This window comes from Rousettus aegyptiacus, unplaced genomic scaffold (assembly GCF_014176215.1).
Source record: "Rousettus aegyptiacus isolate mRouAeg1 unplaced genomic scaffold, mRouAeg1.p scaffold_m13_p_5, whole genome shotgun sequence".
In the NCBI taxonomy this organism is placed as follows: Eukaryota; Metazoa; Chordata; class Mammalia; order Chiroptera; family Pteropodidae; genus Rousettus; species Rousettus aegyptiacus.
Genome location: NW_023416308.1, coordinates 118,682,701 through 118,740,043, shown reverse-complemented (window position 1 = coordinate 118,740,043; position 57,343 = coordinate 118,682,701). Strand labels below are relative to the sequence as shown.

The 57,343-nt window shown below is 65.3% G+C and overlaps 3 protein-coding genes across 8 annotated transcripts in view; all 3 read right to left on the bottom strand.

Moving 5' to 3' along the window:
• Positions 1-7,307: 7,307 nt before the first annotated feature.
• SMIM38 (small integral membrane protein 38) lies at positions 7,308-8,859 on the bottom strand. The gene has a single exon (XM_036221515.1). The coding sequence runs from the start codon at positions 8,857-8,859 to the stop codon at positions 8,710-8,712; it is 150 nt and encodes a 49-aa protein (XP_036077408.1). The 3' UTR covers positions 7,308-8,709.
• A 15,298-nt stretch (positions 8,860-24,157) lies between these two features.
• Positions 24,158-32,705, bottom strand: LOC118602943 (translation initiation factor IF-2-like). Of its 2 annotated transcripts, none has more exons than XM_036221490.1 (2): positions 24,895-32,705; positions 24,158-24,721 (listed from the first exon to the last, which is right to left on the bottom strand). In XM_036221490.1, the coding sequence occupies exon 1, from the start codon at positions 28,646-28,648 to the stop codon at positions 27,371-27,373; it is 1,278 nt and encodes a 425-aa protein (XP_036077383.1). In that variant the 5' UTR covers positions 28,649-32,705; the 3' UTR covers positions 24,158-24,721; positions 24,895-27,370. The 2 variants fall into 2 exon arrangements, with proteins under 2 accessions (XP_036077383.1, XP_036077384.1); XM_036221491.1 differs by having other exon boundaries at positions 24,158-24,518.
• A 9,656-nt stretch (positions 32,706-42,361) lies between these two features.
• Positions 42,362-57,343, bottom strand: part of TPCN2 (two pore segment channel 2) — a 26,692-nt gene continuing 11,710 nt past the window's right edge. For 3 of the 5 annotated variants that reach the window (XM_016131684.2, XM_016131701.2, XM_036221112.1), the window contains 18 exons: positions 56,633-56,735; positions 55,771-55,836; positions 55,336-55,400; positions 54,856-54,953; positions 54,340-54,421; positions 53,885-53,971; positions 51,387-51,506; positions 51,237-51,296; positions 50,713-50,841; positions 49,844-49,893; positions 48,603-48,702; positions 46,879-46,950; positions 45,612-45,688; positions 45,035-45,116; positions 44,867-44,949; positions 44,361-44,442; positions 43,879-43,976; positions 42,362-43,265 (listed from right to left, as the gene is read on the bottom strand). In XM_016131684.2, coding sequence (XP_015987170.1) covers positions 43,187-43,265; positions 43,879-43,976; positions 44,361-44,442; positions 44,867-44,949; positions 45,035-45,116; positions 45,612-45,688; positions 46,879-46,950; positions 48,603-48,702; positions 49,844-49,893; positions 50,713-50,841; positions 51,237-51,296; positions 51,387-51,506; positions 53,885-53,971; positions 54,340-54,421; positions 54,856-54,953; positions 55,336-55,400; positions 55,771-55,836; positions 56,633-56,735 — 1,533 coding nt within the window. In that variant the 3' untranslated portion in view covers positions 42,362-43,186. Of the gene's footprint in view, positions 43,266-43,878; positions 43,977-44,360; positions 44,443-44,866; positions 44,950-45,034; positions 45,117-45,611; positions 45,689-46,878; positions 46,951-48,602; positions 48,703-49,843; positions 49,894-50,712; positions 50,842-51,236; positions 51,297-51,386; positions 51,507-53,884; positions 53,972-54,339; positions 54,422-54,855; positions 54,954-55,335; positions 55,401-55,770; positions 55,837-56,632; positions 56,736-57,343 lie in introns of those variants that run through there. The other 2 variants (XM_016131692.2, XR_001595235.2) reach the window with 2 other exon arrangements.

Genomic DNA, 57,343 nt, shown 5'->3' with positions numbered 1-57,343 from the left:
GCCATGCCGCATCACGCCCACCAGAACGAACGGTGATCACGAAAGAGACCGGCCAAGTTCCGCAGGAGATGTGGAGCCCCTGGAGCGCCCCTGCACCGCGAGGCTGGGGGGCTGAGCCTTGGCCCCGCCACGGAGACGGTGAGGCGGCTTCCGACCGAGGTCCACGTGTCTGCTCCAGGACCCGGCAGCTCCGCCCCTGAGCATGCGTCTTAAAAAAAAAAAAAAAAAAGCCAGCGCACATGGTCATCGAAAGCCGGGCGCACGCAGGTTCACGGAGGCTTTATTCAAAGTCGTCAAAAGCCGGCAACCGCCGAGATGTCCCCCCACGGCGGAGCGGGCCGGCGGCCTGCTGCCTCCGTCCAATGCGACACTTCTTGGCAACACCAAGGAATGAATGGTGGCGACTCAGGAAACCGTGAATGAGTCTGACGGACGTCGTGGGAAGGAAAAAAAAGCCAGACATAAAAATTTTAAAAAGCTCACGCCGTACATCTCTCTCATGTCGTATTCAGAAACAGGCCAAACTAATCTACGGTGATAGAAATCAGGACGGGGCGACCTGGGGCAGAGGGTGGGGGTGTCAGTGACTGGGAGGGCCTCAAGGGAGCCCTAGGGTGCTAGAAAATTCTATGACGTGGCGGTTATGTGGCTATACACATGGAGGTATACACGTTACAATTCATGCCTTTTACGATATGCAAATGATACCTCGCTTTTAAAAATACATAAAAGTAGAAAAGGAATCTCGCTACGCTGAGAAAAGGCTGGGCCCAGAGTGTGGGGCTTCAGAGTGGACTTGACAAAACGGACTCTGGACACCGAGAGGGTTGGTTAGGGGCATGGAGTGGAGACGCAGAGGCTCCAGGGAACCTGCGGGGGCCAGTAGGGTGGGGGACCCGGAGGGGAGGCCAGTGGCCCTCGGACAGGCCACCTGCAGGGCCCAAAACGCGGTGGCCTTTGAAGGCACCCGGGCTGTGGAGGTGCAGGCTTCGGGACGGATCGCAGTCTCCTCGGAAAATCCCGGACCGCCCCAGACCCATTCGACCCAAGAGCACCTGCTTTCCTTGGCTCACCCACCAACATCTCACGGAGCGCACTTTGGGGAAGAAAACCCTCCTTCGGGAACGATCGGGAAGACCCCGTGGTGCACATGGAACACAGTGTCAACTGGGAAAGAAGCAGGATGGGCTCTGGGGACGGCTGACCGACCGTCATCAGCCAGCTCGGCCTCCTCCCTCCCCGTGAACCTGAGCAAAGCTACAGTAAAGCGATTTGGGAGACGCAAATCCACAAGGACTCAGGGCATGACAAAGGCGGCTGAACTGCGGCCACCGGATTGCAGAAGGCGGACAAACTCCGACTTAGCAGAATGGCTCAGGAAAGCTGGGCCCCACAGGCGGCCACCGAGAAAGCCGGGTGGGGCAGGGGAAGAGCTGATTTACACAGAGAAATCCCCCCAAGTCCCCTCTGCAACCGGGGCGAAGAGGCTACCACAACGAGGAGCACGGGGTGACAGTTCTTCAGATGCGGGCGAGGCCCCCAACCCCTTTCCCAACCCCCTCAATGGGACGACGCCCCATCTCGAAAGGAGAATAGAAGCGTATTCTCCGGAGAAGGTTTGCAGAGGGCTTGTGAACCAAGGAAGCCCGCATGGTGGCGGGCTCGGGCACCAAAACCAGGGTGACCAGTCAAGGGACGCTCTGAGGCCTTCCCCTTCCCGCTCCCAGGACTCGGGATGTCAGAGCCACCCTCCCGTGCGGCCTGATGCATCCGGGGCGGGAGGGCTAAGAAGCCTGACATCGGGAGGTCCTCGAAGAACCAGCCCGCGATGAAGCGTATGGTGCCTCGAATCTCTGACGAGCTCTGCGGTCCCCCGTTCAGCTGTGAGCTGACCTCCAAGGGCTACCAGACACCTGCGAATGAGCAGCCTCTTCGCACGGGAGGTAGAGACCAAAACAAGCAACAGTAAAAAAAAAAAAAAAAAATGCAACTCAGAGGAAAAGAAGCTGTTCCAGGCGAAGAAAGCTTTAACAACTATATCGACAACAAGAAGCTGCCATCATCGACATCCCCAGAGACACGGGACATCACGCCGGAGGACAGAGACAGGGCGCTATCCAAAAGGCACACTCAGGGGGCAGAAACGAAGGCGCGTCTCAATTCAAAAATGAGAGTCACGGCGGAACCGATCCGCTCAACAGGAGAGAAGAGAGTTGAGAAAACGCCCCAGAAAGTAGAGGAGAAAGAGAGAGGGCGAGAGGGGGCGAGAGGGGGCGAGAGCCGAGGGGGGGCACTCTGGAAGATTCCGCATCCCAACAGGCAGACACACCTGTAAGAGGCGGGCAGGAAGGCGTCAGCAGCAACACGATTTAAGGCGACCCCCCCCACCCCCACCCCCGGCACTGCCGGGCTCGGGTTCCCGGACAGAACCGGCCCACGAAATATCCGGCGTAGAGAGTAAATAAAGACCTACACCATGGGACAGCATTGTGGATTTTCCGGATGCTCGAGACCGAGAGAAGAGTCTACAAGCTTCCACGGAGAAAAACCAGGTCACCTGCAGAGAGGCTCGGTTCTCGGAATGCCCCCAAAATTCGCAACGGCGGTATCGGGCGTGGGAAAACGACTGAGCGATGCCTTCCGACTTCTCGAAACAGTTCTTTCCTACCCAAAATCTCACAGCCGGCCAACGTGTCACTCGAGCATTATGACGGAACAAAAGCCATTTCCGACGGGCGAGGTCTTGAAAACATTCGCCTGCCCGCCGCGCTTCCTCCAGAAGCTGCTGGGAGATGTGCTCCCCGCAACGTGAGACGATGAACCACGAAAGAGAAGACTAGAGCTACAAGGAGCGGTTTGTGCCCTCGGGGGGCGGAGGTCCCCGGGGAGACCGGGAAGGGATGCCCAGGATGCACCCCTCACGGCGCGGCCAGGCCAGGCGACGGCCACGCGACCCGAGGGGCCTGCTCCCCTGCGGCCCCTTGCGCCCGAGGCAGGATGCCGGGGCGACAGGCTTATCCTGAGCAGGTGCCGATGACATTTCCATTCTCTCTCCTGCTCGGCTGCCACGGCCCCCACTGAGAGCGGTCGCGTCATGCCCCGGGAGCGTTTGACACTGACCCGTTCCTAAGGGCAGGAAGCTGGCCATCGCGAGTGTGGAAGCAGACGGCGCAAAGCCACCTGCTCCCTCTGGACGCCCTTCCACCGCGACCCCTGCTTTGGTCACCACCAGACATCCCAGCTGTAATGAGCCCTGGGCTCCCCAAGACACATGGCTTTGCCCAAGGGCAAGTTCAGAAAGGCTTCCGGCAAGCCCGGGGCCGCAAGCCGGGCTCTGGCCAGGAGAGTCCCCTCGGCTTGCCTTTGGATTTTGTATTTTCTCGGGAGCCTTCGATGTCGTTGACAATATTGCCTTCTTCCTCCGTGATCTGGCTCGTGCTTCCTATCCCGCTTTTCAGAACGAAACAATGCATCGTTGAGGGATTATGACAGAAATGGGCTGGATAGTCACCGAACCTGCATTCTCTCCCTCCTGGGCACCCTGCCCAGCCTCCCCTGCAGGCAGAAGCAGGTACCTAACTGGGCTCCGCCCAGCAGAGCGCGGTGGGACACAGCACACAGGCCCGGCCCGGGAGGCCTCCCGTGCGACCCGCCTGCTCCTCGTCCTCTGCTAGCCCCGTGTGGGGCACCAAATGGGGGGCTCCGAGGCTCTAGAGCAGCGGTCCCCAACCTTTCTGGCTCGAGGGAATGGCGTTCCTATGTGCCTCTCGCGCCTGAGGGTCGGAGGGGAGCTGAGGCGGGGATGCTGGCGCCGGGGTGCTGGGGAGCGGCTGCAGATGGAGACGGAGCTTCGCTCGCCAGCCTGCCACTCACCTGCTCTGTGGCCCGGTTCCTAACGGGCCGCAGACTGGCACCGGCCCACGGCCTGGAGATCGGAGACGCCTGCTCTAGGGGATGAAGAACCGCTGAGAAAGAGGGTCCTGGGTCCCTGCGTGACCGCGCGGAGCAGAGCCCCAACCGAACTCACGCCGCGCTGTCCTGAGCAGGCGATGCACGTTGATCGATGAGGCGCAGCTGGGAGTCGACGGTTTCGCAGTTAAATGCCCTGGTTACGAGGGCTATTCACATTAGTGGTGAAACTCTAAAGGGAAACGTCTAAGAAACTATCCTTAGGAGCGCAGTTCCTGATACAGTGTAGGTATGTGTTTAGTCAACATTTGCCGAGCAAATCGATGAACAAACAGGACTGCTCGCCCTCTGACTGTGGTTTCAAAGTCACGTCCGCGCAGGCTTATGGCCGGGAGGGGCACAGAGAACATGGGCAGTCGGTTCGTTAGGATGGTGCGGAGGCGGGTGATGTGTTTCCCACTGTTCTCGGGGTGCGGCCGTTTTGCGGAAAGCACGTTGGGGATGTGGAGGCGGCCGCTCCCACGGCGTCCGCGGCGTGAGCACGAACACCGCGCCCCGCCCTGCAGACGGGTGTTTCTTCACAAGCGCAGATGCAGCGGGATCCGACACCCAACAGCACCCCCCCACACACACACACACACGCGTGGCCCTCAGCCTTGCCTCCCCTGGGAAGGACCCGCCCCCACCACAAACCCCCTCCGCGGCCGTCAGAGCCGTCCAGAGTTCCTCGCTCCCCCTGCATCCCACCACCTGCCCCGTCCACCCGGGGCTTCAGCCCTCTGCAACGGCATCTGCCCACTGTGCCCCAAAGTGCCCAGACGACGGCTCGCCTGGGCATGAGGGGCCCGGGCCCCCCGCGGTGCCCCCCGCGGTGCCCGGCCGAAGGGCTCGGACACGCTGCTCGGAGGCCTGGGGCGATCCCGGCTCCTGCCTGTAGCGTCTGTGGTGAGCGCATGAAGGGATGGGGGGACCGTTCTTGGAAAGGGGGGGACAGGCCCCGACGGGCCACTCGATCGGCTTCGGCGCTCCTTTTCCAAACCTGGCTCCCTGGCGAGAGGAAAGATCAATCGCTCAATCCGTAAACGACGATGCCGCGTGGCCGCCTGGTCGACAGGTGAGCTGGAGGACCTGAGATCCGCCTGAGACCACGCCGGCCGCGGAGACCGGGCCGTGGCACAAAGCGACAGTGGGCCCTTGTCCTCCGTGAGGACCGTGGCGTGCCCGCCGACGGCCTTCTTGCCCTGGGTCTGGGCACTTTCACAGGCCACGTGACTGCGTTTGCAGCAGTGAGGGAAGACGGCACCAACCAGGACCACGATGGTTACATTTATGTGCCGACTCGGCCGGGCTGCGAGGTGCCCCGGTGTTCGGTCACGCCTCGTGTGGGCTATGCCTGTGACCGCGTTTTTAGAGAAGGCTGACGTCTCAATTGGTAGATGGAGCAAAGCCGAGTGCCCGCCCTGCGTGGTGGGCCCCGTTCAACCAGACGAAAAGACCGGCTTCCTCTGAGCAGCAGAGGATTCTCCAGCAGACGGTCCGCAGACTTCATAAGTAAGGTCGCTTCCCCGCCCCGGTCCCAAAGCAGGCTGCTCTCCAGCTCCGCCTGGAACACCGGCTCTCCTGGGTCTCCGGCCGGCCGGCCCGCTGGCCTCCATCATCAGGCGAGCCAAGTCCCTATAATAAACCTCTTTCTGTAGAAATGCACGTCCTAGGCCGTTTCTCCGGAAAACCCCAGCTAAGGCAATCACCGTACCCCCCAGTAATTTTGAGGTGAAGCCCCTCGCGACACACTTCTTTGACGAGTAAGTGCCTGCTCGGGGAACACCGACCGCCTCTGAGAAGCGGGGCGTTTTTCCCAGGGCCCCCGTGGCCTTCCGCTCCCTTCCCTGCCCGCTTTGGCCGCCAGGAATGAGCAGCTCGGCCATAGCAATGGTGGAGGACGTCGCGGGCCGCGTCTCTGCATCCTGCGCTTGGGCTCTGCTCCGAGGGCTTTATGGACGGATGGCGGCCTTGGCCCCCTGTCCTGCAGACCAGAACCAGCCCCACTGGGGTGAAAACGTGTGCCCTGGTCTCGCAGGGAGAAGAGGTGGGGTTCAGACCCAGGACGCTGCCGGCTCAGAGCACACGCCTGGGGCCTCGGCCTCCCACGGGCGACTGTAGCGTCCCCTCCCGTGACTCCGCCCTCCCCATCTCCCCGGGCACCTCCAGCGGCACACGCCAGCTGCTTTCCCCGAGGGTGTCCCCGAGCGCCCCGTCACCCTCCCGACCCCGTTCTTTGCCCCCGACCCCGGGTATCTCCAGGAACCCCCTGCCCCGCCCCCGCGGCCCGAAGCTCAGCCCCTGGCTCCCCCTCCTCCAATGACAAGCACAAAAACCCCCCACGGTGGCTCGCGCTCTGCCCCGGTGACCACCACAGGGCTGTCCCCTGAATCCCCGGTGTGGGGGCGGGGGCCCGAGGCCTGTCCCTGCTCTGTCCCTCAGACCTTGACCCTTCCTCCCATGCCGCCCTGTGGTCCAGGCCTCTGACCTCCGCCCAGCCTCCCCTCTCTCACGAACGCCCCCTACATGACTCAACCCCCTCCTGCCCCCAAGAGCCGTTTTCAAGCAGACATTGGTGTGTCGCTCCCTTAAAAGCCACCCCCCCTGCCCCCCCCCCCCGCCTGCCCGTACAAGGACAGAGTCGGAGTCCTCACCACTCGGACCCCACCTGCCCGTGCATCCTCCCGCCCTCTCTATCCAGCACCCGGACCGGTGGGTCTCGGGCTTTGGGGACCATGAGAATCACCTGGGGGGCTTGTAGATCCTGTACTCGGAGATTGAACCTGGCTGGTCCAGGGGGTCCGGACGCTGCCCATGTGACCGGATGAGCCGACGGGCGCGGCCGAGGACGCTGGCCTTGCCGTGTGTCGGCCTCCACGCCCCTGCTCACTGCGCCTCCTGCCTGCAGGCCGCTCCTCCCCTATCTGCCCATCAGAGTCGCCCACAGCCTACCTCTGGCGACACCTCCTCCAGGCAGCCCTCCCTGGACAGCCCTGCCACGCCCCGCCCGAGGGGCTGTCTCTCCAGGTCGCGCCTCCCCCGCCCTCGCCCCCTGTTCTCTGGCCCAGGCGCTCCCACACCAGCCCGGCGGTGCACCCCCTCCCGTGGGCAGAGCCGGAGGCCGAACCGGCTGCTTCCCAGGCCGCACGACCTCTCCTCCCCACCCCGGTGGGGGCACGGGCACCGCGCGTCTGGCGATGAGGTTCGGGCACAGATCCGAGGGACCACACTCGCCTTTGCCCTGTGCCCCCCCCACCCCAGGCATCCCTTCCCTACTCAACCCCTGTGTGCCCCTAAACACACGAGGGGCCGACCGCGCCCGAGGCCCCCTCCCCGCCTCTCAGCTCGCAGAGCCTCGCTTGCTGCACGTGGTCGATCTGGACGGCCCGCTCGATTCTTTATTGATTTCGTAAGATATATACGCTCGTACAGGAATAACAGGAAATCCACCGAAACAGACAGGAGACAGCAGAAGAGCTTGGGGGACACGCGGCCGGTCGTGGGGGAAGGGCGGGTGGGCGGAGAAGGCCCCGCGCTTGCGCGCACTCGGAGGAGCTCCAGACCAGACCGGGGACGCGCGTGTGTCTCGGGGAGGGCTGGGCAGGCTGGGGAGCGGCGTGAGCCCGGCTCGCTTCTCGTCGTAGGTCGCCCTTCCGTGGTGGTCACGGACAAGGTGCAGGGGTCAGGGGCATCCCGAGACCGCCCTCGCCTCAACCCCAGGTGCAAGTTCCAGGTCCCCAAGTCCACCCTCAGGGTCAGTCACACGTGACGAGCACCCCAAACTCACGAGTACAGTTCACCGCGTGGAAGGATGCAAGCTAAAATCAGCCCAGCTCGGAGTCCGGGGCTGTCCTGTGCACAGAGCTTGGGTCACACTCCCCCAGAGGGAAGGCGAGTGGCCCCGGCTCCTCCCTCAACACGCTCGGGCGACGCCCCCGGGAAGCCCCCCAAGCCCTGGCGTCCACAGTTCCCATGGGCTCCATTCGCAGACGCGGCTGACGGCAGGGGCCCCGCCTCCGGTCTCCAGCGCCCCAGAGGTAGAACGGCTCCTGCAGGGCCCAGAGTCCCCGTCGCTGGTCGCACTGTCGCTGGTCGCACTGTTGGGCCATCTGACGTGGCCCACGGCCCCGGGTGCACAAGGACAGGTTCTCCAGGCAGGATGCTCCTAGCGCGTGCGGCCACGAGCCGTGGCACCGGCTTCTCCTGCAGGCCCCGGGCGTCCAGGCGGGAGGCCAGAGGGACGGCCCTCACGGGGTTTGTCCTCGGGGTCGGGCTCACAGCGGCTCCGTCACCTGCTCCTCCGCCGCCAGGCTCTCACTCCTCCCGGAGGCAGGGGAAGACTGAGGCGCGGGGGAGCTGCTGGTGGCAGGGCTGGCTGTCACGTGGTCCCCTTGTGTCCCCCAAGCCCTCTAGCTCACCACCCGCCTCTTCCTACAAACGCGTTTATGAAGCGTTGGAAGCACGACCCCTCCCCGGGATCCCCCGCTCCACCAGGGGACCACAGAACTTGGTGACAGATGGCAGTGGTGGCCCCTCTGTCCCCGACGTGGAGTGTCGGACGCGATCGGGACAGCCCCGGTCAGGCTGGGTGGGGCGTGGTCCATCTCCGCCCTGCGGGTGGGACACAGGTGCCCTCTGCCCGCCCTGCTCCACCCCCACCCTCGCCGCCCTCGGCCTCAGGACAGGACACCCCGGGGCAGTGGGCTCCTGGACGGGAGGCCCGCGCGTCTGGTGCTCGGGCGCCGAGGGCCGGCGCAGGCCCTAGTCCTCCTTGGGTTTCCGCGGCTGCCGCCGGGCCAGTCTGCAGTCGATGTAGGCGCCCAGACAGGACCACAGGAGAAAGCGCACCAGTAGGGCGATGACCAGCAGGACCATGAGGGGGTCGGCGCCCGCCCCCCACCAGGAGGCCATGCCGAGGGCGGGTGGCCGGAGCCGCTGCCCGGCCAGGCTCTGCCAAGTGCCCGCCGCGCGGCCAGGGGCCTGGGCCGGGAGCGCGGTCCGGCCGCGGGGCTCCGAGGCGCACGCCCCTCTCAGGGGTGACCCCGTCCTCCGCGCGGCCCCTGGGCGGACCGGACTCCAGTCCAGCGCCTCCCTGACGTGCAAGAGGACAGATCGGCAGCGGCCAGCAGCCTCCTCGGTCAAGAGGCCCGCGCACCACTCAACCGGAATGAACCACTCTGGGCCGACAATGGCCGCATTGTTGGGAGGCCTGGGCGGGAGGCTGCCGAGCCCCCCCTCTGCCCGGCGCCCCCCGCTCGCCGGCGCTGACGTAATCTGCAAACGTCCCAGGCGGCAGCTGCTGGGCGAAGCCGGCCACCTTCTCCGGCTCCTTCGGCCGCCCACGCCCGCCAGACAATCGGCCTCTTTCTCTCCCCAATTAGCTGGCGCTGCGGAGGCTGGTGCTGTCCGGTGGCCGCGTGGTCCCTGCAGCAGCCGCAGGCCCAGGACGGGTGGGGGCAGGGAGGCCGGGGGGAGCTGCGCACGTGGAAGGAGAGGACAGAGGGAGCGGAAGTGAGAACGGTCTCCTCGGAGCCCGGAGGGACCCCAGACACGGCTCTGCCACATCTCGAAGGCCGCTCCCGCCCGGGGCAGCCAGGGGCACAGCGCGGGCCATGCTGAGGAGGCCCGGAGAGCGGCCCCAGCACCGCCCGGCCCACCCACACCCGCCCGCCGGGAGGCCTCGGAGGAGGCCCACGGCCGAGGCCAGGCAAGGCCGTCCTGCGGGGTCCCCTCGCATCCCTCACGGTGGCCCTCGTCCCCACGCCAAGTCCCCCTGCAGATCCGCTGGGTGCCCTCGGCAAGGTGCTCAGCCCCTCGGGGCCACAGACTCCTTCCCGGAAAGCAAGGCGAGTGACGGATGTCTGCAATGAGGTGCGTGGAGAGAGGGTCAAGGGCGTTCACACCGAGACCAGCACCCTGCGCCTGGGCACAGGTGGTCCGGCCACCTTCCCTGTCCCCAAGAAGAGGCCCTGAGAAGTGTCTGTGCACAGTTTGGGACACGACAGCATCTGCTTCCCCTTCCCTGCCTGACACGAGCACACACGCACACGCAAACACGTGTGCACACACACATTTGTGCGTTGCACGCTCACGCATGCACACGTGCCTGAATGCCTGTGTCTGTGCAGGCAGGTGTGCACACGCATCTCTGCAAAGTTGGCGCGCCCTGCAAGGTTTCCGTGGGGAAAGACAGCCGGGCCCTCCCCGAGCTCCAGGGCTGTGTCCCCACGACGCCCCGGGCCCCAGCAGGGGTGGAGGCCCCTGGGGCCCCCAGCCACATTCTCACGCAGGAAGCAGTTTAACCCACAGGTCCCCGAGCCAGAGAGCAAGTCAGGGGGCCACCAGGGCAACAGGCCACCTGAAGCCAGACCCAAACCCGTCCTTACCTGCAAGGCAACAGCGTTCCCCAATCCAGCCCTTCCAGAAGGTTCTAAGGAGTAAATTCAAAGGCTTTGACGGGGGCGCAGCCTAAGATGGGCAGTGGTTTCAGGCACCTGTGCTGAGCTCCCCGCTACAGCGCCCCCACCACCCCTGGGCCCCAGAGGCTCCGCCGCCACCCACGACAAGGGCCACCTGGAGCGTGCGCTGTGCCCACTCTGTGCTCCGGGCGGCAACCCCGCTTCCTGTCTCCGTCCACGGAGAGAGCCCCAGGCCGTGGACCCGGCCGGGGACCCAGCGCCCTGTCAGGTGGCACGTCGCTCGGACTCGTTTGCCATGAGCAGGGGTTGGAAGATCCCTCAAGCGCACGCGAGAGTTTGGGTGGCCGGGGCCCAATGTGGCATTCGCAGTCACAGAGAGCTTTCGGGGGCACGGGGCTGCTGACAGGGGCCTCCCGAAGGTCACAGGAAGTCCTCAGCCGCGTCCGCCAGTCACCTTCCTGGAAGGACCCTCCTGCCTATATAGAGCGAGGGGCCCAGGGAGGGGGAGAGGCTGATCTCTATCCGGGTGGGTGTTTCGCTTACCTGAGAGGTGTGCGTCTCCAGGCGGGCGTCCTGGGCCAGCTTGAGGCGCAGGGCTGCAGGGCTCTGTCCTCAGCCTCCCACCCCAGCGGGGACAAGGTGGCCTTGGCGAAATCTCTGTTTTCTGAGCACACAAAGCCAACAACGCCCTATCACGTGGTATATATCCACAGCGCAGAGACTCGGGGCCACAGGGCCTCCCCTTCCTGCTCGAGCGTCCCCAGCCGCAAGGGGTCAGTGAGGCTGAGGTCGGCATGTCCTTCAGGAGAGGAAGCAAGCGGCCCCCGCCCTGGACAGCGCCCTGGCCCCTCTGAGGGCTGACTCCTTCTCGGGGGAAAGGTCTGCCTCGATGCAGCCGTGGGGGCATTACATGGATAAGGGGGGCCGTCCCCCACACGGGAGAATAATTAGGTGACGATACAAGCACAGCCGGCAGGCCGGCCCTTTGCAGGGGTCATGGGCCCAGCGCCCGGTCTCTGAGCGGTGGGCTCCGGGCGCTCGCACTCACGGGGAGCAATCGCCCACGTCACCCCACCATCGGCAGTGGTTTGGGGGCCCGATCAGGGCTCTACCTCCATCCCCGGGGCCCTTTCACCCACCTCTGGGTCCTCTTCCTCCAGCTTCAATGTCCCTTTGCTCCCAATGGGACTTTTCTGGGAAGGGGGGATGTGCTCAGCCAGGGAAGCCACCCCAGCTCGGAGAGCCAGACCACCCATGGGTGTCACCCCCGCCAGACAGCCCTTCGCCAAGGACTGACCACGTGGAGGGGCAGGAAGTGAGAGCCCGGCGCCCCGGAGTTCCTCCCGAGATCGCCGTGAGCTTGGCCTGAGCCCGAAGTCGCGGCTCGGCGCGGTTCCCCGCTTTCCTCCTGCCCGTCCCCACTCTTCCGTCCCTCTTCCCCTGGCAGAATGCACCCGGGGACGAAGATGACAAAGGTGACAAGTGTCACGTCAACGGGAACTGGGGCCGGCCACGGCCCACGGAGCTGAGCGGGCGGGGGCTCCCGCGCTGAGGACAGGCTGCGGACGTGAGCCGCGGCAGGGCCACGGGCTCGGGCGGGCTTCCTGCACCCAGGGAGACGGCCAACCGTCGAGGCAGCGACCCGCGACCCGATTGTCCCCTACCTAACGAGATGAGCGGGTGAGCATCTTCTACCAGTAAGGTCCGTGGAGGGGGCCTGGAGCCAGAACGAGCCCCCGGGGCCCCATCCGAGTTGGCCTGGCAGAAGCCGGGCTCCGTCGAGGTGACCCTGCAATGCTCTGGGCCCCGGAGTCCTCCTCTGCGGAAGGGGGCACCAGCCCCTCCCCCGTGTTCCACAGCAAAAGCAGGGTCCAGGGCTCAGCGCGCACTCCAATGCCCTCGACACCCACCGGACCCCCAGCTCGGAGGCAGGGCTGGGCAGCGAGGCCGAGGCCCCTCGCCCTGGTCCCGCCTGTCCTAGCGCTCCGGATTTGAGTCGGTCGGTCGCATTTGCTCTGTCACAGTATAACACCCTCCGAGATCTCGTAGGTATTTCTAGAGTGTGAGCTCTCCCCCACCACGCCTCCCCCATCCCCCGGGGTTTCCTTACACAGCCCCCGGCACCCAGGAGGGCGATGGGGCGAAGCTCGGCAGGAATGCGCTTCGTGGACAGGTGTCGGCGTCGCCAGGTCAGGTTAGAGCACAAGGTCTCGCTGGCCCAGATTCTGCCGTAACACCTCCAGCTGCGACGGGCTCAGGCGGAGCTCCTCAGGGTGCTGGGGTCCGATCGAAACTCGTTCCAATCGTTTTCACATAAGCAAGACTTGCTTGCAAAAAAAAAAAAAAAAAAAAAGCAATCGCAGTGGAAATACGTGAGCTGGAGAGTGACCACGGCCAACTCACACCTGCGCCAGAGAAAGCAGGACCGCGGGAGACCCGGGCAGGGTGTGTGGTCAGCGCGCCCCTTCCCCTGGGAGGACCGCGTCCCAGGGCCCGGGCGCCAGCCGCGCCGCCGACGCGGGCAGGACGGGCTCCCACCGAAGCGCCCTCCACTCGCGGGCGGGCAGAGACTCGTTTGCCTTCTCCCTTTGCCACAGCAGCGGAGCTCAAAGCCCGACAGCGGGACGCGTGGGAAGCCTCCTCGGGCCTCGCGGAGGGAGAGCCCCGTGCGGCCGGCCCCCTCTCTCACGAGGACAAGGGACAGGAACGAGGGCGGCCGCCCCCCCGCCCCTTCCCGCCGTCCGAGCCGCGGCCGCAGGATAAAGCCGAGCCGGAGGACGGGCGCACTTGAGAAAAACGTCGCGTCCGCCTTCGGCAGTTAAAAGCTGGTATGTAACTTCGCTCGCCGTGATCAAACAGCTAGTCAAGGACGCTGTCAGGAGCAGAATGAAATTCCAAATAAATTAGCCATGTCCGAGAGGCCAACACAACACCGGATTAAGGCTCACAAAGAAAATGCAATTTATTCAGCCTACCTTGTCAGAATTCTTAATAAACCCGCTCCTTTCTTCTCACCTCGGGCGGAGGGTTCCTGGGCGGGAGGCGACGGCGCGAACCCCACTTGGAGCGCGGGGCCGCAGATCCGTGCGGGCACAGTGCATGCTTTCGGCCGAGGTGAGTGTTTACACAACTGGGCTTTTACGAGCATTTCAGCAGAGACCGGACATGTCACGGGGCGAGGCAAGCTGTCACCAAGCCCGAGAAGCGTCTGCGGCGGGCTCACGTCTGAATGAGGGAGCAGTAACCATTCTGGCTTAGCTCCTTGGGGTGTGTGTGTGGGGGTGGGGGTCGCACCCGCCTGCCGGCCTTGCCCTTTGGCTGAGGGGGGGGGGTCTCCACTCACATAGTAGGTGAAAGGTAACCATCGCCTTTTGCAAATACTAACTGTCCTCTGATATAACTCATTAATATATTCAGCAGCCCTAAAAACAATATCTTTTTTTTTTTTTTTTTTATCAATGAACCAGACAGCTTTCACAGCGGACCCTTTGAAAGACTGAACAGGCAGAGGCTTGTGCGGCCGAGGAGGAGGCACCTTTGAAGCCTCGTGGGATGCATCTGCTTTGCCTAAAGACCTCGGCGAGAGCCGGGGGCCCTCTCCCGTTCACAGGGAGCGGGGTGGAGAGGCGGGAGGCGGGGGGCATTTGCTCTGCGGCTCTGAGGCGTTGGTGAGAGCTAAAACGGGCAGGCGTTTTGAGAGGAACTGGAAGGAAGCGACCCAGCGGTTAGCCCGAGGAGGGATATCAGGGTGCCTGAGAAATGCACACAATAAAGACTTTCCCGGAAGTAAAAAAGAGAGAGCGAGATGATGTGATAGTATTAAATTATTTTTTTTTTAACATGTAAGAGAAATGTGCTGAGCCGAGAGGGGCAGCTCTCACCAGTTTCCCACGCGTGACCTGGCCGAGAGCCTCTGAATGAAAATGTTTTAAAAGGCGGCCGATGGCGGGCGGGGGTCGGGGGATGCCCGTGCGCCCCGCCGTGACGTCTTTGAAGGGCGTGTGACTCTTCCTCGGATCGGGCCTGGCGCATGGGGCCCTGGGGACGCTGGGCTCTCGAAGGCGGATCAGGCCACAGAACGTGCCCCACTGCCACCGAGCGTGTGTCACCTGAGAACCCAGGAGGACTTGCGTTCCCAGGCCTGCCGGAGTGTCCGTCGTCACCGGTGGGTAACGATGCTCCGTCATCAGGAACGCGAGGCTGCTCCGGCTAGCTCGGGCACGTCCCCTGGCCATGGTCTAGCTCGGGCACGTCCCTTGGCCATGGGCTAGCTCAGACATGTCCCCTGGCCGTGGTCTAGCTCGGGCACGTCCCCTGGCCATGGGCTAGCTCGGGCACATCCCCTGGCCATGGGCTAGCACGGGCACGTCCCCCAGCCATGGTCTAGCTCAGACGGGTACCCCGGCCATGGTTAGCTCAGGCACGTCCCCCGGCCATGGTTAGCTCAGGCACGTCCCCTGGCCATGGCTAGCTCAGACAGGTCCCCTGGTTATGGGCTAGCTCGGGCATGTCCCCTGGCCACGGTTAGCTCGGGCACATCCCTTGGCCATGGCTAGCTCGGGCACGTCCCCTGGCCATGGTTAGCTCGGGCATGTCCCTTGGCCATGGGCTAGCTCAGACAGGTCCCCTGGCTGTGGCTAGCTCGGGCATGTCCCCTGGCCACGGTTAGCTCGGGCATGTTCCCCGGCCATGGCTAGCTCAGACAGGTCCCCTGGCTGTGGCTAGCTCGGGCAGGTCCCCTGGCTGTGGCTAGCTCGGGCAGGTCCCCTGGCCACGGTTAGCTCAGGCATGTCCCCTGGCCATGGTTAGCTCGGGCATGTCCCCTGGCCACGGTTAGCTCGGGCAGGTCCCCTGGCCACGGTCGGCTCGTGGAAGCTGAGCTGCCGCCCCGTCTGGCGGCACCGCATCAGGTGCCACTCCTTCCTCCGGGCCGCACAGCCTCTGAGGCCCCTCTGCCCCCACCCCTTTCTCCGCTCTGCTGGCATCTGTCCCATGACCGCTGGGAACAGAGAGGTGTGGCACATGGCTACGAAAGTTCCGGAAGGCGAGGACAGCGCAGGGCAAAGGCTGCAACTGAGGGGCCATGGCGGAGATTTTGTCAGAGCCGATGAAAGGCATCAGCCCACAGATCCAGGCATCTCCGAGAACCCAGGGTAGGACGAACGAGAACTCCGTCCCTGGAGATAGCATAGTGAATCTACACGATCTCGAAGAAAAAGATGTCTACGCGTGGGATTTTGTTTTAATCGGGTATGTTAAAGCGACGGACCCTAGGACACGTCCTTAAAAGAAGAATTTATACTTACGGCTCCCAAAGAGGAATTGGGGGTGCGGGGTGCGGGGGGCACACGCCGCAGCTCACAGGGGCACACGCGGAAGCACCACGGCGGGCCGGGCCCCAAGGAGAGAGGGGGGAGCATGGGCGAGAGCTTCCCACGGCAGGGATGAGAAGCCGCTGCGTGGACTCGACACCTGCTGGGCAGGAGGCGTGACGCACAGGCCAGGGCTTGTCATGCGATTCTCACACGCCCGAGGAACACAGAGACCGTACGGGCGTAAGGAGCTCGGGCCGTGACTTTGGCCCACGTTTCCGAGATGCCGAACCACACGCGTGCGGAACGTCAGGGCGGAAGACCACAGAGGGGCACGTCTCAGACACGGCCCGAGCAGCCCGGGCTGCGGGGCGGAGCAGCCGGCCGTGGGCCCCAACCCCCTCCCGGCACGAGTCACCCCCGGGCCTCGGACGCGCAGCCGAAACGCTAAAACGCCGGGTTCAAAGGAAGGCGTGTCGTGAACCATGCGAGAACTATGCTTGCTTGTTTCCCAAGCCGGCGGCTCCGAGCCGCCCTTCCGGCCGCGGCGGGTGGGTGCCTGGTGCCTCTCGCCCTCGTGAGCCCTGGGGTTTCAGTGCCGAGCTGGCTGCGGGGGAGGAGGCGGTGCCTCGTCGGGGGTTTAATTTGCATGTCTGGGTTTATTTTTCACACGCGTATCGGCATTCGGAGTCCCCGTCCTGAGACGTTACAGCTGGGTCTTTTGCCAGCTGGGCTGCGTCTTCTCCGCGTTGACTTCCAGGCAGTCTTGATCGTCTCGCACCGTCCTTCATTTCCGGCGCGTCTGACCCCTGACGTCGGGGGCCTGGCCAGCGTGGAGGGACGGTCCCTCTCCGGGTGTGCCGGTTCCCGGCGAGAATAAGGGCCTCGCCACCCGCACGCTGCTCACATACAAAGCAGCCATCCAGAGCCCAAGCTACGACCACCTCCCACGCCACGCGCTCAAGACACTGTCCCCAGGCCGGATCGCCCGGGGAGGGCACCGGGCGCCAGGCCCCCGGCAACAGCCTCTGAGCCCCAGAGTGGCTCACGTTATTGAGACTGGCCCCTGCTCCCCACAGAAACCACAGCGACCGTTCCTGCCTGTCCCTGCTGGTCCCTCTGCCCCGTCCTCGACCCCGGCGTCTCCTCGTGGGGCCCCCACGACGTGGCGTGGCCCCCATCTGTGGGCATCGAACCGGCTTCCCAATGGCGGCTGTCTCCAGGCCTGTTGGCCTTGCCACGCCTCCACCAATAAAAACCTACACGGGGACAGTCACTCTCTTCCTACGCGTCCTCCATCAGTCCTCGGCGCTGCGATATCGCCTCTCGGCGTGTGGTTTGCCTTTTCGTGCTTTTTATGGTGCCGTTTGATGAGCGTCAGTTGTGAATGTCATGCGGTCAAGTTTATGAATTGTCCTAAAGGCCATCACTGGAACGGCAAGTCAAGGAAAATACGTTAAACGCACGCGAATTGGAGGAAAAGACACGATGCCGTCATTACCCCCACCACAGAGGCAGCGGGAGGGTCGTAGGGCACGTCCCGCGCGGCTCGTCGAGCATCTCTCGGGGGTGATGCACCCCACTTCTGCTCACACATCCTCGGCCAGAGCAACTCACGCGTTCACGCGTACCCCAAAGGCGGGTTAGCCGCTCCCCCGATTCGGTTACGCGGGGCGAGGCTCGTCGCAGCAGAGAGCGGTGGGGGGAGGGGGGCCCCGATGACTTTGAAGGGCTGGCACGTTGGGAGAGGAGGTGGCCACAGGGTGGGGCCTGAGCTCAACCCCTAGGGACCGAGAGCCAGAGCGGACCCTGGCCGACAGCCGGTGATCCAACGGGGCCCCTCGTGCCGTGACTCATGCCGACGAGCACGTGAGCTGGACGCGGACCCCACCCCAGAGCCCCCAGCGGAGACGCGTCCCCGAGCAGATGACCCCACCGAGCCCACCGGACTTCAGCCCCAAGGACGCGTGAGCCGGTGAACGGGCGTCGTTTAGGCCCCCACATTCGTTGTCATCTGCTTCGAGGCATCGGTGGCCGACGTGGGGCGTGGCGGAGACTCGCCCGAAACGTTCAGAGCCCTAAGTATTTGGCGGAGAACACTGAGGGCCACCACGGAGCCCCGACCGCACGCGTTACGCAAGCGCCCATTCCGGGAGGCGTGACAATGAGGTATGAAAGGCGAAGCTACAAACCTCGTGGCGACAACGCAGAATAACATCGTAACAGCCTCGGGGCAACGGCCTCGGGGCAGGGCTATCTTAAGACACAGGAAGTACAGGCCACACAAGACAGGAGGGATCGATTTAGTTTCAGACAAGTGAAAACGGCTTGCGGGGACATCCGCCCCATAGGATACCGCGCAGGCCCCGGAGGATGTAAAATGCCAGAAAAGCCACGCGCGAAGGGCGTGGGAAGCGGCCGGGCAAATCCAAACACGCGCCAGCCGCATAAACCAAGAAAGATCAGGTCCAACCTGGGGGAGTCGGAATGAGGAGTAAACCCCGCGGCGGAGCCGCGTGTGAGTCTGAGGCGTGTAGAAGTTCACCGCGGCCTCGCGTCTTCTGGAAGGCGGACGGCGTATCGGGATTCGCTGAGGCGTGTAGAAGTTCACTGCGCCTCCGGAGTCTTCAGGGCCGGCCCCGAAAGAACAGGAATCGACGGTAGGAGTTCTGAAACAGAACGGAAGAAAATGAGAAAGAAAAGGGAACGCTCTAAAATAAAATAAAATAAAATAAAAAATAAAATAAAATAAAATAATAAAATAAAATATAAAATAAAATAATAAAATAAAATAAAATAAAATATAAAATAAAATAAAATAAAATAAAATATAAAATAAAATAAAAATAAAATAAAATAAAATAAAAAGGGCTGCGAAAAGAGAGGAAAGATCCACCGCGCAGCCAGCTCGGCTCAAAATGAAGGGCTGAGCTAAACCCCGGTGGCCCCGAGGTCACGCTGAAGGAAACGGCTCTGAACTTGACCTTGAGAAAAGACGCGGTGCTGAACTTCACCCGCCTTTCGCCGCCACTGTCTCCCTCTCCACCTGCAGGTCTCGGCTTTAATTTCGCCTTCTCGGGGAGGCCACCACCGACCGCGGGGTCGGGGCGGGTGGTCCCGCTGCCGAGTCCAGTCCACTCTCATTATCGGGGCCTTCCGTTTTTGTGAACGCCGAGTTTATTTGTGTCCCCCGACATCAATCACCGCGCCACCTCCACGGTCAGAGGCGGACTGGCGCGTAGCTCGTTTCGGCTCGCCCAGGTCACAAGGGTCCTGCACGTTCATGCTTTTGGTCGGTGACCTCGCTGTTGAAATGGCCCTCGGCACAGTGCCGAGGTGCCCGTCTGGTGTCCCTAAGTGCAAGGGGGCCGCGACGTGCCTCACGGAGACAGAGTGTGTCGGACGAGACTCGTCCAGGCCCGGGTGACCGTGCAGGTGGCTGCGAATGAACCAAAGCATATACTGAATCCGGCGTCTTCAAACAGAAGCACACGTAAAACCGGGTTGTGTGCTGATGGGTCGATGAACACGTGACTCGAGGCCCTGGGGAGCCCGGCCCCGTACTCCCCACACGGGCGGCGGCCCAGTCTCTGCAGCGACTTCACAGGACGGGATCACCACTCAGCGGCGCTCGCTAAAGCAGGGAGTAAAGGCAGCCCCGAGGCCACATCCGCACTCGAGGTCCCAGGGCCCTGGACACAGGGTCCCGGCCCTGTCTCAGGCCGGGGAGCCCGTGTACTGGCCTGAGCGCCCAGCGTGCTGGGTCTGAGAACCGGTCACCCCCTTATCGAGCATATGGCACGTGGCTCCCTCTCTCTGGACGTCAGAAGCCTGGAAAAGGGCGGGAGTGGTTGCCGGCGTTGGCTGAGCATCTACCGTATGCCGAGCGCCGCATGCATCCGGGGGGGGGGGGTGAGTATCTGAAACTCCCTAGAGGCCTAATGCCTGGGATTTAACTTCCTCCTCCAGCCGGGCTTGGGGCAGCATGCCGTCAGCGTCCCAGGGTTTCCGATCACTGTCCTGACCACGTAGTCTCATCCTCACAGCCCAAAACGGCTGCTGCACCTCCAGCCTTCAACCTGAACTCCAGGAAGAAGAAAAGAGCCCCAGAGGAGACGGCAACTGCTGTATCAGAAAAGCAAAAGCCTGCCAGGAAAGCCCTAGCAGGCTTCCGCTTAGATCGCTTTGGCAAGGCGGGCCTGGGTCCTCAGGCAGCAGAGGTCAGGGGCGGCCGACGTGGATAAAGCCGCAGGTGCGTGCGAACCCTTTGTGAGGTTTGGAACCCCGGCCGCCGCCTGCCGAGACTGCTGCCTTCCCTCCCCTCTCCGGCAACACCCCCCCAACTTCCGACCTTTCTCACCCAGGTATCTGGAATCACACGTCGGCCGGGCTAAGCCTGGAAGGCGCATCTAATGTTTCTGAGTAAACCGGCGAGCTCCTGTGCCTTCCTGTGGCCGTGAGCGTGGGACAATGCGGCCTCCGCAGCCAAGCCGTGTTGCGTAAGGCCCGAGGATGGTTTTCCATCTCTCAGGAAGTGACCCCCTTCGATCACAATGAAAAGCCTATGTGCTTGCGGCCCCAGAATCTCTCAGGGTTTATTATTATTATTATATGGACACACACACACACACACACACACACACACACACACACACACACTGAGGTTTGTTTCAGGAGCAGGAGGCGGCCAGGAGGAGAAGCAGAGGAAGCCGGGGATTAAGATAGCCCCAGCGGGGGGCAGCCCACCTCTCCTGTGACATTTCATGCCAAGTAGACACCTGGGTTCTGGCACAGCCCTGGGCAGTGCTCCCTGAGAGTGGGTCAGCCCCAGGCCTGCCGAAGCCTGCGGCCCTCCTGGGGCTGGCGCTCAGAGAGGGTGGTCACGAGGTCACAGGGGCTGCGGGCATCTGGGTGCCCCTGCACCCCCAAAGCCAGCGGGAAGCATGGGAGGTATCGGGAGCAGGCCGGGAGAAGACAGGGCGGAACGGTGGCCCTGGGTCCTGGCCGCCTCGTCAGAGGACGTGCTGGGCAGACCGGCAGGTCTCTGCAGAGGGGTGGCAGAACCCGTGGGTGCCTTCCTGGCCCCACTGGGACCCGGTCCACTGGGCACCTCCCACACCGGGCAGAGCCGCTGACTCAGGCTCAGCGTCCATCCCTGTCCTCCGGCGGGTTTGACGGGAGCACCGCGTGTAAGGCCACGCACGGGCTGCTTACATCGTCACCAAGCAAGTCCGACCCTCTGCCCTCGCGGGAACCCTGCAACCCCGGCTCCTGGTGGGTGCATCTCGCCCCCTGCGAACTGCTCTGCGTGCCCTGCCGCACTGGTCTCCCCAAAACACGTGCCCACGACCCCCCACCCCCACCCCAACACACACACACACACACACACACACACACACACACACACACGGTCTCCAAACCCTTCCGGAATAATCCCGAGCGCCTTCCATCACACCGGGCCCTGGGAAGACCGCCGTGCGCACCCTCCCGCGGCCGCCTGCAGCATGGCCACCGCCGTTCTGCAGACTAGAAAACCGAGGCTCGACGAGGCTACGGAGCGCCTCCGGAAGACCCCACCAGTGAAGCCAGGACGGGAAGGCAGGTGCGGGTGACAGCTCTGAGCCCCTCTGTCCTCCCGGACCGCGGGATCGAGCCCACGCCTTTTCACCTGGACTTCGAGGTCCCCCCGCCATCCGGCCATGCTCAATCCCACCCCTCTGTACGGAGCCCACTTCCGCAGACCAGGCTGCCCCTGCGTCCTCCGACGCGCCCCCTTCGCTCATGCGGCACCCCCGTCCCCAGAATGCTGGCCCTGCCTCGTAGCCGGGCTCCAGGACGGCCCCCAACAACCCAGAATGATGGAGGCCAGAGCTGCTGGCCCCCCAGGTGGCACGCGGGGCTTTCGACGGGGGAGGGAGGGACCTCACGGCCTCGTCTCAGGCCTGTCCAGGAGGGACCGCGGCCCCGGGAGGGGGCCGAGCGGAAGGGCGCTGCGTTTCGAGCTGGAGAATCTGAGCGTCCACACCGTTCTCCCCAGGATGGCCGGGGCTCTGCAGGAGCGAGCTCAAGTCGGGGGGCGGGCCAGCCCACCCCGGTTCTGGCTGAAGGTTCTGGGGGTCAGGGAACTTGGTGCTTCACTCCCTGAACGTGCAGCTTGGGGTGCAAAGCTTCTGGACCGGCTGTGCAGAACACCCCACCTAGAGGCAGGAATGTCACCCTGAGTCCCTCAGCCACCGCCAGCCCAATGCCTGGGGGAGGAGAGGGCCCGTCTCTCCCAGAGTGGCCTCCCGCCCGGACTTCTGGTCCCGGCTGTGCCGCCCACAGGCAAGTCTGCCAGCCGTTCTGCGCCTCAGTGTCCCCTCTGCGAGGTGAGGATTAAAATCCTATCTACACCCTGGTCTCTCCAAGCTGCTCGATAGCAATGACGTTTGCAAAGTGCGGTCCTGTCCGGACCCCACTGCAGGGAAGTCTGGGGGACGTGGGGCGCCTGCCACTGAAGCCTGGGCCGCAGTGCCAAGACGCCGAGGTAGCCCGGCCCCGACTTTACGAGCTCCCCGGTGGCCAGGACACTGCTCGAGGCCTCGCCCAGCTCCTGCCGCAGCCCGGCATTCCGGACGGCCCTTTGTCCCCGCGGCTCGCTCGTCCAGGCCCTCGTCGCTGGCAGGTTTCGGAGCCTCACACAGGCCTGGGCTGGACACACGGCTACCCTGGAGGGACGGCCTCCTGGGCCTCTACTTAGGACCAGCGTGGAACTGAGCAGACGGTGAGGCCGAGAACCTCCAGGGACGGGCACCCCGAGCCGGACAGAAGGCCAGAGAAGGACGTCCGTTCAGACCTGCACTGGTGGAACCGGGGGGGGGGGGCAGGCTCTTCTCAGACTCGGATGCACGAGTCCCCAGGCCCGAATGCCCTCGCTCATGATGCTGCCGGCTTGCCTCGGGCGGGCTCTGAGTGCTGGGCCCAGGGCAGGGGGCCGGCGGTATGCAGGGCAACGAGGCCCTCGCCACCCTGAGCTCTGAAGCCATCACACAGCCAGGAGCCGAGAGTCCCGCCCCCCCCCCAGCCCTGCCCTCCCCCTCCCCCTGCTCAGATATCAAACGCATTTGCTCAGGAAGCCCCACGGCACTACCCGGCACAGCCCCAGACCAGGAGGGCAGTGCCTGGGAGAAGGGCACGTCTCGTCACCTTGAACTAAGATTTCCACGAGCCCTAGGGACTTTTGCTTCCAAGGGTTCCTTCTTCCATAAAATAACAATAACAATAATAATAATTCGTAGCTGCATCAGAATAAAAACAAATGAACGTCACACACTGCGCTCCTTTCCTGGGGCTGCCGTAACGGGTACCGCAGACCAGGAATGTGTCCCCTCTCAGCCTGGAGGCCGGAAGTCCACACTCAAGGCGTCACAGGCCCCGCTCCCTCCGGAGGCCCCTTCCTGCCCCTCCGAGGGGCCCCCGGCTTGCGGCCACAACCCTCCGACCTCTGCCTCTATCTTCACAGGAACTCGCCGGACGCACACCTTCCCGGGTCCTCTGTGACCTCCTCCTAACCACGGCCTCTGCGGAGACCGTTTCCAAACAGTGTCACGCTCTGAGGGCCCGGGCGGACAGGAAGTTGTGGGGACACTATTCGACATATCTTAAAACGCTTTCTTCAACGTGAAAGTTCCATGTTTTAATTCTGATTTTAAAAGTAATGAAAACATTTTCGTGAGCTTGGGCGCCACATGCACACCCCCCCGCCCCCGGAGACGTCACCCTAACGTCTGCCGCCCGTGACCCTGGCACGTTCACCTCGTGCACAGTAGGAGCCGGGCTGGCCCTCCGCGCCGGGCCGCCTGTCGCCAGCTGGCGAGGGCCAGGCCCGGCCGTGACTTCTGTCCTGGCTGGCTACCTCCCTCCCTCCCCCGGCTCCCCGCCCAGCGCTGGTGGGTGACAGTCCCCGCTGAAATCTGCCCCGTCCGTTCCACCGGCCGCCCCTGCCCGCGTCCAGGCTCCCGATGTGAATGCGGGGGTTAGATCGCCTTGACATCACTCCCATTTTTCCAATAGCAATTGAGTTACCAAGCGCATTGGCACCTGGGCCCCGTTCCACCGCGACTTGGCAGGGCCTGCAGGGGCGGCTGGCAGTGATGGATGCGGGGCCCCTCGGCACACCCCACCCCGCCCGTGCTCCCCGCTCCGCCCGGCCACCCGTGCCAGCCCGGCGACCGCACGAGGCCAGCCCCCGGCAGCTGCGAGGCCTGAGTGCCAAGACGCGGCGTCGGGAGCCGCGGGGTGGCTTCTGGCTTGGCCGCCGAGGCCGCGTGCCGGACCTCTCTGCCCACGGGGGCTGGGCCACAGGAGAGCCCGGACCGGGCGCTATGGCGCGGCATCCCAGCCCCCGGGCCTCACCCTCCCTCGGCCCCGCCCCCCCATCTCCCCACCCTCCCACCCCCCCACCCCCACCCCCCCCAGACAGAACAAAATCACTTAGAAAATGAAAAGTAAGGAGTGACACCGGGCCTCCGAGAGCCAGGAGGAATTTGGCCGTCAGAAGGTCCCACCTTGCTCCTCGCACAGTTGGAGAAGCTGAGTCTGCAGAGCCAGGAAGGAGCTGGGACTTGGGGCGTCAGAGGAGACGCAGGCCCAGGGGCCCTCGGGAGGCCGAGAGCCGGCCAGGCTGGGGGCGAGTCCCGCCGCATCCACTCACTCAGTCTGCGGCCCTGGGCGGCTCGCTCAGGGTCCCACAAAGCGAGCGCAGCGTAGCACCTGCTCCCCAGGGCCCGTCAGGGTGACAATCTGGGAGCAGCAGGAGCCAGCCCCATGCCTGGGCAGAGTCACGCCGGGGACGCAGACCCTGGAACAGTGGGGTCCCCGAGGACGGTTAGGCGACCCCATGGCAGGAAAACAAAGCAGGGCCGTGCTGGGCAGCTCTGCCCAGCGAGCCCAGCACCACGTGGGGCTCGCACAGGCCACTGCCAAGCACCACGGCCATGAGAGCCATGCGGCGCGGCCGGCCTCCCACGGGAGACCTCAGCTCCGAGTCCGTCGGCAGCGGCGCTGGTGGAAGATGGAGGGACTGAGGAACTTGGGGCCCTCTGGACCCCGGGGGACGCAGACCCTGACTCAGGCACGTGGCCTTCTCGACACGCCTCAGGGGGCCGGCTGGGCTCCAAAGGGCGAATCCCTCCCCTGCCCGCCTCCCACGAAGCCTGGAGACCCCATCTTAGCACCTTTCGAGTGGTCCCGAAATTCTATCCGCCGACAGATGCGCGTCTCCGGCGAGCCGGGGGCCACCGAGGCCAGAGCGAAGGGCACCTGGACAGGTGAGGAGAGAAGGACCCGGGGTGTGGCTGGCGAGATAAAATTTATTTCACTTCAATTAATTTAAATTTAAAAACTGGGTCGATGTGAAATGCTTTCCTGTTGAACACGCTTGGTCGTTTAATGTTGAGCACTTAGCGTCGAACTTGAGGTGTCTTTTCGGTTAAAAGCGGAGCCAGATTTGGGAGAATTGAGTACACACGAAAGAATGTAAGGTATCTTGTTAATAGTTTCGATGTCGATGATATGCTGAAACACTGTTTCGGATAGGCTGGGTTAAATAAATTGCCCTTGAAATGCCCTTCGTCCGTTTCTCCCTCCTTCCTTAACGCGGCCACTAGACATTTGAAGTCACCTACGTGGACGGTGTGCATCGATTCCTCTTGAGCAGAGGAATCCAGAGAGACGGGAAGGGACGCTTCGGGCCCCCGGGGTGCAGGTGACAGGGGCCCCCAGCCTGCTGGGCACAACGGCCCTTCCAGCTTTGGCGTCGTCCCTCTCGACGCCAGAAAAGACACTCATTTCAGACAGCAGCAGAACCCGCCCAGCACCACGCTCAGCGCCGAGCGCACCGCTGGCTCTCCCGAGCACCCCCAGCACCCCGAGGTGTCCCTCTCAGGGCCCAGGGGGATTGAGTAACTTGCCCGGGTCTACACAGCAAGCGGCCGGGGCTTCTCGTCCAACCTCACACTGCACGTGGAAGGCTCGCAGAAGCTGGACCACAAAGCCGGGATTCAAATCCACGCCCGGGCCCCACCGTGACCTTGGACTAGATTGGGGTGCGGAAGGTCAACGTGGGGAGCCACCTCGAAGATTGCGGGGACCTCTGGGGGTTTCCTGCTAGAGGCAGTTCAGGAGTCCCAGCTCTGTGGCCCTCCCCCCACAAACCATGCAGGGGGGGGCCCCTCCTCTGCTTGCCCAGAGGGGGCCACCGAGCCGGCGGGAGCGGACCAGGGCGGGGACCCCCGTGTCCTGGTCCCCACGCCCCGCCCCACCGTGCTGTGGGGTAGGGGGGAGGAGAGCTGTCAGGGGACGGCCGGAGACGTGCCCGGCAGCGCTCCTGAGGCCGCAGACACGGGGGCCTGCTGTCACCACGGAGAGTGACGGATGTCTCGCAGGGACCCAGACGCCTCCTGCGCGGCTGCAGTGCACGGCCCTGTCACCCGCCGGCCTGCAGAGCCGGAGCCGCGGCCAGGAATGTCAGCAGGACACATAGCAGAGCGGTGAGTCAGCGCGGGCGAGGGCGGGCGGCTCCGCGGGGCTGCGGGCGGCGGGCGGGCACGAGGTCGAACCCTCCATGCAGAACGGGGAAACAGCCTCGGGGCGCCGTGCTCCGAGGTCCGGCCGTGAGCGGGGCGCCGAGGACGCGCACAGGCCGGGAGGGGACGGCGCTCGCCCAAGGTCACTCAGGGACTCCGGGGGGACGCGGGGCTCCCCGCGCGGGGCTCTCTGGGCCCGGAAGCAGGAAGCACCACCCTGCACGGCATCCGCCTATGGAAACTGAGCTTTGTAGGTTCAGCGGCACTGACGGACCCAGGAGGGCAGGCTGCTCGGACCAAGGTCACTGCACGCCAGACTGGGGTCAGACCAGCCTGGTCCCAGGCCTGGCCTGGCTCTGTCCCAAAGCGGCTGTGTGGCCTGGGCAGCCACGTGCAGGGCTGAGCCTCAGTTTCCCCATCTGGAGAATGGGACAAGATCCCACCTCCCTAAGCACATGTCCGGGTCAAATAAGGATTAAAGCACCCATCATGTGCCCGGCACCGAGTAGGGGGTCTGCCTGAGTTATCTGACTTGAGAGCCATGCTGTGGGGTGGTCGAGAGATGTCAGCTCGCCTGAGGTCGCCCCCTTCAGAGCTGACGCAGCCACGGCCAGCAGGCCAGACCCGTGCAGCTTGTGGACGCACCCGGCCACCTGCCTGCCCGCGAGCCCCTCGCCGCCGGAGCGGGGTGTGGGAGAGGGAGCGGCAGGCGGACGGGCCTCGCCTGGGGGCTCTGTGGGGCTGGGGACGGGAGCCAGGGACCCACCTTCCAGACTGAAGGCAGGCGCCAAGGCGGAGTCACAGACACAGGGGTTCAAGTCCCACCTGCAGCCCTCGCTGGGCCCGTCACCTCTCCGAGCCTCAGGAAAGTGGGGAACGAAGTCCGCTTCCTGCGGGAGCAGATGTCCACCTGGCGCACACCAGGCTCTCGAAAGTGACCACTGTTATCGTGGTCACCACAACCACAGTGCGACACACCCCGAGGGTGGCTAGAACTTAAAGAGCTTTCTCATGCGGGCGACACACACGCACAGACACATGCACACATGCATGTGTGTGCACACGTGTGAACACGCGTGTGCACACGTGTGTGCCGCACGCCCGACCACACCTGTGTGTCAGGGGCTCAGGGACTCTCCGGTGAGCCAATGAGGGAAGGGAGAACAAAGCGCCCCACGCGATCCGAGAAGCCCCCCGTGGCGCCCGGCGGCCCCTGCTGCGACCCTGAGCGTGGAGACGCGGTGGGGCCAGTCTTCCCTACGTCCTGCCCCTCGTGCCCGAACCCCAGGCGCCCCCGCCGACGGCCCGCCCCATGAAACCTGTGGTCAGCCCCTCCGGGCCCCGAGAAGCCCCCAGCTGCGTCCTTCCTCCGCGTGGGCTCACCCCGACACCGCCCGGGGCTGCCGAGAGCCGGCCCGGGGCCTCGGGTTCTAGGAGACCGGTCCTTTGTCACCTGCAACGGTGGGGACGAAATTTCCACGTGTCGGTTTCCTGTCACGCAAAAGGAGTCCAGGGACAGGCCGTCCGAGGGCCCGAGAATCCAGCGCTGCGGCAGAGATGGGCGCGGACGACTGTGAGTGGACGGCTGCTCGTCCCCAAAGACACGGGCCCGCATGTCACCGGCCCGACGCGTCACCAGCCCGACGCCAGCTGGCCCGGGGGACGAGGCGCTCAGAGAACCCCCTGGGGTCCCGGCAGTGGCTCCGTGTGGCGAGAAAGGCCCACCGCCACCCGCCAGCCAGTCCCTTGGCCGAAGCAAGGCCGTGGCCGGAGGCTGCACTCTGGGCCAGTGTGTGCCGGGCGCCTCGGGCCCAGCGGGAGCCCAGCCCCGAGCCAGGGCCCCGGTGTGTCCCCTTCTGCACCTCGGTTTGCCTGACTGTGAAGTGGACTGGTCAGGCCAGACCCAGGATCCTGGGCAGGGCTGGCGGGAGAGGGGTGCCCAGCGCGCCCCAAGGCCACATGCTCCTGCTCCCCAGCAGGCACTGCCAAGTCCTCTTTTTAAAAAAAAAAAAAAAAAAGAAATGGAAATCCAGGCTAATTTGTGAAATGTCCAGTAGTGGGTCAGACAGTGACCCCCCCCCCAAAAAAAGATACATATCCAAGTCCTGACCCCCAGAACCTGTGCATACGCCTGACTAGGAAAAAGAGCTCTTGGCGAATGTGATGAAGTTAGGGGCCTTGAGGTGAGACCATCCGAGGGCTCTGAACCCGACGGCGGGTGTCCCCGCGAGGACTTGGAGCGGAGGCACATGACGGCGGAGGCAGATGGAGGCACGAGGCCACGCGCCGCGGACGCCCTCCGCCCGCGGGAGCTGGACGAGGCGGGAGGGGCCCGCGCCCCCCACCGGCCCCCGCCGGGACCCCCTCTCCGACTTCCGCCTCGGGACTGGGGGAGGCACCGCATCTGCTGCCTGAAGCCTCCGGCCTGCGACTTGCCACCGCAGCCCCAGGACACGCATGCAGCTCGGCCCTCACGTTGTTACTCAAGGGACCACGCAGTGCAGGCCGCCCCCCGGTCCAGGAAGCCGGACTCCAGGCCGCAGCCCTGCGGTGGGCCCGCTGCGCGATGACAGGGAGGCCACCGTGCTCCCGAAGCCTCGGGCCGCTCCTCCGGCACGCGGGCACGGTGACGGCCTCTCCTCCATGGGGCAGCTGCGGGGCCACCAGGCACGGCCTGGCTTTGGGCACCGTGAAGCGCCTCTCCCAAGACGGACTCGCGGCCCTCCGGGAGCGAGCCGCGGGTTCCTCATCCGCGCTGCCTCCCCAGCTCCCTCGGCCAGAAGTGACGGGGTGTGGGCGCGGAGGCAGCCCAGGCTTGGCAGACGCGGGCGCTCTGAGAGCAGCCGCCATCAGCGGCCGAGGTGCCAAGCTGGTGAAAGGCCACCCTCCCTGCCCCTGGCACCGCTGCCCGCTGCAAGCGCCCGGCCCGGGTCGGTGCCAGCAGCTCCCAGGGCCGTCATGTGCCCAGGCTGCTGGCGGCCAGCCGGTCAGGGGGCCTGCCCGCCCTGCCCCCTTGGCACACCTCGGATCCTGAGGAATGTGCGTGCGTGTGTGTGTGCGCGCGCGCTTGATTCCTTCAAGGGGAAAAGCCTCTCCCTCTGCAGAATTCCTTACCAGCCCCTGCGGCTGGCCGCCAGGTGGGGTCTGGGTGGGGGCGTCCACAGGGACCCCCGCCCTCGGGCTGCCCTCCAGCGTGTCCCCTCATTTGGGGAGGAATTGTGGGCCGAGAGGGCAGGCTGGGGAGTCAGCCCCACCCGGCTTCAGGTCCCACCCTAAGAGTTTAAATCCTAGAAGCCGCCCGGGGACTTTGCAAGTCCCCCACCTCCCCGCTTGCTCTGCGACACTCAGGCTGCTCACCCGCAACGTGGGGACGCCCCGCAGGGCTGTGCAGAGGCGCCCGCGCGGGAGCCCATGTCCTTCCTCACCCACCCAGGGCAGCCTTCGGGGTCGCACTTGGCTGGGGCGACACACATCCCCTGGGACTGTGGGGCAGTCTGGGATGTTTGTCAGGGTGCAGTCAAATAAGACACCGCACTCGGGGCGGCCTCCCCGCATGAATGCCGACGGTCAGAACGCCGGCCGCACGCCCCCGGCCCCGAATCACGGCCGCTGCCAACGCTCCACAGCCCGGTCTGCCGAAACGGGGCTGGCCGCAGCCTCCGCCAGCGTCACCCGGAGGTGAGCCTTGCTGCGGCCAGGCTTTGCACGAAGAGGCCCACGAAGACGGGTCCCCACGGAGAGAGATCTGTTTAGGGCCCTTGCGATGCGAGTCTTTCGTTGCTGGAGTTTTCGTCCGCTACCGAAGCCCGGCGGGCGTGGAAGGACATTACGTGTGGGCTGCTCGACGGGGGCCGTGCGTCCAGGCCGGCCATTCTGGAGGAGCTGGAGGTCGCGATTGCACTATGGCCACTAAGTGGCCGAGGAGCAGCGGCCGAGGGACTGCCCGGCCCAAGTCCCCCCTGGGAGGCCCCGCTGGTCAGCGAGGGAGCCCCCCAAGGGCAGGGGGCAGCCCCCACAGGGAGAACAGGGACAAGGCCCAGAGGGGCCAGTTCTGGCCCCCAGCCACCCAGCAGAGCCGAACAGGACCCCGGCGCCTGCCCCGCCCTGTGTGCGGGCTGAGGAGGTGCGCGACAGCATCTTCCCGTGACGCCCCCTCCTGGGTGCCAGGCTGGTCTTTTTATGCCAGGTCACCACTCCCCCCTCCTCTGGGGCCCTGGCCACCAGTTCAAAGCCCGCGCCTGGAGGACGCACGATGAGGGTGTCTCTGGGCACAGATGCTGTGCCATGTCCTGTTTCCCCGTGGTGACAAAGCCGGGCACAGAGAGGCCAGGTGACTTGTTACACAGCTGCTGGTGGGGGCCTGAGCCAGGTGTGGCTGCTCCCGAGGCCTCGCCCTGGGCCGCCCAGGCCCCCCGCCCCAGCCTGCGCACCCCGGGCTCCCCACACTACTGCCTTCGGAGCCGTGGGCCCCCCGCACCAGGGGAGCCCGAGGACAGGTCTCCGCATGTCCTCCTTCCCACCCCACGCCTGCACTCGCTCAGAGGGGACGCTGGTCTGAAAGGCACAGAAGTGGGGGGGGGCACCCAGGAGCCCCGTCCGCGGGAAGACGAGGGCCCCGGAGGGCGGACAGAGCGGTGAACGCAGCGCTGCGGGGGAGGGGCCCCCGCGGGGCGCGGGGCCAGGGCGGGACTCCCCAGGGAGAGGCAGGTGCACGGTGGGCACGGTGTGGACAGCGATGCCCTCGGAGCCGCCCTGGACTGGCACTGGGAAGGGGAGGCCGGCCGCACAGGACGTTTCAGCATCGAACCCGGGCCGGGCGGGGCTTTTCCCCTGGTCTTTCACCCTGAGGATCCACAGAAAGGTCTAAGTTCGAAGCGAGTGATGACATTTGCCATTCGAAAGTGTCCCCGGGAGGCCACGATGCCCCTACGAGGAGAAGAGCCGGAGAGGGGAGGGCAGGCGGATCGGGGAGCCGGGCGGGCGCCCTGGGACGGAGCCGCACGGGACCTCAGGAGGCAGGTGGCGGGACAGCCGGGGTGAGCAGGGGTGGACCGGGGAGCTCGCGCTTGTTTTAATATCTTGCAAATTGCCTTTGGATTCTGCAAGGAAAGGATATTTCTGGGAGCTCGGCAGAAAATTCGGTAAATGCAAAAAACTGAGCATTTACTTAAGAGTGTGGCCGCCAAGGCTGGTGTTCACCACGCCCCCCCAACCCAAAGCTGCCCGTGGTCAGGAAGCTTCTGTAGAAAGAGCATGTTCTGGCCTACGAAGACCACGCGGCAGCGTCTGGCCCAGGCCTGGAGCCATGGAGAGGGTGCCAGGCCCGAGGCTGTCCAGGATGCAGCGTGCACCGGTGGGGGTGACCAGGACCAGCGCGTGGACGCCCAGAGCTTTGGGAAGACAGAGGGGGTGGACGGGACGGGGCTGCGGGACCGACGAGAAGGGTAATTGAGCATTTGCGCCAGTGCCCCGGGGGGCGGGGAGGCCCGGCGGCCGGGCCCCTGGCATCAGGGGAATTTGCACCGCCTGCCACAGGAGGCAGACGGCCCGGCCATGGCCCAATGGGCAGGCAGACTCAGCACGCGGGCCGGGCCATTCGGGCCAGAATTGGGAAGGCCACACGTAGCCGGCGGTTAATGATCAACGGCACCACCCCCGTCCCACAGACCCGGAGCTAACGGGGCTGTGAAGTGTGTGAGGTATCTGCCCCGGACCGGACCAGACGTGACCACTAGCGAGGGGCCGTTTCTCACGTCCCCTTTCGATCACCTCGTCCCGTGGGCAGCTGGCCCCATGGGAAAATCGTCCCTGGGCCGTTGATCTGGGAGAGAGGCCCGCGCCCTCGGCTCACACCTGCCCTCGCCACCGCCGAGGGGACCCGTTTGCTCTCGCCTTGCGTGTGTGTGGAGGACGCCTGGCGTGGGTGAAACGGAGCGTGGGGGAGGAAGGCGGCAGGGGCCGCGGATGGGACATTCTCCTCGCGCCCGGGGCCGCCCTGGCCGGACACCGGGGCAGGGCTTTCTGCAGGAGCTGCTGACTTTTGCCAATTTATATGCTAATTCCAGAAATGATTCTTCCTACATTAAATAAAAGCTGGGGAATGTTCCAAAGGTCCGAACAGACTGTACCATCAGCAGACGGGGGGCTGTGCTCGCGCCCGCAGGGGTTTCGCGCCTGTGACCCCGTTTTCAGCACACACACCGCCTGGTTTTAGGCCCACGTGCTCTTCAGCTGACTTGGCCAAAATAAAACTGCTTCGGCATCTAAAGCCTCCAAGTGCCCATCTTGACCTTGAGGTCCCCTTTCAAGTAACCTTTGGAGGAAGCAAAGATTGCAAAACAACATGGGAATGGTCCGCGCCGAGCCGGGGACCCCAGAGCGGCCCGATGACTCGGACCACGTCAGCGACGTGGGGTCGCCCTCCCGGTCCCGGCCCGGGGCCCCCGGCCTCCTGGGCAGCTCCCTCACATCCCCCGCCCGCCCCCAAACACGCGCGCACACGCACACACACGCACACACACGCATGCGCATGCACAGGGACACACAGACGCACACGCACACACACATGTGCACGCACAGACATCCATGCACATACACACACAGAGACAGAGACACACACGCGCACACGCACACACGCGCACGCACATGCACACATACACACGTCCACACACGCATACGCATGCACAGGGACACACAGACGCACGCGCACACGCACAGACACACATGCACACACATACACGCAGAGACACACACACGCACACACACACACGCATACGCATGCACAGGGACACACAGATGCACACGCACAGACACACATGCACGCACATGCACGCACATGCACACACACGCACACACACGCATGCGCATGCACAGGGACACACAGACACACACGCACGCACACACATGTACACGCACACAGAGACACACATGCACGCACATACACGCACAGACGTTTCCTTTCTCTTCCTGCCGCACCAAGCCCTTTCTGCTTCAGAGACTCCGCACAGTCTGGCCCCCGCCCCCGCCAGAACTGCTCCTCTCCACACTCTTGACCAGGTGACCCCGACCAGGTGACCCCAACCCGGCTCAGCTCGGAGAAGCCCGCCCTGACCACCGGAGAGGCGAAGCCCTCGGGACCCAGCCCGCCGGCCCCGCGCCTTCCTCCCGGGGCTCCTCTCACAACTCTGCGTGGATTGTTATTTGTAGAACGATTTCTCCGCTGTCTGCAGTTGCCATTCAACGTGGGAACAGGGCCCAGGGCCCCAGGGTCTGGAAGAATGCTTGCCATGGGTAGCAAGGGGCAGGGAGGGAGGGAGGGAGGGTGGGTGGGTGGATGTGTGGGTGGGTGGGCGGGTGGATGGACAGAAGGACGGAGGACAGATGTTTGAATGGAGAGAGGGAGGGGCAGAGGGAAGGATGGGCGTTTGGGTGGATGGGTGGATAACAGCGGTCGCCCACGAAGACCACCGTCTGGGTAGAATCATTCGCACTTCCTGCCTTTTCCTTCCTCGGGCTGAGCAAGTGTCTCCACTGAGCGGCCCCCTTAGGCTGTGTCCTCCCTGAGGGCAGAAGCTCCCGCCAGGGCACCCGCCTGTCCACACGCTTTGCATGGCTGGGCATCGCTCACGCATTTCCTCCTAGAAGGCCTGCACCTCGGTTTCCCACGCCCAAACCCCACCTCCCGCTCTGAGCCCTCTTGCTCAGGGACCCTCCCCTCCTCGTCTAGGACAATCGGGCCCTTAACTGTGTCACATCTGCAAAGACCCTCTGCTCCGAGCATGGTCACGTTCCCCGGTTCCAGGAGCGGGCACACAGACATTCTGGAGCCACTGCAAGCATCCTGGGCAAGGCCCTGATGGGGAAGGGGACGAGTGAGACCCTCCCACAGCACTGGAGCGCGTGGGCCAGCTCACCAGCCTCACAGGTCCGAATCAGGCGGCAGGGTGGGGGGAGACGCCGAGGTGCCCAGAGCAGCTCACAGTAGAGTCTGCACCTGGCCCCCCGGTGAGGTGGCCAGCAAAGCCCGCTGCTCAGCTAACCTGGGGGCATAAACGCCCGACGGCAGGGCCGTCCGTGGGGTCCCCAGCACGGAGACACTCCCCGAATGAGCTCCCTGTCCCCCCGACCCTGGCTGGCGGCCCCCAGCAGAAGGGGTTCTGACCAAAGGTCCCTGTAGGCACGTCCCACTGGCAAGTTCTCCAGCTCCAAGGACTTTGGGAGGCTGACCCCTGGGCACGCGCTCACCGGCCACCTCACGCACCTGGGCGTGAGCTCACTGAGCAGGCAGCGCATTCCCTGGGCGGCAGGCCAATCCCTGCCCCCACATGCCCACCCAGGCACACACACGCACAAACACACACAGAGACACACATGTGCGCGCGCACACCCCCACACACAGACACACGTGCACACAAACACACAAGCACACAGGCCTGGTCCTGATCGCACATGGACACACCCCATCACACACACACACACACACACACACACACAGACGCGCACACACAGGCCCAGCCACACAGGGTCACACCCCCACACACACACGCGCACATGCCAGGTCCCCTTCCTCCCTCGGACGTGCCCTCCGCACTCCTCCACGCTCAGGATGCTCTCTCCCACCCGGAGGCTACGGCCCCTGGACACCCCGACGCCGCCACTTCTGTCCACCTGCCTTCCCGGGGCCGGGCCCCTACAAGTCCAGGCAGCCTGACCACCGCTGGACCGGCCCGGGAGTGGCAGCCTCGGTGTGGCCCGGAGCGGGCAGGCCACGAGAGGGAGGCCGGCCTGCGGGGAGCAGGAGGCTCGGTCGGCCTCAGGCAGGCGTCTAGCCGCATCTTCCCACCGAGGCCTCCCAGGCGCGGGGCCTGGGGGCAGGGCCAGTCGGCCTCCGGGGCCCGGGCGAAGTGGCTTTCTTTGTGAATCTGGATGAACTGGAAGCGAGAAGGTCCTCCGGGCGTAGCGGCCAGGAAAACTGGAAGAGCTTCAAAGGGCTGGGGCCAGGGCCGGGCCCAGCCCCGTCACGCACGCCACCCGCTGCCCGCCTCCCAGACCCCGCACGCGGGAGGGGGCCTCGGACCACCGGCCCCCGGGCGGCGGGAAGCTCCCCAACAAAGCCAGGCCTCCTTCTATGTCAGATATTAATCAAACGTATCCTGATAACGATCAGTGGAGGCAACTTGGCCGCGCGGCCTGGCAGGCCTCCAGGCCCACCTCCAGCTACAGGAAAGACTAGGATGGCAAGAGTGACCCTTGGCAAGGGACAGCACATTGTCCTCCAGCTGTGGGAAAGTGCTCGATGTGCAGACATTTCCTTAAAATGAGCTTACAAGGAAACGCTCGTGATGGCCTTATTAAAGACCATCGGCCGAACGGGACAGAAGTTACCTCAGGCCACGTCCGCTTCCCAAGCTCTGGGGCCAGCTCCATGGCCCATCTTGGGGGCGGCGGGGACCCCGCAGCAGCTCAGTGCGGGCTCGGTGTGGGCTCACCATGAGCACGCACCTCCCATTGGGTGGGGGTGGAAGCCCACGCCCCTCCAGAAAGCTCAGAGGGCCCCGGCTGGCAGAGCCGGGCAGCAGGCCTCGGGCGGCGGGGGCCTCCGGAGCCACCACGCAGGAATGCTGGGGCCTGGCTCCCTCTCTGAACCTGCCATATGGCCCTGCGTCCCGGGACCCAGGCTGGGAGCCAAGCAGGGGCTTGGGGCCCGGGCCACAGCCCTCCAGGCCCCTGCATCAAGCCATTTGTCAAAGGCTTTTCTTGCGAGGGGCTGCCCCTGGCGAAGCCAGCTGGGGCTGGGGCCAGGCCGACGTCTGGGGGCTCCTGGCAGAAGCGCCAGCCATCCCGAGATCAAAAGTCCTCCCTTAGTTGTCCTGCTTCTCCGTGCGAGGTGAGCCAGCCGCGGGGGCGGCCCTCCCAAGACGACAGCGTAGGGGCAGGGGCCTGACCACAGGTGTGCCCGATGACCCGTGAGGCCCACGTCACGGAAAACCCACGGCGGGGCCTGCGACGGGCACTCCCCCAGGACACCGCTGTTTGCTCCGGGACCACTAGCCGTTCGACAGAGGCCGGAGCGAGGGGACGGGGGAGGGGCCTGCCGGCCGACATGGCGTCGGCGTTGAGAAGGGACACGGTCGGGCTGGGCACGAGTCGGTCCCGTGACGCCGACGGTCACCCGCCCTCCACGGAAGCCCCTTTCTGGCATGAGGAGGGCTGAGTGCACGCGGACACGCTCTCTCCACGGTGTGGCACGGGCGTTAGGGACCTGTCACGCCGCCCACGTCTGCCTTCTCGCTGCGGACAAGTCCGGCGGCGGCGCCGCGGGTGTGGACGCTGCACTGCCCAGGGCCCGAGCAGCCGCCACCTGAGGGAGACTCTGGGATGCCACCAGGGCTGGAAGCCCCGCGTTTCCTCCTTCGACTTCATCCCTCTGCCTGTCTGTGACCAATGTCATCTCCACATGTGGCTGACAGCGAGTCACCTGGGTCTGTCTTGACGGCACTGACCACTATTAATGCCAAGGAAACCTATGTTGGAACCAAAGCCCCCGGGGGGACTCACAGGGGAGGGGCCGGCCCGGCCAGCCTCTCTTTGACCATCTCCACGGGGCCGGGACCCAGAGCCGCACTCGCCGCGAGGCCGACCTGTGCCGAGGGCCAGCTCGTGTCTCATCCGTGCTCAGTGCGGCTGCCGGTGCCCCACCCTGCGGCTGAGGCGACCAAGGCGCAGAGTGTCCTGGCCTCACACTAACGTCCTTCTCTGTCACCAACACGCGCTCCAGGGAATCGGCCCCCGACGTCAGGGCATGGAGGGAACAGCTGACCCGTGCCGCAGCCGCGGGCACCGAGCGGCTCCGACCGCTCGCCCGAGGACACTCGGCGACCAGGCGGTAAGGCCGGCGCGGACCCCGCATCGCACACCAAAGCCCCTGCACCCCCTCCGCCCTGTGCCCCAGCCCCCCGACGTCTGGCACGTGGCCACTGGAAGCCTGCAGGGCTCCGGCGCTCACCACGCAAAGTGAGGAGGGGAGCGGCCCACTTACGGATGCCCCCGAGGGACACAACGCTTCTTCTGGGGTGTCTCGTGCTCCCCAAATTTAGGTCTGCACAGAGTCTCTGAGAGAGGCCTTATTTGGAAACGGGGCCTTTGCAGACGGGGCTAGGGCGAGCCTGAACCCCAGGGATGGGTGTCCTCGTAAGAAGGGGCCACACGTGGGGAGCAGGCCGTGAGACAACGGGGCAGAGACCAGAGCGACGCCGCCCGACCCAGGGGGCACGGAGGGCCCCGCGGAGCCTCCAGAGCACACACAGCCCTGCGGACACCGCGGCCTCGGACCGCCGGCCTCGAGACTGCGAGAGGCGCCCTGGCGTTTGGAGGCCCCTGTTCGCCGTCCTCGGCCACAGCGGACCGCAGGAAGCCCACAGCCAGCCAGCCCAGCCCCTGGGCTTTGCGGGGAGGGGCCGTGCTGGTCAGCGCCCACCCTGCCACGTGAACTTCCTGTTCCTGCATGTAGTCGACCAGCTGGGGGTGTGGGTGAAATTGTTTCTAGACAAAAAGGAGAAGAATGGGTGCTAGAACCCCACGGAGGAGCGGGGAGGGGGCCAGGGCCGGGGAGGACGGCCGCTCGGGGGCCACGCTCCCCGCCCTCCCGCCAGGGGCCGCCCTCGGCCTCGGCTACCCCTCTGCCAGTGTCGCTGCCCCACCTCACGTCCGGCCCAGAGTTCCCCTGCCCTGGCCGCGGGGACAGGCCAGAGCGGAGGTCTGGTCCTGCATACCTTCCCGGCCGTGTGGTCAGCAGAGTCACTGCCTCTGAGCTATGCAGCAAAACTATGTCCCCATGGGAAGGGCCATCGGGCCCCAAGGGCCCCCAAACGCATTCTTTGCATCTCAAAAACATGCCAAAGGCATCTGATCGGAGAGAGATTGTTTCCCGAGGCGGGGCGGAGGGGGGCGCCTGTCAGCGCCCGTGAAACCCTCCTCGGGCCCAAGCTCACAATCCCTCACCCGAGCCCGAGCGCCAGGCCGGTGCCCACCTTCAGACACCTCTGATCTCAGACCTGGCACACGCCACCTTCAGATGCCTCTGATGGCGATGAGACCCCCCCCCCCCCGTTTGAGCTGACAACATGCGTCCCCGTCCTCACTTACCCCGGACAGCCCCCCAGGTCAGAGCAATCTCTTTTGCCCAGGAGAGTGGCCCATGCTTCGGGGGCTGGAAGGGCCGGCCAGTCCCACACAGGGGTGCAGGTCCCCAGACCGTCCTGAGCCTCTGTCCCCACCTCCGCACGACGAATGGGCACACGCAGGTGTGTGTGGCTCACGGAACGCAGAAGTCACGGGCCGCCTGGTGCTGGCCCAGCACCCGGAGACCCAGTTGACCACTGGTCTGAGGACGTGGGTGCAGGGGTCCCCGCAGCCAGAGCAGGTCCCGTCACTGCCCTGCACCCAGGCGGCCCACTGGCTGGCTGGGAGAGCGCACCCCATTGAGCAACACGCTGCCACACTGCTCCCCACAAACAGGCCCGGCATCCCCCACCCCAGTCTGCAACTCAGCAAATGCATCTCGTGGGCCCAGCACAGATCGCTGCCCCCACATGTATCAGGCCGCAGGACAAGTGCATGCTAATGGAGAGGACAAAGGCTGTATGGCCAGAGGAGGGTCCCAGCGAGGCCTTGGGGTCGAGGTGGGCACAGGAGGAGACAGCTTTGTGGACGAGCGAGGGAAGAAGGTTCCAGGCTGGGGCACCCGTGGCAGGCCTGCGGCTGGCTGGGGAGGAGGGTCCAGGCGGAACCTCTGGGGACACCTGCTGCTGGAGCTCTGCTGCCCTCCACTGGCCATCCGGGCCACTGCGCTGTGCCAGGCATCCTCTCCAGGTGTGTGCATTCTACCTGGCCCTGCCTCTGGACACCCAGGGCCCTCACCTGTATGCAAATCACCTCTGGGGCCCCAGCCAGCAGGGGCACATAGAAAACCTGCATTTCTTGTCATCGAAGCTGGCCCTGCGGGTGTGTGGTGAATGGACAAGGTGCCCGACCTGGGCCCACAAGCCCTTCGCCGGCTGGGCCAGCGCAGGCACCAAGGCCGGCCCTCGGGCCGGGGCTGCACACGGCTGCTGTTTCTCTCCAAGCCTTGGGGAGGGGGCGGGGGCGGCTCAGCTCTGTCTCCCGGGATTTCTCAAAAGGTGCCACCTCACCCTCGAAGTGAGAGGGGCGTCAGGGCCCCAGCGCCCGAGTGCAAGGCCAGGGTGGCTGGTGCCGAGGGGTGGAGCCGGCCACACCGGCACTCCCCGTCTTGGGCCAGGAGAGGCGAGCAGCAGCCAGAGGCTGGTCAGGGCCCCGCCACTCCTCCCTCTGCCCCCGCTGTCCCCGGAGGACGGCAGCACCGAGAGGAGGTGCAGGTGCCACACGAGGCGTTTTCACTCGCCTAGACCCCCCCGTGCCCCAGCGACCCCGCGAGGCCACTTAAGCCCCTTCTCACTCCCCAGGAGACTAGGCTAGCGAAGGGCCCAGCCACAGGGCCGGCTCCTGAAGAGCGGAGCCCGGCCACACAGAGCCCGGGGTGTCTGTGACGGAGCCTGGCGCCTGCAGGGGGGACACAGCGCCCCGGCTGGCACGTCGGCTTCCTTGGCGTCACTCTCCCAGCCCCCCGCTAGGACCTGGGAGCCCTGAGCTGCTTTGGATAGCGGCTAAGACAGGGGAAAGTCACGAAGAGCCAAGCCTGCCCCCTCACGCACACCTGGTCATTCCTGTCACCTACCGGTCTGTGGTGACGCACAGCCACGGGGACCGGGACGGCCCTCCTGGGTGCGGGCAAGGACCATCCTGCAGTGCTGTGTGACCCTGCAGCACTGCGGCTGCAGTGACTCCCCTCGGGCACGTGGTGCTTACGAGGAGGAGCGAGGGGACAGGCTGGGCCAGGAGGGGGGGGCGATGCCGTCGCCGGCCTCGTGGCCTCGAGCTGGTTCCCCAGCCTCCCTGTGCCCCGGTGCGGCCACCGCCAGTGACCTCTGTGGGGTGAAACACGTTGGTATCTGCAGAGTGCATGTAGTTCTTAATTATTAGTAATCATCGCTCTTATATCATTCTCCTGAGAGTCCCCTTATAGGAAATAAAACACTAACAACTCGCGTGTCCACCGTTTCACAGACTAGAAGGTGCATCCATGTCCTTCGCCCTGTGGGGGACCCTCAGAGAGACTTCTGGACACGCGGATGGCAAGGCCGAGGCTGCGGACACCCTTCCTGGGAGGCAAGTCGCAGCTTAGGGCGGGGGCTCTGCCCCACGTCTGCACCAGGAAGCCCGCCGTGCCCCCGGGGGCCTGGCGGGGTCAGGAAGCCCGCCGCCTGCGGCAGCGGAAACCTCCTCCTCTTCCCAAAAGCCGCCAGGAAACTCCACGCGGGCCTGCAGCTGCAGTGGGTCCTCGGGCGAACGTGCAGCCTCTTCTGCGCCCAGCCCTCGTCACACCTGTGCCTGCCATCTAGCAGCCCTGATGCACGCGTGCAGAGTGCGTGCTCACGTCTGACGTCACACACCTGTTCTCTCCAGCATTCAGTGGCCTGAATGGCTGGCGACTCTTTCGCTCACAGGTACCCAGTGAGCACCAGCCACACACCAAGCCCCGCCAGGCCCTGGCGAGGGAGGCAAACACCCCATTGCTGCACAGGGCGAGTCGAGGGGATTGGCAGAGAACACAGAATCAGGAGCTGGGGAGGCGGCTGGACCCCCGGGGAGGCTGGCCCACCTCTGCCCCCTTGCCCTTGGTGGTGGCCTGAGCACCCCACGCAGGGCCCTCCCTGGTCTTCTCTGAGCCCTCGGGGTCCAGCCAGCTTCTCCACGTCCAGCCATGCGCTTTGCGCACAAACCGAGCCAAGGCGGCCGGGGCGGAGGAGGGGCGAGGGGTGTCATCGTCCGGCCCGGACCCTGCTGGCTGAGAGACGGGTCCTTTCTGGAATGCCCCTCCCAAAGCGCTGCCTTTCCAAAGTTCACCAATGGCAGCTACGGGTGCCCATTACACACCTGCTGAAAGCGAGCAGACAGGGCAGGGGGCGAGGGAGGGAAGTTCTCTAAGGTAGATGCCGGCCCTCCGCTGGATACTTACTAGAAATGCGGGTTCCAGGCCCCACCCCAGGCCTTCTAAGTCAGAGCGTGGGGGGGGGGGGGCTGTGCATGTTGACAGGCCCCCCCTCCTCCAGGAGTCTGAGAGCCGCTGGCCCAACGCCTTACGGCCACAGAACAGCGCCCTCACCATGGTTCCGGTGTCGGGGGGCTCCTGTCCTCCCCAACAGTGCGCATGCCCGTAACTGCAAGAAAGCCAAGGCCAGGGAGGCAGGTACGGCAGTCTGGCTCACCTGGCGACAGGTGTTGCCGGGGCCAGGCTCGGATTAGCCAACTGCTGCTGGACCCCACTGGCGCTCCGATCGCGTTACGAGAACAGCCGGGCCCCCGTGACGGGAGGGCCGGGGCGCGCTGGCCGCTTTGATGTGGGCGCCGTCCAGCCCCCGCCCCCTCTGCCACTCGCACGAGCGCCGCAGCCGGCCGCCGTGCACCCTCCTTCCTTCTAAGCGAGGAATTGATCTGAGCCATTATCTCCGAGGCGGGAAACCACAGCCGGCGGGCGAACAGGCGGCTCCTCCTGGCCATGCCGCGCAGACGCCACATGAAAGGCCTGACCCCACTCGCTGGGCCTCTGCTCCGAGGTTCCAGCGACACGTCGGGCCGGGTCCTGGCACCCACGGCAACGCCGCCGACCTGTCTCCGCCTTTCTTCCCATGCGAATTCCGACCCCCAAAAGACGCTCCAGGAACGACCGCCTGTCACTCGACAGGAGGAAGCCATCTGTCACCAGGGTCTGCGGTGGCTCGAGTGGCAACGTGGCCTGCCACGCACTGCTCGCTTTCCTGTCCCCCGGCCGCAAACAGCGGGGCCGCCCCGGGCTACACACGCCCTCATGCGGCCTAGAAAGAGGTGCCCCTGGCCTCGGGCGGGCGGCTCCGCGCCAGAACACACCCCCGCGGCCAGGTCCCTCCACAGCCTCGCCTGGCGGCCCTGCCCGAGCGGCAGGCCGGAGCGGCAGGCCGGAGACGGAGCAGACCCGACCCCCAAAGAAACACACGCAGTCACGTTCAGGCCGGCCACACGATCATAAAACAGTCCGGATTCACTTCGTGTAAAACCCCCAGGATCCCACGCGGCGCGCCCCAGAAAGCCGCCCGCCGCCCGCGAGGCCCGTGGGGGCCGGGCCCGGCCGCTGGCAGCGAAGGCGCCGCGGCGACGGCTCCGCGCGGCGACGGCTCCGCACGGCGTCCCAGAGGCCCCCGCACGGCCGCCCTTTCTGTGCTTAGAAAAGGAAAGGCAGCTCCCAGAAGCGGCGCGACGCGACGTGGTGACGTGGTGCAGCGTGGTGACGTGACGCGACGTGACGTGAAGTTGCACGTCGTGAGGTGACGTCACGCGGCGCGACGTGGCGCAGCGTGGTGACGTGACGTGGCGCGACGTGGCGTTGCGCGGCGTGATGTGACGTGACGCGACGTGGTGTTGCATGGCGTGACGTGGCGCAGCGTGATGTGACGTGACGCGACGTGGCGTTGCGCGGCGTGACGCAGCGTGGTGACGTGACGCGGCGTGACGTGGCGCAGCGTTGTGACGTAGCGGGAAGTGGCGCAGCGTGGTGACGTGACGTGGCGCGACGTGGCGTGGCATGGCACAGACACCGCCGGAAGCGCCCGCGGCCGTCCCCAGACGCTGTAGGGAGGCTGGTGGTGGCTGCTGGTGGCGATCCCAGCAGCACTGCGGCAGCCCCCAGGTCCCCGGCTCCGTCCCAGCCTCAGGTGGGCGGGCCGGGTCTGCACAGGGCCGTCTCTCCCTCCGGGCCACGACTGGCATCCTGCGACTGGTCCCCAGGCCACGTTGCCTCCCTGCTGCCCCAGCCAGGAAGGCGCACCGGATGTCACCTGCACAGCTGCAAGTGCGGGTGACGCTGCAGCTTCTCTATCAGCTCCTCCTCCGTCGGTTCCTCTAGGACATGCCTGCGGAATCGGGGAGATCGGCACCCTGGAGAGACCCCGGGCCCTTCTGGGAGCGCGAGCAGAGCTGGCTTTGTCCGTGCCATCAAGACGTGCACAAGGAACGTGGCAAGGACCGGGGACACAGGACCAAGACCCATCTTCGAGATGCTAACACGGTGCTCTTAAAAGCCCAGGAGAACGCCCCTCCCCGGCAGCTGCTGACAGTGGACGGAGAACGGCTGTGACAACACAGCCAACACGCCTGGAGGGCCGTCGGGCTGCCCAGAGCGGGGCTGTCTCTAGGAGACTAGCACCTTTCCCGACGAGAGAGAGATCGCTACCAGAGAGGCGGCGCGGGGCATCCTGGGCCACCTGCCCGCATGGCCAGCCAAGCCGCCTGGAGCATAACGCTCCTGAAGGGTGCGTCCTTAAGTTCGCTCAGCCGGAGACCAGAACGGGCTTCGCTCCCCCTCACTTGTAGCAGGAGCAGAGGAAGTGCTCTGGGTCCCCACCCTGACCCTGGCTGGGAGGCCCGCAGTAGGCAGGCGAGGTGGGGAGTGTCACCATAACAAAAGACACCTGCCTGCCCCCTCCCTACCTCTCCCTCCCCTCTCCTTGCCCAGCGGCCACGCACCCGAACAAAAGCTCCAGAGTGGTCATCTCATAGGTGGGGTCCGGGTCCCTGGGGAGGGACTGCAGGTGACTGCGGCGGTCCCACTTGTGAAGGAAGTTCTGGGACGCAGGAGGGGCGCAGGGAGGCCAGTGAGTGTGCGCCCTGCAGGAAAACAGCCCCACCCCCACCCCTCCAGTGTCCACCCCAGATATCCAGGTCCAGAGCCAGCAAGGCCACCAGATCCTACAGGAGCCACCTGCCCAAGCCACCTTGACTCCTACCAGCCTTAGCCAGGGGGCCTGACAATGAACACCCACGGGTCAAACGTCAGGGCATGCCAAGAGCCCCCAGCAGCCAGGGGAGCTGCACAGAGCCTGATGTCAGGGCCACCTGGACCAGCCTAGACTCTCCCATCCGCATTCCGGGCGAGCCGACCAGCAGCCTCAGCCCCGTCAGCAGGTTAGAAAGCCCCGTGGAATGGCCCAGGCAGAAGTCTCCAATACCTCCAGAATCAGAGCCAGAAACAGGTTGACCCAGACGACAGACGACACCAGCCACCACAACACGAAATAGATCTTCGACCACCTGGGAAGGACAAGGAGGCAGCTGTCTCAGCAGAGGGGGACCTTTCAAGCACACACCAGCCCCGCCCCCCCAGGGTGTGGACTTCAAGGGACAGCTCTGCCGAATCGTGACTGGCAATTCGTGATATTATTATTCTCACTTCAGAGATGACCAAACCCAGGAATAGCCAACAAAGTGCCCAAGGTAGTAGGGTCAGCAGAAGGTGGAGGCAGGGCTGGAACCCAGGACCGCCCCCTGGCCTGAGCTCCTCCAGCCCCAGGCTGACCTGCACTCAGCCCTGCTCCCCAGGCCCCGCCCCCAGGAGGTCCCTGGAGCTGCTGGCTCCGCCCACACACCCCTGCACCCCACCCCCCCAGATGCCGGGGAGGTGTAACCCCCAGGCAGGGGCAGAGGCGCAGGACGGGAGCCCAGTACAGACACTCACGGGCCTGCGTAGCGCCGATAGGCATCCAGGAACACCTGCCAGTTATTCACCACCATCACGTTCCACAGCGTGACCAGGGCGGCCTGCGGGCAGCAGCCACAGTGTCCAGGAGGGGTTGGGAGGCAGGGAGGGGTGGGGGTCCCGGGGGGCAGGGGGTGAGGGGCTCACCGCAAAGTCATCGAAGTTGTTGGCCCAGTACTCCAGCTGCTCGTAGCTCCCACAGGGCGCTGAGCCATTGTCAGGGGCTAGGCTGGGGGTCAGGACAACTGGGTCAGGGGCAGAGCTGGACACACACGCCAAGCTGCCTAGCCCTGTCTGCTCCCCGCAGAGCACGGAGCCGTCTGGCCCCGAGGAAGAGGGGAAGAAGACGTGCCCCGACCTCCTCCTGTGGGGGCCGCCAGGAAGCAAGAGCTGTGGACACACCCGAGAAACAGTGGGAGGAGCCTTCTGGAAGCCCCAGAGCTGCTGTCGCTACGTGCACGGCCCCCCTCCGCCAGCATGGGGCCCGGCCTCCAGGACCAGACGGGGGCGTGTGAGGTGCTGCACTAGGCAGGCCAGGGAACATTCGGCACAGCCTCGAGGGGCTCTGGGAGCAGGCAGGGGAGAGGGAGGCAAAGGAAGAAGGGAAGGGACCAGAAACCCCCTCCAGGAAGCTAGCCCGCACCCCCACCGAGGCCTCCGCCTGTGCCTCCCACCTGTGTCAGCCCCACCAGGCACTCCCTTAGGCCCCGGGAGGCGCCCTCACCTGCCATTTCCAGGAGGAGCCACAATGACGCCCCGGAACAAGGTAATGCCTACGATGGCAAAGACGTAGTACACCACCTGGGGAGGGGGGCCGCGGTCAGCACCGCGCAGGTGTGGCACAGCCAGGCCGGCCTGTGAGGGCTCCCGGCCCCGGCCACCGTCCCCAGCCATGGACGCCGCCGGCCTCCCAGACACCCCCTCCTAGATGCTACTGTTGCCCAAAGGAAGAGGACAGGATGGTAGCCGGAAGGAGGGAGGAGCCACCCCCAGAGGAGCATCCAAGATGGACTGGGGCCCAGGGCGAAGGTCAAGCAAGCCGGGGCTGTGTGCCCCTCCCCCAGGACAGGTGTGGCACAGGGAGGGGTGAGGACTCCACTGCCAACAGGGCCAGAGGACCAGAAGGTGGTCCCGGGACAAGGCAGCCCCCGGAAGCGTGGAAGTGGCCAGGCCTCTCCAGAGGGAAGTCCCGCCACGCTCCCTAGGTCCACCAGGGGGCGTCCGGGGAGCATCACAGGGCAGCCGCTTGCCAGGGCCTGCTGCTGACCATGCCCTCTGGTCCAGAACATGGCCAGAGCGGGCACACCCTAGGCTGACCTAGCCCCCTCTGAGCCTCAGTTTCCTCCCGTGTGCAAACAGGAGTGGGGGGAGGGGAGTGTCTGATGCAAGCTTCTGTTTCTAGCATCCTGTGACAAGTCCGGAGCACCTCAGGGCACCCCTCCCAGGTGGCTCCCCACCCCACATTGTGTCCAAAATAAAGGACAAAAAAGCCAAGAGCAGCAGCATCTACACAGCAGGGCCCTCTGCAGCTCATCATCACTCTGCCCATCTCTCCTGGCCACCGGGACTCGTGCCTGGAGCAGCACCAGGGTCCCCCGTGCTCGGGGGCCCCTGCCTGGGCTGGGACACGGGGCAGAGCCAGCAGCACCCCAGGGGAAGGCTGGCCCCGGAGGGGGGCGGAGTGCATCTCTGGTCCCTGAGTTCCTGAAGTCCCCCCAAGAAAAGGGGAGCTGACCAAATCCTCATCTGGGGTCCACCTGAGCTTTGGGGGCCCTGGCGTCTTATACCTGTTGCATCGATTTCTCAATGTGACCTATGACCCAGAAAACAGGAGGAATATGAAAGTGGCCAAAAGGCTCTCGGGCACAAAGGAGACACTGGCTTCCTGCTCCAGCCCTGTGCGTCCGGCACCGGACAACCCGCTGCTGCCCCAAGGCCCGGCTCCGTGCGGCCGGCGCTGGGGCGAGGCGGGGGAGCGGGGGCAGACTCACCACCAGGATCCCGCCGAAAGCCTGCATGTTTTTGATCAGGCCCAGGATGGTGCTGGCCACCACAGCCATGAGCTGCAGACAGGAAGAGAGCAGGGCCCCTGTTCCTCCTGGTCCCACAGAGGGGGCCCCAGCCCTGCCCACCGCCCTGCCCCCAGCAAGGCGGGTGAGTTCGCACCAACCCGCACAGCTGTGCAAGCACCCCAGGGCCACATGTCCACTGCCACATACATACACACATGTACAGACGTACCTATGTACACACACACCTGTATACACAGCTGTATACGCGCCGCAAGCCACCCCTACACGGTCACTGTACACACCCACCCAAACACACACATTCACCCCCCCACATCCAGACACCTCCAGCCACCCAGCTTTAGCGGGGTCTGGGCTCCAAGTCCCTGTGGTGAAGCCCCAGGAGCAGGACAGACCACACTGCCCGCCAACCCACTGAGGCTGGGGCTAGCTCCTCATTGGTCTGGGGGCGTCCAGGTCGGCCCCTAGTGACCGAGCCTGGGGATGGGGCCTCAGGGATGCAGCTAGGAACTCCGGCCGCAGGGCCCTGCCCCTCACTCCCAAACTGGACCCCGAGAAAGCCTTTCCAATCAGCCCATTTACCCTACCCAAGACGTCGGACGACCATGATGCCGGATGCTAGCAGGTGGAAACCAGTGTGTGTGTGCATGCGACTGTGCATTGTGGGTGTGTGTGCACATGCAGCCTGTGTGTATGCATATAGTACACACACACGTACACAGTGTGCATGCAACTGCATGCGTGTGGTGCTGCGTATTATGGTTACGTGTGTGTGCATGTGTGTAATGTGTGTAATGGCGTGTGGTTAACTGTTATCACATGCACATGTTTGTGATTACATGCATACGATCACGTGAGTGTGACTGTGTGTGTGTGATTGCTTACGGGCATGCGTGTGCTCACATGCACCCGTACGACTGTACGTGTGTGTGGTCACGTTGAGTGCGTGTGGCCTGCACAAGGGCTTCAGTGCAATAGTCCCGTCTGTGCCCAGGACCCCCGAGCTGCCGTCGGACAGGCACAGCGCTGGGCAGCGGGGACCCCAGATGGGACCGGTGACGGCTCGGCGGGAGGCCACGCATGCACCGGGCAAGGACCCGGCCACCCACACAGGGCTGACGTCCTCCTCGTCTTTTCTCCCGAAAAGTTCTTAGAAAAACAGACGGGAGTGGTGAATGCCACCTCCGAGCCGGGCAGGCTGGGCCTGAGCACCCTCGTCACCTGACCTCCCTTCAAGTGTGGCGTCACATGGGTACACCAAGAGAAACTGAGGCTCGCAGAAGGTCAGGAGCCACCCCATTCCTGCGCTGGGGGTCCCGGAAGTGAGCACCCAGCCAGTGCTACCTCTGCCCCCGTTTGACTCAGGACACTTGGAAAACGCTGGTCTCAAGGACTCCATCCTGCCCCTCGCAAATGCTAGGCCCCAAGAAGCTTGCAGCTCCCCCTACACATGGCCAAGGCCTCATGCCAGTCACAGAGCGCTGGCCCTGGCCCCCGCCATCTGGACCAAGGCAGGCTAGACCAGCTTCTAATGCCCCCCAGAGGCACCCCAATGTGTGCAGGGCTGAGAGCGCACCCAGAGGGTCTGGACCCCTCCCTGCCCAGGCTCGCCCGTCCCTAGATGCTGGGCCGTGAGGGGTGGGGTGTGCGGGGGCGGGGAGCACGTGGGGGGGCGGGGCACCCACCTTCATGCCCGGGACGATGCGCAGGAAGCGGAACACGATGAGCATGTTCGCCAGGCGGACCATGTCCCACAGCGACAGCAGCCCGTGCACCGCCGGCTTCCTGGAAGGACACGGGGAGGGGTCGGGGGAGGCCCGGGACGCACGCGGTCGACGGTCGGCGAGAACGACGTGCAGAGCGCGAAGGGGGTGATGGAACGTGCCGGGAGGGCGCCGGCACGGCACGGGGCAGGGCCCAGGGGCTCACGCGGCCGCCACGGGTCGGCCGGTCCCGGTGTCCTCCGCGGCACAGCCCCTCCCGGTGGCACAGAACCAGCTGACCCTCCGTCCTACACAGGACGCCCCGGGGTTCCGGACACTGGACGCCCCGGCTCAGGTCCCAGCAGAACTGGGAGAGACTTGGCCCTTGACCCGCAACCACATGTCCTACCTCCTGACGCCCCCCTCGGACCCCGTCTTCTGTCCCTTCCCGTCCCTTGCCCCGACCCCCCCCCCCTTGGTCTCCCTCATGGCCTCACCGCACCTCGTTTCTCACCCAGAACGTCCCCCCACGGTCCTCAGACAAGCGCAGGGCGGGTGTGCGTGCGCTTCACGCACAGGTGTGCCGGCCCCGCGCGGCCGCCAAGGACGGCGCCAGCCCTGCCTGTGCGCCCCGACTGACCCTCCCGGCCCGCTCGGCTCAGACGAAAGCCACCCGCAGAGGTGCCCGCAGACCGGGCCGCCCGCGGCCGGCACACGTGTTGCTGCGTGCCCTGGGACCCCTGCCCAGACGTCTGCTGGCCGGAATCAGGGACGCTGGGTCCAAACAGTGGTGCAAGATCAGCAAGCCCCGGGCCCCGCCCCTGACATCTTACAGGGAGGTAAACTGACACCCAGAGTCACTCGCCTTCCAGCCGGCGCCCACGGGTCACCCTGGCCCTGAGCCGGGGCACTTCTGCTTCCGCCCGCAGTACGCCTGGGGCCACATGTCCCAGCTGGGGCTGGGCCTGCTGCACCTAGAGGGCACCTGACAGCCTCCTGCCACAGCTCTGGGGACGAGCGTCCTGAGAGCCAGGGCTCTGCTCCCACCGCCCCGGGGGCGGGCGGCACGGCGCCCCCATCAGCCCACTCCTAGCGACTGGCATTCGCCCTGAGTCCCAGCAGACCGAGCGGCAGGCCCGGCCGCGGGACGGCGGCCGCCCTTGATCCCCCGGGCGCCAGCGCGCACCGCTGCTGCAGCCCCCCTCGGCTCCTCGGTCACATACCAGCCGGGGTGTGGGAACCGGTACAAGGCCAGAGTTGAGAGCTCCAAAACCTTTAATTACAGAAGAAAAGAAGGCGTCGCTAGGCAGCGCTAATCTCAGTGGCTTCAAATGAGTCGCAAAGCTCGGTTTAGCACGCCCTCCCCAGAAGGGGGTTTCGGGGGGAAATCGGAGCTCAGTCCTTGTCCCCATGGGTTGGTTCCAAATGTCAGGACTTCCTGAAGCTGAGACAGACTCTGGTCTCAGGAATCGGGGGGCCCACACTCGCAGGCGGGACAGGGGAAGGCTGGCGAGGCCTGGGTGCAGAAGTTACTCAGTCGAGACCAGACTGAGCCCTTCTCAGGTGATCTCTGCTCCCGTCCCCAGGGGCCCGTGGCTCTCCTCAGATAGGAGTGACTGAGTGACTGACTGTCACACCAACATCGCTCCTGTGACCCACACGGTGGGCCTGACCCCTCGCCGCCGCCACCAGCTCTGGAGAAGATCGGACACTTCCTGAGGACAGCCAGAGACGTCCCTTGCCTCCCATCCACCCTCGTAAAGTTCCCACTGTCCTTAGTGGCTGTGCCTAGGGCTGGGATGGCTGGTGAGGATTCCGTCCAGGCCCCCCAGGGTCAAGAGAGGCAGCCTGACCCCATCGCACTCAGACACAGAGGAAACTCAGGCTCCTGCAGCGGCCCCCGTCGGCCACCCACCAAGCAACTTGCTGGGTACGGGGAGCTAGCCCCTTTGTCAGTAGAGGCCCGGAGGCAAGAGCCCAAACGCCTGCGGCCCGCGGCCCTCAGGGAAGCCTGAGGTGGACACGGCGCAAAGCCGAGCTGGAGCGCGCACCCCGCCCGAGAGGCTGGCGCCTCGGCTGCCTCACACTGTACCAGCAGGACGACGGTGAGCAGCCCGTCGAACACGTTGCTGGGGCAGGACAGGTAGCCCAGCAGGCCCAGCGCGAACACCTTGAGCAGCATCTCCGCCAAGTAGTACAGGATGAAGACGCAGTTGAGGATCTGAAAGAGGCAATACCCAGTGTTCGATCCCAATGCCGCCGGCCACAGGGCCCACTCCGCCATTCCGCTCGGCCCGAGGGGTCCTGGGGCCTCTCGAACCCTGGCTGCCTCCTCGAGTCTCTCTCTACTCAACCTTCCCTCCGCTGTCCACGCTGCACAGCCAACTCCGCCCTGCTCACCCGGGCCTCGGCACACGGCTTCTCTGCCCACGCCAGCCCGTCCCAGCCTCCCCGGCCACGGCCGGGCCCGCCCTCCTCTGGTGACCCCGTGACAGATGAGTCGCGCGGCACGAGAACGGTCCTGCCTCCCAGCAGACCCGGGGCCCCGGCTGCGCCCTCGCTCTGCGGGCGGACTCCCCAGCCCCCCACGGAGGGCCGCGCAGCCTCGGAGCTCACCCCCAGGATGAAGTCGTCACGGTCTCGGGGCAGAACGTCGGCGTCCCGCACCAGGAACACCTGTGGGGCAGAGTGCAGGGGCTCACCGCCGGCAACCGGCACCGCCACGGGGGGGGGAGGGCGGGCGCCAGGCGAGGGCACCGCACTCACGCAGATGGACACGAGGTTCGCAAGGACGACGGCGTTCCCCAGGTAGTCGAACCAGCGGTGGCCGAAGAGGAACTGGGCGCTCTGCAGGAGCGGAGACCGGTACTCGGGCCGCGGCGGGCGCTGGGGGCGGGGGGCACACGCATGCTCAGAAACGTGGGCCGGCCGGCCGGGGCCACTGGGGGCCCGACAGTGCCCGCACTCCCGATTCTGGGGTTCGGCTTTCTCTGACCTTACCTCCTACCCCACCCTACCCGCCTGCAGGAAGTCATCTCACGCGCAGAGACGCTTCCGCGCACACAAAGATGCTCATCGTGGCCTTTCACACACCGAGAGCGAGGTCGAAACCACCCGACGCCACCGACGCCGTCCAGAGACCGTGACGGAGTCTTCCACGGTCGCCTTAAATGTTTGCAACGCATTTACCATGAATTGTTGTGCGAAAAAATAGGAATTGTATCTGATAACGATGAAAAGAGCGCACAGCAAGAGAACACCGGACGGACAGGCGTGGGACGGCGACCGAGGCGCACGCGGAGAAGCGCACGGCGGGCGCCCGACAACCCCCGACGACCCCGCGGTGGCCGGGGAGCCGCCCCACCGGCCCCGGCGCACGCGCCCACACGGCCACCGACCGCGCAGGGCATTGCAACCCAGTCCACGTTCACACTCGGCTCCCTGCCACAGGAGTCACGTTTCAAGGGCTCAACAGCTAAGTGTGACCCGTGGCTGCCGTATCGAACGGGCGGGTGCAGAGCACTTCATCCTCACTAAAGTCTCATGGGGCCATGGAAAGATCTAGAAGACACTGCTGAGTGTAAGAGAGAATGCTGCAGAGTGAACACTATGCCTCGTGCACACATCCCCAGAAAAGTGCACCTATGCGCCTCTAATTGCAGGGGAAGGTCTGTCAGGAAATTGCAGTCGTCACGCTGAACGGGGCGGCTCCCCTGGAGCGGAACGCCCCCTGGCTGTGCCCGTCCCCGACCCGTGGCCTCTCGGCTCCCACTTCGTCGTCGACGCCCGCTCTGCCACACCGGGCGGGGCCTTTCAACGTCATTCGTCCACAGCGAGCACGAGGCTAGGCCTCCCCGGCAGGGGCCTGGCGGTCAGCAGCGTGGTGGGGGACGAGGATGCCCGGCGGACCTCCGTCCCCGCCACGCACCGGGCACCTGCCTACCCCCTGCCACCGGCACGTCGGGGAAGAGCATGTCCTAACACCAAAGATGCATCAGCGCCCAGACCCCCGCCCCGAGCCGCAGTTCCCGACTTCGGACCCGGGCCCCGCGGGAACACAGACATCCCACGGCCACAGCGCAAGAAGCGAGGTGTGTCAGCGTGAAAGTGTCCGCCCGCGAGTCCCCACGACCCGCCCCCGTGCCCCGCGGAAGACGCCCTGAGAAGGGACGCCCCAAACGGTGCAGCGAGCACGCGCAATGGGCCAAGCAGGGCCTGGCCCAGGAGACCCGAAGGACCCCAGGAGAGCACGTCCCCAGGAAGACCAGCTGTGGGGAGCCTGCGGCGCGGAGACAGACGACGGAAGCTGAGAGGTTATGGGCTGAACTGTGTCCCCCAAAACTCCCATGTCAGGGTCCTGACACCCAGTACCTTGGAACATAACTGCATTTAGAAATACGGTTTTTAAGCGGCAATAAGTTAAACTGAGGTCACTGGGGCGGGCCCGAGTCCAGTGTGACTGCGTCCTCCTAAGCAGAGGTCAGGACACAGACACGCAGAGACTGGACCACGCAGGGACACAGGGAGGAGACGGCCACCTGCAGGCCGAGGAGAGAGGCCTCGGGAGGACCTGGCCTGCCCTCCCCTGGACCTCAGGCTCCGGGCCCCAGACTGGGAGGCAGTAAATCCTGTTTAACACCCTCCCCCCGCCCGGCTGTGGCATTTGTCACTGCAAGTGCGCCGAGTGACCCAACAGTGACAGAGCTGCTAGGGGTCCAGCCGGCAGGAGGTGCCCCATCCACCCTCTGGAGGCCCCGCAGCTGGCATGGAGCCCCTCCCCGCCACGCACGGAGCCGGGAACTCCCAACCTGTCTCCCAGCACCTGCCCCGTGGCCCCGAAACCTGCCACAAAAAACAGGCAGGTTCTGGACACGGTGCTGAGCTGCACGCGGAAGCCCCTCTGGCGGCTCACAAGTCCACGTCAAGGACAAAGGGCAAAGGCTTCAGACAGACTCGGGCCTCCCCGGGCAGGGCGCACAGGAGGCAGCGAGAGCTGGCCGTGGAGAGGGCCACCTGGGTCAGGCCAAGCACAGGCCAGTGCCCGTGTCGGTGAGGTTCGCAAGGTCAAGCAACCATCCTCAGCCTCCAGGAGCCAAGCCACCTCTGCCCGCACTCACCACCCTGGGAGCCAGAGGCCCCGGGCGGGGCAGTACTGGCACTGGCCACCGAGCCACCCAGGAGCTCAGCACCCACGGACACTGCAAACTTCCTGACAACCCCGGGCGGCCCCAGCCCCAGCGGGCGGCTCCGGCCTGGTCCGTTACCTCTTTGACCACCCGTCTGTCAAGCTCGTTGAAGAGGTTCTGGAACTTGTCCGCGGACAGCAGGCCACCACCGTAGGAATGCACCTTCTGCAAAGCAGGGGGCACACGCGTCGGCCCGGGCCCAGGGCAGGGGGGCCCAGAGCAGGAGCAGGGTGCCCAGCCCCACCCGGAGTGGACTGCGCCGGCCCTGGCGCCCCCGACCCACACCCTTGTCCCGGAGAGGGGCCGCTGGCCCACGTGACCTGTGGGGGGGCCCAGGTGACCTGTGAGGGTGGCCAGGTGACCTGTGGGGGGCCCAGGTGACCTGTGGGGGGGCCAGGTGACCTGTGGGGGGGCCAGGTGACCTGTGGGGGGGCCAGGTGACCTGTGGGAGGGCCCAGGTGACCTGTGGGGGGGCTAGGTGACCTGTGGGAGGGACCCCACAGCGCCTGCCGGGGAAGGTGGGCGGCCGGTACCTCCACGATGGCCTGTCTGTGGGTGCCATCCATCTGGACTTTCTGAAGCACCTGCACAAGGTCCTGGGGCTTCACCCCGACTCTATGGGAAAAGCGTGCACGCCCCAGTGAGTCCAGCGGCTCAGTGCCCGGGGGCACCCTGGGCGGCCACAAGAACCTCGCAGGGGGAGCTGGCCATGGGCAAGGCACAGCCACCCTGTCGCCTGAAACCCCGAGAACTGTCGGTGGCTGTACAGAGGCGCGGAGGCCTTGTGCTGAGGCCAGGACTGGAGGCTTCCATGCCCGACACGGCCTCCAACCAGGCGGAGCCGGCCCACGCCCCTCTGCTGCTGACGCCCCGCACCAGCCCAGGACCTCGGGGGCCATGAGGACAAGCACATTAGCTCAGCAAGGCCACGGGTCATCCTCGAGACCCCAGCAGAGCCAGCTCGGCTCAGGGTGCTGCTCGGGGAGCAGCCCAGGCACAGCGGCAGCAGCCCCACCGCCTGCGGGAAGGGCCCCGGAGCCCGCCCTCACCCTCGAGGGGGGGCCTCCCCCTCTGCCGGCGTGCAGAGGACTTCGTAGGCAGCCCGGGTCCCCAGCCGCTTCCGGAACAGTGAGGCCTGGAGCGATTTCTGCAAGGGGGGTTGGCTCGGAGTGACCACAGAGCCCCTCGCCCCTCAGGCCGCGGAGCGAGGAGCCCGGCAGCCACCGCCATGCGACTCAGCGAGCTGTGCGTTTCTTCTCAGTGCACCTGGGGCCCGGCTCCCCATACAGTGGGCTCGGGGTCAGATGCCCTCTAGAGGAAGGGGGACAGGGGGCCCCAGGTGGCCGTGGGGACAGCACGGAGGGAGCGGGGTGTGACACAGCTCCAGTTAACCCATAGAGCGAGCCAGGGGGCACTGCAGAGACCGGGCCCTCCCACCCCCACCCTCTCCCCCACCCCGCCCCCTCCCGCACCAGGCCGCTCAGCTCAAGTCACGCCCCGCGCGGCGTCCAGGAGGCAGCTTGGCTCACCACCAGGTAGCCCCGGAACTGATTGTAGATGATGGCTGTCAGCAGGTTCATCAAAAACAAGCTCCCTTCAAGAGGAAAACGCCACGGTCGGTGGGAACCCCCAGCGGTTGTGGGGCCAGAGCTGGGGGTGGCACCCAGGAGCCCAGATCACACAGGCGTGGCAAATCGGGGGTGGTCGGATGACCGAGGAGCAGGGAGTGGGGCCCGGGGCACGTCACTCAACACCCGGCCTCCCTGTCCCCGACCACGCAATGCAAGTGCCACCTGGCCTGCCCAGCCCTGGCGCTGAGGATGGAGGTCATCAGCCGCCACAGACTGCGAATCACAGGGTGGGCCACGCCGAAGTGAGTCGCGGGGTCGGGGCGGCCCACACGCACGAGCATGCGCCCGGGCAGAAGCTTGCCCTGGTAACCCTGCAGCCCCGCCTGGACTCACCTATCAGGGTGAAGACTATGAAAAAGATGGCGTAGGCCCGGTTCTTGGAGTACGCAGGAATCATCACTGGGGAGGGGAGCAGAGACGCTGGAACACTCCCGGCCTCAGCGTCTGGTCCGGTCCCCGTCACGGCCTGGCCACCTGCCCCCTGCTTCGGGGGGCTGGGAGGCCTGGTCTGAACTCTGACCCTCACACCTCCACTTGCACCCCCACTAACGGGGAGCTCACCATCCAAGGATGCCCTTCCTCACGTGGAGCTGAAATCTGCCCCCTGCAACCACCCCCCACACTCAGAGCTCAGCTGCCCCGTGGCTGACTCGCCAGGACTCTTGGGACACGTGGGGACAGTGCTCAGGGCCCCACTGCACAGCTGGGTGTGGAGGCCAAGGGCTGCCCCCCAGAAGGTCTCTACAGTCAGTGACCATCCGAGCCCCAGGTGAAAGGCACGAGCCAGAGTGGCTGGGCCACAGCCGAGGACTGCAGCGCCCCACCCTGGCCATACCCCGGCCAGAGCAGAGAGGCCCCACGAGTAACCCCAAAGGGAGCGCCAGGGCCACCTGAGACCCCAGGGCCTCTCCCGCACACTGCTGGGCCCGAGGGAGGCGGCCGCCAGGGGCCCCCACTGACCGCGCTGCCACGGCCACGTAAAAAATGCGGTTTCAGCTCCTCAGAGTCAGGAGAGAAGAGCAAAGAAGGAACAGGGAAAAAAAGGACAGAGCAAGAAAGGAAGATGAAAAGGGGAAAATAAGTAAAAAGGGGAAAAAAAGCAAAAAAGGAAAAGCGGGCAGGGCAGACCCCGTCTCGCTCCCCGCGGCCCGCTCCCTCGCGGGGCCCCCGGCCGCCCCGGCCGCTCTGCACGCACCGTCCGGGTTGTTGGCGGTGGTCAGCAGCACCAGCAGGGACGTCAGAGCCTCCGGCAAGCTGCGGAAGTAGGTCAGCCTCTCCTTGTCCTGCCCGTCGCCCTGCTGAGAGCAGCGCGGCCACTCTGAGGAGCCGCTCGGGCCTCCTCCCCACCAGCGAAGGCCTGAGGCAGAGCTCCAGCCTCCGGACCGGCCAGGAAGGACCGCCCACCGTGGGCTCAGTGCACTTGACCTGCAGCTCTCCATCATTTGCCAGCAGGCTCTCAGCTCCAGGCCACACAGGCCTGAAAGCAAGGTCGCTGGGCCCAGGAGTCGGCGTCCAGGGAGGCCACACCTCCACACGGACACCAGCCCCTGAAGCAGGCCGCCTGGAGCCACAGTGAGCAGCTCCGGGCCAGCCTGGTGACGGAGACCACACACAGGTGCCTATGCAGTGCGAGGCCAAAGGTCAGGGGCAAGGGGAACAGAAGACCATGCCTCAGGAGAGCGCACGGGACTGCAGTGGCCCCGGGGAGCCCACCTCCCTTGGACTCAGGCCGCACCTGCCCTACTGTGTGTCTGGGGCTCGCAGGCCTGGCATGCACCGCGAGCTTTCTCACACCCGAGGACGGTGACCCCGGCCAGGACAGGAGACACGCAGGACCATGGCTGCGCGGGGTGGGGATGCCAAGGCAGGGACCGAGGGCCTGGTGACAGGTGGCAGGCCCGTCCGC

Excerpts from the sequence above, each read along its gene's own strand:
- SMIM38 (XM_036221515.1), bottom strand. The coding sequence starts at position 8,859 with ATGGCCTCCTGGTGGGGGGCGGGCGCCGACCCCCTCATGGTCCTGCTG.
- LOC118602943 (XM_036221490.1), bottom strand. The coding sequence starts at position 28,648 with ATGCGGTGCCTCCCCCAGTCCCGAGGCGGAAGTCGGAGAGGGGGTCCC.